Genomic DNA, 60,948 nt, shown 5'->3' with positions numbered 1-60,948 from the left:
TGTTAGGTGTTACTGTAAGTCTGTGTTAAAATATGTTTAAAATGATTAAAACACAAAAAAGCGATTGTGATTGTGTTATGGAAATAAAGATAGACATGGTTTTAAAAAGGTAGTATAATATTTAATTCAGTACAGAAATTTGTAGGCGGGTTAACTTAGCCTGTCCAGCAGCTCAACTTACCCCATAAGTTGTGCCAAGAGACCACTTTTTTTGGACAAGCTATATTTTAAAAACTGTAATGTTTACATGAATGCTGATACATTTCCAGGGATACACAACATCTGGAAATATATGTAGATATCTTTGTCAGAAAGAACACTATATGTCCCTTGACGGAGTGATGCTGAATGGCTCAACTTACACCACTCTCCCCTATGATGGTTGTTAAAAGCTGAATTTTGATAATATTACCATTGTATAAACACGCTCGTCATTCCCGTTCAACAACTTTAAATATCTTTGGCACAGTAGGCATCAAGTCACTTGCTAACATAGGCCGTAGATGCTTTCAATTGCCTAATTTATAAGCTTAGGCATATTTTTGAACAACATGATTTTGCGCTCAGAAGGGATAACTTGAAATAACATGATGTAGGTTAATTAAATAATCTAAATGAAATGATTTATTAGCCTAGTTGTTATAAGTATTTAGGCATATCATGTGAATTTGGCCTAATGTGAAATCATTGTCAAAAGCGCAAAATATTTTATCACATATAGGTCTATAATTTATTGGTTGATAATGTAGAAATATCAAAACATTCTTTCCACAACTCCAAACCAATTGCCTGTCAATGAACCACTGACTCACTGCCGTTTTCTATTATCAAGACACCTGCTGGTAACTGCTTAGGACAGGCCTTGAGGTCTCCATAATATCTGTCGATTAGGTGTGACTCTTATGACTAAAGAGGCTTCGTGCATAGCTTTTATTTTTTGCACATAAGAGTAGGAGTAAAATGTCTCTATTCTCAGCACTTATGACCAATTTTTCTACTCTGAGATGCTTTGTGGATACGGGCCCTGGCCTCTATTAAATCTCAAAGATTCAATCAATACTTGCCTTTGAATTGAACTTCCCTGCATTTCGGAATTTTGAAATTGACCAACCGCTTGAAAATATGAAGGACAAGCCTATTCCTCTGTGAATGAATAATTAAAGGCTTGATAGACACCTTTGTATAATCATCTGATAATGTTATCGTCAATTATCAAGTCATGATCAACTCCAGCATTAAAATAATTACACACAGACGAGAGCAGTACTACACCTCTGTGTACAATCTGTAACATGAGGTCCACCCATTTTGCTTCTTTTTCTCTGTGATCTGACACACAAGGAAGTAAAAGGGGAGGGCTCCCACATGAAAAAAATACATCAGTTTATTATAGAATACTACCCTACTTACTATAGAATTCACATAGTTGAGGTGTGGCTTGGGAGACTTCAGAGGGATCCAGGAAGAAACTAACTCGGGTTAGCCAGAGGCAGATGCAGAACGGAACAGAAGCGGCTGAGGAAGTTCGTCTCAGAGAGAGTAAGAGAGCTGAGGAAACTACTGTAGAGAGAGAGACATGGCAGACACAGAAAACGAGTCAAAATCCAAACCAGACCAGAAACTCTGCTGCACTGTGTGTTCCAGTGCTCTCAATAAGGATAAGCCCGCTACCTGTGGCCACTCAGTCTGTGCCTCTTGCTTGGGGAAGAAAGGTAAAGGCTGTCCTCAGTGTCTACAGAGCTCTGGCAAGCCTGAAACTGCACCTGTGGAACAGAATGGAACGTTGAATGGAATGGTGGCCGAGTCTCCACCGGTGATCAAAACCAAAAACCAAAAATATGAAAAGGACATAGAAGCCCAGGATTCAAAGACCGCAGAGGAAACAATGATACAGGAAAACCTGAAGGAAGCAGAGGACCCTAAAAAAACAGAGGAAGAGAAAAGGAAAGAGAAAGAGAGTGACCCTCCACAGCCTGCAGAGGAAGTGAACGACGATGGGGTGAACAAGAAATCAAAGGAAGAGAAATCTAAAGAAGAGAACGCAAAGGAAGAAGAGAAGGCAAACGAAGAAGAGGTCAAGGAAGAGGTGAAAGTAGAGCTGTTGGGACTCGATGATGTTGTGTGTGACTCATGTATGGAGACGAGCCCGTGCATGGCCCTAAAGTCGTGCCACACCTGCCTTGTGTCCTACTGCGAGGCCCACCTCAGGCCCCACCTGGAGAACCCCAAGTTCCAGAACCACCGTCTGGTGGAGCCGCTGAGGGACATCGAGAGACGGACCTGTGAAATTCACAAATGGCCCCTGGAGCTGTTCTGCTGTTCTGATGCTGTGTGTGTCTGTCAGGACTGTGTGACAGAAGACCACAGGGGACATAACACTGTTCCTGTGTTAGAGGCGCGCAAAACCATAGAGGTATTGCACTTTCTCTTCTGCATGCATACTTTCACGCTCTCTCTTATTCTCAGTTTAGAGTGGAATAAAAAATCACTTCTCTCTAAACAGGATGTTTTGTTCACAAACTCATCCAAAGCCTTACAACAGGTGTGGAAGTCTAAAACATCCAGGAACATTTCACCAGCATGAGCACGTGTAGTAATACATTGGCTATTGTCCAGGTAGCCTGCACTGAGCTTGTATTAGTATCCTTAATGATAATATGGCAAACTTCATAATTTGTCCATGGTATATAAAGAAGATGTCCTTCATCAGTCCACATTATCTTACCCAAGTCTTATGCCATAATGAATTTGGCTTGCATCAAAGGCAGCTGCTCTTATTTAAAGTAATAATGAACTTGTATCAACTAGAGTCTTCACACATTTGACAAAAGCTAGGCTATATATAGTAGTGTTTGACTGGTTGTAGGTCTTAACAGTGGGGGTTATGTTAGCATTTCTGTCAGCCAGGTCAGGGAGAAGGATGGAGTCCAACTATGTCATTTTGGTCTCAGTCTATAGTCACTGTAAGGACACACTGCCTTTTTAATAAAGTTGACTTTTCATATTGACTGCAAGGAAGACAGGATTACTTTTAATTGAATTACAGGGATATTCCGTTATAAAGGTTGGTCCTTTATCACTGTTTGATTATTGTCTAAGTTTCACAGTACAGTAGTACATTCTGTAAATTCTGGACTAACATATACAGTTTAGGACTCAAACAAAAATAACACGCAGCAACACAAGCTAACACAAGGAGACAGCAAATCAAGAAAACAGAATGGAAAATCTGACCGAAATAATATATTGACTGACATTCTTCGTGCATTCTGTCACAGAGAGAGCTTCAACCCCTGCTGGTACAACACAGCAAATTATCCAGTGTTAAATCAACACTAAGTGTTAAATGTAACACTGTTCCAATGTCTATACGGGTCTACACTTTTCAGTGTTAAATTAACACATTGCTTAGTGTAAAGCCTTAATTGTATATTTCCCAGGTTGTCTTGCCTTTCGAGTGGATTGTAAAATTACCACCCATGGCTGTATTGATTAATGACAGAGACATGGTTGTTGCATTCATACATTTTTGTGTCTTATGGCCTTCACCAAGTCAGATCCAAAGCAAATATATATTATCATTAAAATGTATATATTTAAGTCAATAGGATACATATTTCATATTGCCTTATTTTGAGGGCCTAGTTTTACCCTAATACTGCAGCCTGAAACTCCTGGTTTAGATGCCACATCAGACAATTTCACCACAAAGGCTGGATTCAAATAGGAATTTGCAAGCTAGCATAATGTGACTTGCAGGCCTGATGTGGCCTGTAAACCATGTGTTTCGGGTCATTATATTACACTCTCAGACAAAAAGGCTTAGATTTGTTCCTAAAGGGGTACAAACACTTCAAATCAAATCAAAGTTTATTTGTCACTTGCGCCGAATATAGCAGGTGTAGACCCCACAGTGAAATGCTTACTTACAGGCTCTAACCAATAGTGCAAAAAAGGTATTAGGTGAACAATAGGTAGGTAAAGAAATAAAACAACAGTAAAAAGACAGACTATATACAGTAGCGAGGCTTTAAAAGTAGCGAAGCTACGTACAGACACCGGTTAGTCAGGCTGATTGAGGTAGTATGCACATGTAGATATGGTTAAAGTGACTATGCATATATGATGAACAGCGGGTGGTGGGTGGCGGGACACAATTCAGATAGCCCGGTTAGCCAATGTGCGGGAGCACTGGTTGGTCGTCACTGTAGTGGTACCCTGTAAGGTCATCCTTTGTACCTTTAGTTATAAGTGCATAATTGTACTCCAGTTTATACCTCAGGCCACATCAGGCATGGAAGTAGGGTTGCAAAATTCCAGTATTTTCTGCTTCCTTTTCCAGCAAACATCCAACCAGGATTTCTGGACAACCTGGGAATTTTGCAACCCTACCTGCAAGTGGGTGCGTTACTCAAAAATTCAACTCAAAACACTAACTCTATCCGTTTGAGTAAAAATACAAAATCACTTTAATTAACTGTACTCAGATAATGCATAGTAGGTGCAATGGATTTCCTCAAAAGTTCTGATAATGACAGCACGTTGGGCTTTACAGTGTAGCTCACACCTGTTATTTGCACAGTGAGTTGTTGCAAAACTTGGAATAATGCCATTCCTTAAGTAAACATAGGTATGTATGAAAATCCAAAAAGTCAATATTTGACAAAGTCACGCAACAACTCAATTACTAGCTGAATCCTTGGTAATTTACATGCAATGTAGCTGCAATAAGCTCATATTCTGAACTAAACTCAAAGTCTGACTGAGTAGGGAAAGCTCCTTTTCGTCAACAGCTCATTCCTCATGTTCCTCTTGTGTCATCCTGAGCAAATACCTCTTTTGAGGAATTACATAACTCAATGGAATAAGGGTGGGATTGAACATGAGGCAGAGTCTTCTGTCTGTGCTGACCCATAACATTCTACAACAGTTTGTGCCATTTATATAGATGTATCTGATTAACTTTGTTGAGTTACTGTTTAATGCTGGCTCAGGGAACATCAAAACAAGATATTTCGGTAACATTTGAGACATGATTTTGGACTCAGTTTCCCTTCAAGGGTTCTAACTGTTGTCTCGCAACATAACAAGACACAACAGATGAATAGCTGTAAGTAATGTTTTGTGACGTGAGATATGCGTCTCACGTTTTTATGAGGGAGATATGGGGGAAATTAATTCCCACAAATTATGAGACAATGTAGGACAATAGAATTCCCTTCAGGAGAAGGTGTCGACATTCTGGACTGAACGATGGCCCTGTCTTTGACATAATTCTAATCCACACATCATCTACAAATGGTTTAAACCCAAAGAGGTCGAGTGGCTTTGCTGTTCCTGTCTTTAGAACAAGATATGGGTCTTTCAGAGCAATGAGAGCATGTTCAGACCTGAACAGGAATCTACTGAGGGGAAGGGAGAGGGAAAGACACAAGTGCAGATGTTGAGTAACCTGGTCCCAGATCTGTTTGTGCTGTTTTGCTAACTCCATCCTTGACAAGGACCATAGGTAGTTGGCAAGACAGAACAATCAGATCTGGCACCATGCTAGAATGTGGAAATGCAACATTGAAAGTCACACACTGGGCTGCCTGGGAGGTTTTCAAAGTGTTGCCTTTCAATAGGGTGCTCATAATGAGCATACATCTCATCCACAGCCAAGGTTGGGGAGTAACGGATTAACGGATTACAAAAAAACGAACTGTAAAAATGTGGGTTTGGACAAGGGTTCTTCTAAGATCCTCAAAGTTCTTTGAAGAACCATAGGGCTCTTGACACTGTAAATGGCCCACAAAAGGTTATTCCAAGAACCCCATAGGAGGTGGGGCTTCATCGAGGAACCTCCTTAGTTGGTGGGGGTTCTTGCAGGAACGTAAACTGCCCAACTGAAACATTTCCATTTGAAAGAACAGCAGATGCAGGCATATAACTGAGGCACTTAAGTTAACTCAGCCACTTCAGCCACTTACAATCTTCTCAATTTAAGGTAAGGTTTGTCTCTTGTATGATCTAAATTGATCATGTTTATGATGATACCATTTATATTTTCATATTTGTGCCAATCTTTCTAAAGCAGAAAATGGACATATTTCAATGGATATCAATCAAGAAAGAGGTAAGAATATGTAGGCTATAAGAATATGTTGAAGGCTAGCTGTATTGTGTGCAGATGAACTGCACACTTTTGTGTCTGTGTCTGCAGGTATACTTATGAGGAGGCATACAAAGGTATGTCAATTGTTATTGGTATGTTATGCAGATCACATTTACCATCCTCCTCCCTTACCTCTTCAATTTATATCCCATAGGCCTCTACATTATGGACATGGTATGTGTATGAAAACCATTATCAAAATAGTTTTTTAAATTCACATTCACCACAAAAACCACAATGTGCAAGTTTTGTTAATCGTCTGTATAATTACTATTTTTTGGATTCACAGTCTTCACCCTCCCTACACCTCTGATGAATATAACAGGAAACCTGTTTCATCACCATGCACTGCAAAATCATTTTGGCTATGGATATGGAGAACATCAACACATTAACATCAACACGCCAGAGGATATAACCATTTGACTTGGGGCTCTGCTGGGAGTTTACCTCATATTTAGATTTTTTTATTCTGCTTTGCCACTAAAATCATAATAAACATTGAGAACTAAAATATTGGGTAAGGGAGGAGGATAACATACCAATACCAATTGACATACCTTTGTATGCCTCCTTGTCTGTACACCTGCAGACACAGACACAAAAGTGAGCAGTTCAGTCATCTGCACCCAATACAGCTAGTCTTCAACACTCTAAAAATGTACACTCTAAAAAGTGTACTTTACCAGCAAAAATATTGCCCTCAAATTAAATACTTTTGAAAAATAGACGATTACTTCTAGGATTACTTTCACTGTTTTCTGAATCAAATGTATTTATAAAGCCCTTTTACATTAGCAGATGTCACAAAGTGCTATCCAGAAACCCAGCCTAAAACCCCAAACAGCAAGCAATGCAGATGTAGAAGCACGGTGGCTAGGAAAAACTCGAAAGGCAGGAACCTAGGAAGAAACCTAGAGAGGAACCAGGCTCTGAGGGGTGGCCAGTCTTCTTCTGGCTGTGCTGGGTGGAGATTATAAGAGTACACGGCCGTTTGGGGCCAGGTTGTTCTTCAAGATGTTCAAACGTTCATAGACGACCAGCAGGGTCAAATAATAATCACCTCAGGAATAAATGTCAGTTGGCTTCTCATGGCCGAGCATTTAGAGGTCGAGACAGCAGGTGCGGAACAAAGAGAGAGTGTAACGGTTGTCCTCTTTGTCCGAAGAGGAGGAGTAGGGATTGGACCAAAGCGCAGCGTTTGTATATGACATAATGAATTTATTAAATTAAAGAGGAAACACGAAGAACACTTGAATAACTTACAAAATAACAAAACGAAAGTAGACAGACCTGGACTAGAGAACTTGCATATACACGAAGAACGCACGAACAGGTACAGACTACACAAACGAACGAACAAACAAACGAAACAGTCCCATGTGGTGCACATACACAGACATGGAAGACAACCACCCACAAACAAACAGTGTGAACAGCCTACCTTTATATGGTTCTCAATCAGAGGAAAACGTCAAACACCTGTCCCTGATTGAGAACCATATAAGGCTAATTACAAACAACCTAAACATAGAAACACATAACATAGAATGCCCACCCCAACTCACGTCCTGACCAACTAAACACATACAAAAATAACAGAAAACAGGTCAGGAACGTGACAGAGAGAGTCGAGAACAGCATGTCTGGGACAAGCTAGATCTCTTCCATCACATGAGGGGGCGCAAAACTGGACAGGAAAATCACATCTGTAACTCAACCCACTCAAATGACACAACCCTCCTAGGGACGACATGGAAGAGCACTAGTAAGCCAGTGACTCAGCCCCCGTAATAGGGTCAGAGGCAGAGAATCCCAGTGGAGAAAGGGAAGCCGGCCAGGCAGAGACAGAAAGGGCAGTTTGTCGCTCCAATGCCTTGCCGTTCACCTTTGCACCCCTGGGCCAGACTACACTCAATCATGGGACCTACTGAAGAGATTAGTCTTCAGTAATGACTTAAAGGTCGAAACCGAGTCTACGTCTCTCACATGGATAGGCAGATCATTCCACAAAAATGGAGCTCTATAGGAGAAAGCCCTGCCTCCAGCTGTTTGCTTTGAAATTCTAGGGACAATAAGGAGGCCTGCATCTTGTGACCGTAGCGTACGTGTAGGTATGTACGGCAGGACTAAGTCAGAGGAGCAAGCCCATGTAATGCTTTGTAGGTTAGCAGTAAAACCTTGAGATCAGCCCTAGCCTTAACCGGAGAGAGGCTAGCACTGGAGTAATATGATAAAATTTGGGGGTTCTAGTCAGGATTCTAGCAGCCGTGTTTAGTACTAACGGAAGTTAATTTAGTGCTTTATCTGTGTAGCCGGAGAGTAGAGCATTGCAGTAGTCTAATCTAGAAGTGACAAAGCATGGATTAGCTTTTCTGCATAATTTTTTGACAAAAAGTTTCTGATTTATGCAATATTACGAAGATGGAAAAAAGCTGTCCTTGAAATATTTGTGATATGTTCATCAAAAGAGAGATCAGGGTCCAGAGTAACACCGAGGTCCTTCACAGTTTTATTTAAGACGACTGTACAACCATCAAGATTAATTGTCAGATCCAATTGCAGATATCTTTGTTTCTTGGGGACATAGAACTATCATATCTGTTTTGTCCAAGTTTAAAAGTAAAACATTTGCCGCCATCCACTTCCTTATGTCTGAAACACAGGCTTCCAGGGTAGGCAATTTTGGGGCTTCACCATGTTTCATTGAAATGTACAGCTGTGTGTCGTCCACATAGCAGTGAAAGTTGACATTGTCTTTCTGAATGACATCACCAAGAGGCAGAATATATAGTGAAAACAATAGTTGTCCAAAAACGGAACCTTGAGAAACGCTGAAACGTACAATTGATTTGTCAGAGGACAAACCATCCACAGAGACTAACTTATATCTTTTCAACAGATACGATCTAAATCAGGCAAGAACTTGTCCGTGTAGACCAGCTTTTCTTAAAGTATGGGTCGCAACGTAAATGTATTGTAATGACCTGACTAGATCATAAAAGAACAACTGTCCAGACAGAGGATTGAGTTTACGAATGGACGGTTTATTAAACCAACTTTACACAGGCTACTGTTTGGCCGTAGCCCACGCCAAATAAATGAAAGATAACCCACAAGCCAATCGTGACCTTCTCTTGTGAAGCCCAGACGTAAGAGGGAGAACAAAGGCAAAACCTGGTCTTAACTTCCAATGCTCCATCCCCCTGCACAACCCCCCTCCACGCCACTCCGCCAACCGCCAGGATGCCCGGCATCAGAACATTCCAGGCATTCCCGTGATTAGCAGATAGCAGGTTGACTGACATGTCGGACCCCGCGAACACAACCACCTACTAGCCTAACACATAACACACAGCTGTCTGTGCGGGTCGCTACACAGCCCCCCCACCACAAAGTCTCTCGTCCCCGAGGGAACAAACAAAGTCTCTGAAGCGACCTGGAGGCCTCCTTTGCCTGCGTGGCCGTGATGGTCGCAGAGTGCCCCTCTGGGAACCAGGGGATGAAGGCAGGGATATGGGGGAAAAGGAAGCGGGAACGGGTAATACAGTCCGTGGCTCTGGGGAACCACGCGGTGACACAGGGGGGGAGACAGGGGGAGTGGGCTGTCTGGAGCCTTGTCTGCGGCACCTGGGGGTGGGTGCCTGGAGAATGGCATTGCCAGAGAGGGGAATTGTGGGGGTTCCTGGGGTTTGGGGAGAAGAGGCCCCTCTGTATGGGGCTAACCTGTCCCGGTGCAGTGCCACCTTTCTCCCCCTGGGAGGAAGCTGCACCCGGTAAACAACCTCCCCTACCCTCTCCAGGACTCTGCAGGGTCCCACCCAGTGACTGTCCAACTTGGGGCATCTGCCTTTTTTCCTTAGCGGGCTGTAGACCCAGACCAGCTCCCCAGCCACAAAGTGCCTTCCCCGGGTGTGCACGTCATAGTTCCTCTTCTGCCTCACACCTGCATTCACCAGCTGCTCTCTGCCGAAGGTGTGGGCTGTCTCCAGGCGGTCCTGGAGTCTCCGGGCATACTCCGGCCCCGGGGGAACATGAGGGCTATCCAGGGGCCGACCAAACGCCATCTCCGCAGGGGTGCGGATCTCTCTCCCCAGCATGAGGAGGGCAGGCGTGCAGGAGGTGGAGTCTTGGACAGCGGAGCGGCATGCCATGAGGACCATAGGCAGGTGCTTGTCCCAGTCACGCTGGTGTTTGGAAGAGACGATGGCCAGCTGCTGTCCAAGCGTTTTATTGAAGCGCTCCACAAGGCCATCACTTTGAGGATGGAGAGGAGTAGTGCGGGTCTTGTGCATACCCAGCCTCTCACACATGGTGGCGAACACACGGGACTCAAAGTTTCTGCCTTGGTCGCTGTGGATGGACTCTGCAGCTCCAAACCTGCTGAACATCCCCGCTGTCAGGGCGTCGACGATGGTCTCTGCCTCCTGGTCAGGCAGAGCATATGCCTCGGGCCATTTTGTGAAATAGTCCATGGCCGTGAGCACCCAGCGGTTTCCACTGTCTGTGGTGGGGAACGGCCCAACTACATCCACTCCCACCCTCTCCATGGGAGCCCCCACTGGGAACTGTTGGAGCTGAGCATGAGAGCGGCCTGGGGGGCCCTTTCTCGCTGTGCAGTTGTCACAGCGGCGACAAAAGTCCTCCACATCCCTCTTGTGCTGCCCCAGTAGAAGCCCTGACGGAGACGGCGCAGTGTTTTTGTGACCCCAAAGTGTCCAGTCCCCACCCCGCCAGGAGTACTCTGGAGCACAGCCTCCCGCAATGCTTTTGGGACCACCACCTGCCACCTCTCCTCTCCCGTAGCTGACTCCTTCCATGCCCGCTGTAGCACGCCATCAGCCAGCCGCAGTCTCTCAAACTTTGACCACAACCCTTTGGTCGCGAGTGAGAGCGCTGTCACCTCTTCCCATGGTGGCCTCACCTGCGCCTCTACTCACTGTAGCACTGGCTGTAGGTCTGTGTCCCGTCCCTGCTGCTGCCGCCAATCAGCCACGTCGACAGTCTGCAGCTCACAGCAGACAGGCCCGCTCGCCCGACACACTGTGGCACAGACCCCCTCTGCACACAGCTCTCTCTCCCGTCCCTCTCTCCGTTCACAGTGGCGGCAGCCGTCTGCAGTACAGGGCCGACGGGACATGGCGTCGGCGTTGGAGTGGCGTGCCCCTGCCATGTGCACCACCGTGAAGTCATACGGCTGAAGCTCCTCCAACCAGCGTGCCACCTGCCCCTCTGGCTCTCTGAAAGACATGAGCCACTGGAGAGCAGAGTGGTCAGTCCTTACAGTAAAGGGCAGGCCACCCAGGTAGTACTTGAAGTGTTTGACGGAAGCCACAACAGCCAAGAGCTCCCACCGGGTGACACAGTAGCGGCGCTCATGTTTGTCAAATGTTTTGCTGAAGTACGCCACCACTCTCTCCCCCTCTGGCCCCACCTGGGCCAGCACCCCACCCATGCCCACATTGCTCGCGTCTGTGTCCAGGATAAAGGGCAAGGTGAGGTCAGGGGGGGCGAGCACGGGGGCCTCGATCAGTGCACGTTTGAGGGTGTTGAACGCCTCCTCACACTCCACTGTCCAAGTGAAAGCCTTGTCCTTCGGCAGCAGGCGGTTCAGTGGAGCAGCAACGCTTGAGAAGCCCCGTACAAACCTCCTGTAGTACGAGGCCAGGCCCAGGAAGCTCTTCAGCTGACGCTGGTCGGTGGGGGTGGGCCAGTCTCTGACAGCCCTTACCTTGTCCTCCATGGTGCTGATCCCCTCCTTCCCCACTCGGTGGCCCAAGAAGGACACCTCTCTCCTCGTGAAATAGCACTTCTCGGAGTGGAGCTTCAGACCTGCGGCAGCGACCCTCTCCAGCACACGCCGTAGCGCCCCCAGTGCTGACTGGAAGGAGCTGCCATGGGCCAGGATGTCATCGAGGTATACCAGACACTGCTGTCGGGGGATGCCATCCAGCACCCTGTCCATCAAACGCTCAAAAGTAGCTGGAGCGTTGCACAGGCCAAAGCACAGGACCTTGAACTGCCAGTGTCCTCTGTTAGTAGAGAATGCAGTTTTGGCTCTGGCCTCTGGGGAGAGGGGCACCTGCCAGTAGCCACTGCGGAGGTCTAGTGAGGAGAACCAGGAGGACCCCCTAACCAGGTCCAGCGACTCATCGATACGTGGTATGGGGTATGAGTCCTTCCTGGTTACCTCATTCAGCCGCCTGTAGTCCGCACAGAACCTCAGCTTGCCCCCCTTCTTCGGAACCATGACGACTGGCGCCGCCCAGGGGCTGTCTGAGGGCTCAATGAAGTCTGCCCGCTGCATCTCCAACACAGCCTTGTCTGCCGCCTCCTGGCGTGCCAGCGGGATACGGCGGGGACGCATCTTGATGGGTCGAGCATCACCTGTGTCGATCTCATGCTGCACCAGATGAGTCTGACCCACCTCTTCCTCACTCAGCGCAAAGCTGTCTCTGAATTCAAATAGCAACTGCCACAACCGTTCCTGCTGCTCGGGGTCAAGACCAACACAGTTCCTCCCCCATATCTCCCTCACTGCAGACAGTGTCCTCTCCTCTCCCATCTGGGATAGCTGGGCTGGGGGGGCGCGGCCTGGGCTCACAGAGGGCTGTGTCATGGAGGTAGCTGGGGGAATATAACACACCGCAGTAGGTGACAGGGGGGCTGGGGAAAAGTCACACACAGCTGTGGGGGAGGGGGGGCAGCCATGAGTCTCTGCTGCTTTAACTGTTGGAGTAAAGGGTTTGTTGGGTTGAGTGAATGTGACATTAGGGGGGGCCATGGTGACTTCCGGCCCTCCCTGGAAGCTCAGTGTGCCCCTATTTAGGTCTAACTGGCAGCCTGTGCTCCTAAGAAAGTCCAACCCCAGGATACAAGGGTCCTGCACAGCCGCCACCCACACAGGATGACGCACAGTCCTGCCCCCTACTGTCAGAGTCATTATTCCCTTCCCTTTCATGGGTGCCAGCTCACCTGTGACTGTGCGGAGCTGCACAGTTGTAGGCTCACACTGAGTCCAACCTGGCACAATATCCGGCCTCACCAGGGTTACTGTGGACCCAGTGTCCACCAGGGCGGAGCAGGGCACCCCCTCCACAGTGACAGGGACATGACAAAAGTCCCCAACACAGGTCCGGCCAACCACAACAACAGGCTCCATCCGCTTGCTCTCGTCTGCTTCTGGGGGAAGTGGAGCCTTGCTTCCCCGTCTGTGCCGGTGGGCTCCTCCTGAAGATGATGGTGGTTGGGATAGAAAGCCAGGGGTCCGCACTACCCGGTCTATGCGGACCCCGAGCCGTTTCCCTGAGCTCTGGGGGACATGGGGCAATTTCGGCGCAGATGGCCTGGCTGGCCACAACCCCAGCAGACCCTGGGACCAGGGTGTGTGTTTCGTGCCGCCTGTAGCGACACAGCACGAATGAGTTCTGTCATTTCAGCCACCCATGCAGGCTTTTCCGGCTCCGGGCTGCTCTGCCCCCCAGCTCGCACAGAGGGTGTGTCTCCCTGAACCCCCACCAAAGCCCCAGCCCACACCAGCTCCCTCTCCAAAGCCATCTCCAAGGCTATCTGCAATGACTCAGGATGAGCCAGCTGGGTCTGTATGCGCAGCTCCGTAGGAGAGAGCGCCTGTATGAACTGGTCCCGTGCTAGCTCGTTCTGCACGGAGGGGGGCATGTGAGCATATGCCCGCCGAGAGAGGCTCTCAATGTCATTAGCTAGCACCCGTAGAGGCTCTCCAGGCTGCCTGCGTCTATTACTCAGTTCGGAGCGCAGTAGCCCGGGCTGTACACACTGTCCATAGCGCCTCCTCAGTGCTCCCACTAAAGAACCATAATCATGTCTGTCCTCGGGGCTAATCAATATCAAACAGGCCAGAGCTTCATCCGTGAGGCATAAAGCCAACTGCAGTGCCCTTTCTTCATCCGACCACCCCCTAAAATGAGCTAACAGTTCAAACTGAGCATGAAAAGCTTCCCAATCCGCCTTACCGGAATACTTCGGGGTCTTAACAGATACGGACGCAGCCGGGAACTGGGCGCCGCCATGTTTGTTTACATCCTGAGCCCCAGATTCCTCGTCCCGCCGCGTCGACGTCACCACTTCGGCCCGCCCACCAGAATCCGCGCGAAACACAGTCGACGAAGCACTCATGCCCGCTTCAGCCGCCATCACTCCAACGTCCTCCCTCAAGCGGCCTCTGGGCTCCGACACCCTAGCGATCTCCTCAGCCAGAACCCCCGACGTCCATGCACACGCACCTCCTTGGCCATAATCGTCCCCTACCTCCACCTTCACTTTCGGATTCCCTCGAAGCATTTTCACCCCCGTTCTCACCTACGGTAGCTAGCCACAGAAGTCAGCTAGCTAGCTGGCTAACTTTTATCACCGTTTTTACTTCTGACACCAATGTAATGACCTGACTAGATCATAAAAGAACAACTGTCCAGACAGAGGTTTGAGTTTACGAATGGACGGTTTATTAAACCAACTTTACACAGGCTACTGTTTGGCCGTAGCCCACGCCAAATAAATGAAAGATAACCCACAAGCCAATCGTGACCTTCTCTTGTGAAGCCCAGACGTAAGAGAGAGAACAAAGGCAAAACCTGGTCTTAACTTCCAATGCTCCATCCCCCTGCCCAACCCCCCTCCACGCCACTCCGCCAACCGCCAGGATGCCCGGCATCAGAACATTCCAGGCATTCCCGTGATTAGCAGATAGCAGGTTGACTGACATGTCGGACCCCACGAACACAACCACCTACTAGCCTAACACATAACACACAGCTGTCTGTGCGGGTCGCTACAGTATAATTATTTCATTAATGCTCAATTTGGTCGCTGCGCGAGTGGGAGAGATAGAGGGTGATGCCCGTGGTGCTTCGTGATTTACCGGATCTTTTTTCTGCAGTTTTCTTGAAGATCACTCCGCGACCTACACGCTGCAGTGCTGTTGTTCAGCAGCTGACGATGCGCCACTGACTTGTCATTCTCACTCGCCATCACCCACCGCGGTCATGAAATGGACTCATCCTAGCCACAAGTTCTGACTGAGCTCAATCGTCATGAAACGCAAATACAGTGATGACTTTCTGTCTCTTTCATACACACTTTGAGAAATAACGAGGAGCACCCACAATGTGTTTTGTGTGGGGAAGTACTTAGTAAATAGTCTCTCAAAATTAACAAATGAATAAAACGACATGTCCTGACCAAACATCCACAACATAATGTTAAAGCCAGGGAGTTATTTCAGAACAGGGCAGAATGCTTCAGGAAACAGTGCTTTGAAAGTGGAAAAGTAAGTGAACTCGCAAAAAAACATTGTTGTCACTTGATAACAGGTGATGATGAGCAGAAATAAGGGAGTACTATCTCTCGTAGTAGATGTGAGATTCTCTTTCAAACAATCCCCTGGCCTTGTAAAGGTACACAGCTAATAGCTAACGTTAGCCGAAGCAAGCTAGCTAGCTACTGATGCAACCCTAGGAAACAGTACAGATGAAGGTGAAAAATTATCAGGCCTACTGTACATTTTACTGTATAAAATTTTGTTGAAAACAAGTCTTGGTTGGAACTGTTGCTGTTAAAATACAAGTAATAATTCTTATTCTGAACTGGAATAAACTGATTGAAGCAAGATGCTTTTTGAGGCAAACACTCACAGTTCTGGGTTGCTCATCTACAGCAGGAAGTGGTCTCCTGCCTGACTGAGAAAGCAGTAAATGTTCTGATCCAGTTTGGCACCACATACTGTATGCGAGTCAGGGTTCTCAAGTGCAGAAACAGTGTCAATGCTGAACATTACCTTATTATTGCATTGTCAGAAACTGAGCCCAGAATAGACCTGCTTGTTGAAAACTTCAACCAGCCATACACCTCTCATTAGGACTGTGTGTATGTGTGTGTTTTCTGGTCTACATCTGTGTGATGTGATCAATCAGTTTATTCCAGTTCAGAATAAAAAATATGTGTTGTATTTTAACAGCAACACTTCCAACCTAGACTTTCTATCAACAATAATTTCTACAGTAATATGTACAGTAGGCCTGATAATGTATCTGTACTGTTACTTAGGATTGTAGGATCAAAAAGCCTGTGTGTGTGTTCTGTTATACATCTGTGTGATGTGATCAATCTGTTTATTCCAGTTCAGAATGAAATAATTTATTGTATTTTAACAGCAACCAACAGTACCAACCTAGACAGGTATGTAAGAGTGTTTTTAATAAAACAATTATTTATGGGCATTTCATTGTTATTTGTTTTTGTCTATATTGCATTTAGGCATAAGGGCAATGACATGTACTGATATTTACGTATAGTTGCATATTTTCCTAAGCTTGGGTCCCAGGAAAACACAGAATTTCTCATTTGGGTCCCAGGCTGAAAAAGCTTAAGAACCCATGGTGTAGACCAATTAGGGTTTCTAATCTCTCCAAAAGAATGTGGTGATCGATGGTGTCAAAGCAGCACTAAGTTCTAAGAGCACGAGGACAGATGCAGAGCCTTGGTCTGATGCCATTACAATGTAATTTCCCACCTTCACGAGTGCAGTCTCAGTGCTATGATGTGGTCTAAAACCAGACTGAAGCATTTCGTATACATTATTTGTCTTCAGGAAGACAGGGAGTTGGTGCGCAACAGCTTTTTTTTTTAATTGAGAGGAATGGGAGATGGGAGAGGTACACATCCGATGGATAGAGAGCCATTTATTATGTTCAGTGATGCAATTAAGTTTGTTCCACCGTAGCAAGTCTGACCACAGGTCAGAGACCACTATGATGACACACCAAATGTGTTTGATGGATGGCGGAAAAAGTAATACAAATAATAAAAGAAGAGCAGGAATAGGCTTTTGTAGGCTCCAGTCCAAGCTATGTCTTCTAATAATGTGACTGCTGTTGGCATCCCACAATTATCCAAAAGCTTGGAGGTAAGGACAACAGCAGTGGTGTAGCCTGCAGGCGATACGGATATGACTTATTATTGATATCGACATAACGCACTGATGTGAATGACATTGCTGCTCTCTCATGTAGCTATTTGCGATTTACGTAGTGTGGTTGTTGTGGATGTCTGTTCACAAACGTATATGTGTATTTTAATCCAATAATGGTTAAATTGAAGAAGCTTAAGCTGCCTATCAATCATTGTTTTTGCGACCAGTGAAAATATGTGCTCTTGCAACAGCTGCATAGTGTGGATGACAGCCTATGGAAATAAACATTTGATGGAGTTCCCTTCTAAACTCCTCTGTGGTGTTGTGCTTCATACTCTCAAAAACAAGTTTAATTTAAGAAGATCACGAGTGGGGCTTTTATTGCTCAATATAATTTGTGAAAACGGTTGAGCTGCCTATCAATCATTGTTTATGTGGCCAGTGAAAAATGTGCTCTTGCAACAGCTGCATAGTGTGGATCCCAGCCTATGGAATAAAAGTTTGAGGGAGTTCCCATCTAAACTCCTCCGTGGTACTGTGCTTCATACTGTAAAAAAAATAGTTTCATTTAAGAAAACAATTTTGGCTAATCTATATTTCCAAGTCGAATTCTTGAAGATCAAGGGTTTTTTATTGTAAATATAACCTAATAACCAAACTCCAACATTATATTATGTATTTTTATTATATAGTAGAAAGCAATTGGTTAGAAGAAGCATACATAACTAACCCATAAAGTAAAATGCAACATCCATTAATGGCCAATTATGTAAACTCTAACATTGATTTGTCCTGCAATAGATGTCTCTCAATTGATATTATGTATTTTTGTGTTCTTTTAATACCTCTTAAGGGGAAAGTAATCTAAAAGTAACTGAAAGTAATCACATTACGTAACTGAGTTTGCGTAATCCAAAAGTTATGTTACTGATTGGACAGGTAACTAGCAACTGTGACGGATTACATCTACAAAGTAACCTACCCAACCCTGCCTACAGCACAGCAGCACAGGTATCTAGAAGGATGAGAAGTGAGTCTCATGAAAATGTGCATTGACACAAATACACTTATCTGAAATGTGCATTTAGCCCATAAGTGGTCTGATAATGGCCTAATAATTGCCTCTGTAAGTTGTCGAGAAATCTCACAATACTTTTCATGGCTGTAAGCAATCGTAGATACATGTTTGTAAATGTCTGGAAGCTTCATTTCTTAAATAAATAACAGAAATCAGATCATAATCTGATAGTAGAGAAACAGAGAGGAAAACACATTGTTCATGTGACGCAGCAGCATAGTAAATGTTTCGATAAATTGGTCAAATATTATCAATTGAACTGAATTATTAAGATTGGTGAAAGAGAGCGACCTGTTCTATGTGTTTTCCTGATCTGTGACCCACTGACACCATCCCGGTTATAAGACAGCCTCACAGAAGTTACACACCCAGGCACGGTGGAGGTGCAGTAACTGAAGGATGGTCTGGAGCAGGCCCTGGTGGTAGGGTCAGAACTGCTGGGTCAGAACTCAGTGGTGGTACGTCCGGAAAGTCAAGCGGCGGTCTGACCAGGACTGGAGCTGGATCAGGTGGTGCATGCTCGGCAGGGGTATCCTGGACATCCCGATGGGACCCAGAGCTGTAGCTGGGTCTGGTGGGGCTTTGCTGTCAGTAGCTGGTGACAGTGGTGTGGCCGGTCATCGTAGGTTGCAGCAGGCAGGTCAGGTGCTGCTGGATGGCCCCTAGATCAGGGACATGCTGTGTTTCTGGTTGCGGCAGCGGCTGGAGTGCAATATCTCTCGTCGGCTGCAGTTTTGGCTGGAGCACCAAGAACGAAAGGACTGGCTGTAGTCCCGGGGGCCGATGATCCAGCCTAGGTGACTGGACTGTCTGTAGTCCTGGGGGTCGCTGGACTGGCCTTGGTGCTGCCAACAGGGGCTATGGCAGAGGATCTGGTACTGGTGCTGGCTGAGCTTGCTCCTGTACGGGTAACCACTGGACTACAAGCTGGCAGGAGAACTGCAGGGTCACCTCTAGAGCTGGGAGGGGTGGAAGAGCATGCTGCTCTGCAATGCAGAACCTTGGTGGCTGCAAGTCTCTCTGCGGGCTTCACCAGCTCCCTCAACATTGAGGCCTCCCACTTGTGTCCCTAAACTCCTGCAACAGCCGATCGACGTCTGAGTCCTGCAATCTGGAGTGGGGCCATATAAAGGAGAGGGGCCATATAGTCCTGTCGTCAGGTGTGGGGCTCCCACAGGCGCCAGGTTGGGGGCATAATCCAAATGGTGGTAGTCCACTGCATACCCCAGAGCCTTACTCCATTGGACCGCAGATGGGCTGTGTGGCAAGTATCCTGTGTGGTTTCTGTGGGCCGCCATAGTTTAGTGGTGTCAGAAAAGTCACAAATCCAGCTCGAACGACCATGAAAGAGAGAGACCCGGCTTGACGTGTTTTGTTGGTCAGGGAATCTTTATTCACACATGAAAGGATGCATGGGGATGTAGAATGGTGATGGTTCTGTAATGGACAGAAACATAGGTAATGAATAGACTGCACACAATACAATAACTGCTAGCACAAATAGAGCAACAAGGCTATTAAACTTTTTTCATTAAACTTTTTATAATTTTGTAAAAACTGCTTCCAATGCAGTCTTTTTAATTTCATTTTAAAATCATCACTTTATGTCTAATAAATCACTATATATTTTTTAAATAATTTATTTCCCTGAGCCGTCTTGAGCCACTGCAATGCTCAGTCCGATTGTGTGGGCGTGGAGATACAAATGTTTATATATTTACATACAGCCCTGATTGCCTGTTAGAATCATCTAGAGCCCAGCCCCTTATCCCTTAAAAAAACAACAACAAAGTCACATGGTATTCAACCTGTCAGTTGTGGCTGGACCCTGAAAGCAACAAACTTCCACATGTGTGTAGGTTACTTTTGTTTTGTCATCAAAACAGAAGGCATACATCACACATCTTAATTTGGTATATCATTATTGTACTGTTTTCAGTAGGTCACTAGAAGATGCAGTAGGTCACCAGAAGATGCAAGACCAGAACAGCCTGTTTGCTTGTTGGATGATCCTGGCCTATACCCTGTCTGCAGTTTATTCATTGCAGAATTCCAAGATTATCTACAGGGCAGACTATAGGCCTCTGCGTCTCAGAGGTCAAACACAGTAAGTAATATTAAGCTGTGTTAGGCCTCCGAGTCTGAGGCCCATGGTATAATCTTCAGTATCATCACAAAGTATATTTCATCATTTTTTACATTTATTTTTCTTCTAATGAGTAAACACTCTTGAATGAAACATTTTGGAATGTTTTCTGATGTTGAATGTAAATAAAGAAAACAGATGAAATTAAAAGCTGTTTCTCTTGTCACTTATTTACATAACATAATAAACAGATCGTATAATGGCGAGTGGCAGGTGCAACTTGAAAGGATTGTGAAGTTCTGATAAGAGTCACATAACAATTGGACATATTTGCAGTGTGATAACACTGCTGTGGCTATGTGTGCAGTCACTGAATTTTCCTCTCTTTGTCTTCCTCTCCCTTTTCCTGCCAGAGGGAACTACGAGATAAACAAACAGAGATGGTGAAGACAGTTGCGGCAGCAGAGAATGCCATCAACCAACTCCAACTCAACACGGTTTCCTTTGAGGTACAGTATGCTGCAGTGTCCTTGTTACCTGTTTAAAGGATGATGTCATGGGCTAAGACTATGACGACCCCTGACAATCCTGCTGATAGATGTGTCTGTTGACTGTTGTCTTGTCAACAAAGTGCTATGTAGCATTGCTTCATCAACGTGTTTGCAGATTCCAGGTAACCCACACAGTCAGTGACACAAAAACAGAGGCATGTCACAATTTCTCACAGGCTGTCTTCACAGGCAGTAAACACTACTGAAACATCTGATCTATAAGTCCCCAGTTATAGGATCCACCCACCCCAACAAGTTTACCCATGTGTAGTAAATGGAATCTACTGGTTTGTGTGGCCCACATCAAGGCCAGCAAGCTAGGTACACTGGACCCACTCCAATTTGCGTACCACTCCAACAGATTCACGGACGATGCCATTCCATTGCTATTCACACGACCATAACACATCTGGACAAGAGGAATACATATGTGAGAATGCTGTTCATTGACTACACTTCAGAATTCAACACTGTTCCCTCCAACCTCGACACCAAGTGCAGAGCTCTGAGTCTGGACACCACCCTCTGCAACCGGTTCCTGGACTTCCTGACGGGCAGACCACAGGCAGTAAGGATTAGAAAGAACACCTCCTCCACACTGACTCTTAACACAGGGGCCCCCTCAGTCCTCTGCTGTACTCTCTGTTCACCCACGACTGCATGGCTTTGCACGACACCAACTCCATCATCAAGTTTGCTGACGACACCATGGTTGTAGGCCCGATAACCAACGATGACAAGTCAGACTATTGTATAGGGAGGAGGTAAGTGAACTGGCATTGTGGTGTCATGACATCAACCCCTCCCTCAACATCAGCAAAACAAAGGAGTTGATTGTTGACTTCAGGAAGCAGGGGAGGGATCCACATCAATGGGACTGCAGTAGAGAGAGTCACAGTTCCTCTGTGTCCACATCACTGAGGACTTGTCATGGACCAACACCACCACTCTTGTCAAGAGGGTGAAACAGCGTCTCTACTTCCTAAGGTGGCATAAGAAATTTGGTAAGCCGCCCTGTGTCCTCTCCAAATAGTACCGCTGCACCATCGAGAGCGTCCTGATCGGTTGCATCACGGCCTGGTATGGGAATTGCTCTGTCCATGACCGCAAGGCCCTCCAGTGGGGGGTGAAGATAGCCCAGTACATCACTGGGACTGTGCTCCCACCCATCCAGGACATCTACTCAAAACAGTCCCTGAGGACTGTTCTCTCCCTTACTGTCGGGCAGACAATATCAGAGCATCAGGTCTGATACCAACATGCTCAGAGACAGTTTCTATCCACAAGCCATCAGACTCCTGAACACTTGAACTGGACTGACCACCTTCTCTGATTCTCCACACCTTAGCAGACATGCAACCCACTTATGTACACAACCACACACACACACACACACACACACACACACACACACACACACACACACACACACACACACACACACACACACACACACACACACACACACACACACACACACACACACTATAAATTGTGCCTTTCTGTATTATAGTTATAATAAAATATTTATTCTATTCTACTGAGCCATTGACTTTATGTTCGTATTCTTATCTTTTATTATTTTGCATTGTTGTTGCGTTGGTCAGAAGGAACCTGCAAGTAAGCCTTTCATTGGACGATGTATACCATACGTATCTAGTACATATGACTAATAGAACTTGAAACTCAAGTCATGCAGTGAAGCATTCCTTGTCCTCAGGGATTGATTGTGTAAGCAGACAGTACATACGTACCTGAAGCATAGAAAAAGAATGACAAGAAAGGACAAAGCCAATTGAATCCATAGCCGTGGGAAGTAGTTTGGGGGTGGGGGTGCTGCTAGAATTTTTGTTTTGCCCGCGCTCAAGATGTCTATACTGGTCGCTAATACAGGACTATTAAAGGCCCAGTGCACCACTTTTATGAAACATTTGAACTAATTGTATTTGAGTGTTTACCAGCATTTGGAACTTGAGTCTGATAATTATCTTTAAGAAACAGTTAATCTGATATACTTGTGGAATATAAAAATACTTGCTTGATATATGTTTTCCAGTTTCTTGAAATACTTTGCAAATGCAACTGGATCTGGCTCTCATGAGGACTGCCACAGGAAAGGAAGACCCAGAATTACCTCTGCTGCAGAGGATATGTTCATTAGAGTTAACTGCACCTCATATTGCAGCCCAAATAAATGCTTCACAGAGTTCAAGTAACAGACACATCTCAACATCATCTGTTCAGAGAAGACTGCGTCAATCAGGTCTTCATGGTCGAATTGCTGCAAAGAAACCACTACTAAAGGAAAGCAATAATAAGAAGAGACTTGCTTTGACCAAGAAACACGAGCAATGGACATTAGACCGGTTCCCACCGTGAAGCATGAAGGAGGAGGTGTGATGGTGTGGGGGTGCTTTGCCGGTGACACTGTTGATACGTCATCCCATCTGGTTTGCGCTTAGTGGGACTATCATTTATTTTTTAACATGACAATGACCCAACACACCTCCAGACTGTGTAAGGGCAATTTGACCAAGAAGGAGAGTGATGGAGTGCAGCATTAGATTACTTGGCCTCCACAATCACCCGACCTCAACCCAACTCAGATGGTTTGGGATGAGTTGGACCGCAGAGTGAAGGAAAACCAGCCAACAAGTGCTCAGCATATGCGGGAACTCCTTCAAGACTGTTGGGAAAGCATTCCAGGTGAAGCTGGTTGAGAGAATGTGAAGATTATGTAAAGCTGTCATCAAGGCAAAGGGTGGCTACTTTGAAGAATCTAAAGTCTAAAATATATTTTGATTTGTTTAACACTTTTTTGGTTACTACTTGATTCCATATGTGTTATTTCATAGTTTTGATGTCTTCACTAATATTCTCCAACATAGAAATGAATAAAAATAAAGAAAAACCCTTGAACTAGTAGGTGTGTCCAAACTTTTGATTGGTACTGTATATATATATATATATATACAGTACCAATCAAAAGTTTATATATATATATATATATATATAATTTTTTTTTTCCCGATTTTTCAGGAAAAAAAAATGTTCAGCCGCCTCAGTACCCCTACTTCCCGTGGCTATGATTGAATCTATTATCTCTATCTATCTAACTCTAATCAGCCATCACCTTATCACCTATGTCCATATACCTGATAATACATACGCAATTGTGAAACTGACCCAAAAACACCTTTGGCATCTCCCCATCTAGAATTCAGTGACGGAGGTCCGTGAGGTGATTGACAGCCAGTTTATGGACCTGCAGGCTGCGGTGGAGCGGGCCAAGAGAGAGGTAACCCTATATATTGATTAAGTGATATGCCTATATGTTGTATGCAATGTGCATATATGTAGGCTGATCTATTCTTTTTACCTGCTTTTTAAAAATATATAGTATGACATCATATTTTATGTATGTTTTTTCATATGAACCAAGATTTTCAAATAAACCTAAACCTGAACCTAAACTTAAAGGTGACAGAGATCCTGGAGGGAGAGGAGAAGCAGGCTCTCAGACAGACCGAGGGGATCAAGGTACACCTGGAGCAGAAGTGCACTGAGCTGAAGAAGACACAAGAGTATTTGAAAAAGCTCTCGAAGAACAAGAACGACGTGGACTTCCTACAAGTAAGGTGGTTCTCACATGGCCTGGTGATTTATGATGGTTTATGATGGAGACTGACATGGAGGTGGTGCCAAGGGGGTCGGTAGTGTTATTCACTCATTCATGGTTCTCATGGTGGTTAGCTTTGAAGTAGTGGCTGCACATACAATTACTTGCAGGGGCCAAGAGCTCTTTGGGGGTTAATCATGAACACTGAGAAGGTTGTGGTGATGGAGTGATGGAGTACTGTGACTCAGAAGTGTTATTCATTAACCTTAACTCAAGCCACAGCGCTGCTATCATACGTATTCACTTTAATCATGAAACATGACTCAGGTGTACTTCCTACAGGTAAGGGGGTTTTCTCTGGTCTGGTGGATTCTGAGATTGTTGTGTTGACAATGCCAAATGACTCAGTAGTCATTCACAAACTAGAACTGTCGTATGTGCTGCGTAAGCGCTGCTATCTTACGTATTAGCTTTATCATGAAGCATGACTAAGGTAGAACTAACCTAAAGTTGTACCCAAGCCATGCTGCATCATTCTTTTTTCAAGGCTGCCATTAACGTTAAGTAAATAAGTAAGCTTTGGACAACCCAGAATGGCCCATAGGGGCATCTCCTGTTTCTGTAGTGCAAGGCAGCTTGATGTACAAGTACATCTCATGGACAGGGCGACATTGATGACAGTTCATCATTAATTGCCAACGAGGTACAAAATAGTGAACGAAGCTGTGTTGTGTGTTTTACAGGAGTACTCTAAGTGGAAGAAGGACAGCCCTGACATTACCCTACCTGGGGTCTACATCGGCCTCATGGACCGGCTCAACTCCTTCAGTAGAGTGATTGTTACCTCCACACAGGAGCTGTGTGAGAAGCTGCTGTCCAATTACATAGAGACACTCAAAGAGACCTGCAAAAATGGTGAGTGCAGTCAGCGTTTGGCAAGCAAAGGAAAAAACTGCCATAGCGGCTGGCGGCAAGCCTCAGCAAGTCCCGATCTATGCTTGTTTGCTGGGAAGGGTCAGCATCACAGGAGGCTGCTGAGGGGAGAACGGCTCATAATAATGTCCAGAACTGAGCGAATGGAATGGCATCAAAAACCTGGAACCATGTGTTTGATGTATTTGCTACTATTCCACTGATTCTGTGCCAGTCATTACTACGAGCACGTTCTCCCTAATTAAGGTGCCACAAATCTCCTGTGGTCAACACACCACGGCATCACATTGGTCATACAGAAAGGAGTAAGTAAACAGGAAGTGACAGTGTTGCAAGAGGAAGAATAACACTTCAGCTTTGTGCTCCAGATAGCCAGGGAGATCATATGTGTTCATACTTCTCTGCAGACCTGAGGAATCCTTCAGACAGTGTGTCATACAATAGGTGTAGTGCTCTGGTAACAACAGGTAGACTGAAGTCTCAGAAAGATAAAAACAGTTGAGAGTCACCACATTTGAGACATCATAAGGACAAAACATTTTGCCTGAAGGAGATTTGTATTACAGTGACTATGTAGCAATGTGTTCTTTCATGCACAATGTCATATTTGTCCTTGCAGAAAAAATTGCTACATTCAAATGGAAAATTCATGCCTGGGAGTTAAAAAGTGAACTTGGCCATGTGATTATTTACACTTTATTTTTCTCTCTCTACTCTTCAGACAAGATGGGGATAAAAACCACAGTCCATGAAATAATCGCAGCCAAACAGAACATGACTGTGCCAGACCCAAAGACGCGGGATGACTTCCTAAAGTGTAAGTCTCTTCTATTACCTTCAGGTCCTTACAGCAAAACAATGCTTCAAATCACTTGAACGCTCATGTATTATTGCAGTATTGTTGTTTTGGATGTGTAAAGTTAGCCTTGCCCAAGTTGTTGATCCTGTTTTGCTATTCTCTCTCATTACTGTTATGTTGTTGTTATTCTCTCTCATTACTGTTATGTTGTTGTTATTCTCTCTCATGCTGTGCAGATGCCGCGCTTGTGAGTTTTGACGCAGACACGGCCCATAAGTTCCTGCGTCTGACTGAGGAGAACAGGAAGGTGACCAACACCACACCCTGGCAGCACCCGTACCCCGATGTCCCTGAGCGCTTTGAGAACTGGCGCCAGGTACTGGCCACAGAGAGCTTCTATGTCGGTCGACACTACTTCGAGGTGGACGTGAGCGGTGAGGGCACGCATGTCGGACTCACCTACAAGAGCATCGATCGCAAGGGCCCAAAGAACAACAGCTGCATTACCGGCAATGACTTCTCATGGTGTCTACAATGGAATGGCCGCAGCTTCTCTGCCTGGCACAGTGATGTGGAGACGCCTCTGAAAGTGGAGAAGTTCACACGTATTGGGGTCTATGTGGAATTCAGCTGTGGCCTACTGGCCTTCTATGGGGTGGATGATGCTGTCGGCATGACCCTCATTCACAAATACAAGGCTGACTTTCTGGAGCCCCTCTACCCAGCCTTCTGGCTGTCGAAGAAGGAGAACGTGATAGAGCTTGTTGGACCTGGGGAGTCGCTGACACTGAAAAGCCTCTCTCCTCCTAACTCACCCCCAAACACCGATGTTGCACCCCCCAGCCGTTTCACAGTATCTTCTGTTGTTGATCAATGATCAATTTGTCAGTGGTAAATTTCCCCTGTCAATCATAAAAAGTTTCAGAATGCAAGAAGAAATGGAAAAGGAAACGCATCAGCCGGCCCCATACTTGTACTTATACTTATGTGAATATTTCTGGTTTTATTTTTAATACATTTGCAAATATTTCCAAAACCTGTTTTTCGCTTTGTCATTATGGGGTATTGTGTGTAGATTGTTGAGGGGAATTTTCTATTTAATCAATTTCAGAATAAGGCTGTAATGTTACAAAATGTGGGAAAGTTAAGGGGTCTGAATACCTTCCGAATGCACTGTATATCCCAATAAGGTGACAAGAAACCTCACTAGATTTATAAATTATTTTCTAAATACAAGTGGAATATTTTGTTATATATAGAGTACCAGTCAAAAGTTTGTTTTTTCTTTATTTTTTCTACATTGCAGAAAAGTGTTAAACAAATTGAAATATATTTTAGATTTTAGATTCTTCAAAGCAGCCACCCTTTGCCTTGATGACAGCTTTGCACACTCTTGGCATTCTCTCAACCAGCTTCATGAGGTAATCACCTGGAATGCATTTAAATTAACATGTGTGCCTTTTTTTAAATTAATTTGTGGAATTGCTTTCCTTCTTAATGCGTTTGAGCCAAGTCAGTTGTGTTGTGACAAGGTAGAGGTGGTATACAGAAGATAGCCCTATTTGCTAAAAGACCAAGTCCATATTATGGCAAGAACAGCTCAAATAAGCAAAGAGAAACGACAGTCCATCAATACTTTAAGACATGAAGGTCAGTCAATATGGAACATTCCAAGAACTTTGAGTGTTTCTTCACGTGCAATCGCAAAAACCATCAAGCACTATGATGAAACTGGCTCTCATGAGGACTGCCACAGGAAAGGAAGACCCAGAGTTACCTCTGCTGTAGAGGTTACGTTCATTAAAGTTACCAGCCTCAGAAATTGCAGCCGAAATAAATGCTTCACAGAGTTAAAATAACATCATCAACATCAACTGTTCAGTGGAGACTGTGTGAATCAGGCATTCATGGTTGAATTGCTGCAAAGACACAACTACTAAAGGACAGCAATAAGAAGAGACTTGCTTGGGACAAAAAACATGACCAATGGACTTTAAACCGGTGGAAATCTGTCTTTTGGGCCAAAGTGAGTACAATTTTTTTATTTTTAGTTCCAACCGCTGTGTCTTTGTGAGATGCAGAGTAGGTGAACGGATGATCTCAGCATGTGTGGTTCCCACCGTGAAGCGAGGCGGAGGAGGTGTGATGGTGTGTGGGTGCTTTGCTCGTGACACTGTCAGTGATTCATTTAGAATTCAAGGCACACTAACAACAAAGTGCTCAGCATATGTGGGAACTCCTTGAAGACTGTTGTAAAAGCATTCCAGGTTAAGCTGGTTGAGAGAATGCCAAGAGCATGCAAAGTTGTCAAAGGCAAGGGGTTGAAGAAAGGCAAGGGGTTGAAGAATCTAAAATATTAAATATATTTTTATTTGTTTAAAACGTCTTTGGTTACTACATGATTCCAGATGTGTTATTTAGTTTTGATGTCCTCAATATTATAATACAATGTAGAAAATACAAAATCATCACATCCCCAGTGGGTCAGAGGTTTACATACATTCAATTAGTATTTGGTAGCATTGCCTTTAAATTGTTTAACTTGGGTCAAACGTTTCAGGTAGCCTTCCACAAGCTTCCCACAATAAGTTGGGTGAATTTTGGCCCATTCCTCCTGACAGAGCTTGTGTAACTGAGTCAGGGTTTGTAGACCTCCTTGCTCGCACACGCTTTTTCAGTTCTGCCCACAAATTTTCTATAAGATTGAGGTCAGGGCTTTGTGATGGCCGCTCCAATACCTTGACTTTGTTGTCCTTAAGCCATTTTGCCACAACTTTGGAAGCATGCTTGGGGTCATTGTCCATTTGGAAGACCCATTTGCGACCAAGCTTTAACTTCCTGACTGATGTCTTGAGATTTTGCTTAAATATATCCCCATAATTTTCCTCCCTCATGACGCCATCTATTTTGTGAAGTGCACCAATCCCTCCTGCAGCAAAGCACCCCCACAACATGATGCCCCCGTGCTTCACGGTTGGGATGGTGTTCTTCGGCTTGCAAGCCTCGCCCTTTTTCCTCCAAACATAACGATAGTCATTATGGCCAAACAGTTCTATTTTTGTTTCATCAGACCAGAGGACATTTCTCCAAAAAGTATGATCTTTGTCCCCATGTGCAGTTGCAAACCGTAGTCAGGCTTTTTATGGCGGTTGTTTCTTTTTAGTGGCTTCTTCCTTGCTGAGCAGCCTTTCAGGTTATGTCGATATAGGACTCGTTTTACTGTGGATATAGATACTTTTCTACCTGTTTCCTCCAGCATCTTCACAAGGTCCTTTGCTGTTGTTCTGGGATTGATTTGCACTTTTCGCGCCAAAGTACGCTCATCTCTAGGAGACAAAATGCATCCCCTTCCTAGGCGGTATGACGGCTGCGTGGTCCCATGGTGTTTATACTTGCATACTTTTGTTTGTACAGATGAACGTGGTAACTTCAGCCGTTTGGAAATTCCTCCCAAGGATGAACCAGACTTGTGGATGTCTACAATTTTTATTCTGAGGTCTTGGCTGATTTCTTTTGATTTTCCTATGATGTCAAGCAAAGAGGCACTGATTTTGAAGGTAGGCCTTGAAATACATCCACAGGTACACCTCCAATTGACTCACATTATGTCAATTAGCCTATCAGAAGCTTCTAAAGCCGTGACATCATTTTCGGGAATTTTCCAAGCTGTTTAAAAGCAAAGTCAATTTAGTGTATGTAAACTTCTGACCCACTGGAATTGTGATACAGTGAATTATAAGTGAAATAATCTGTCTGTAAACAATTGTTGGAAAAATGACTTGTGTCATGCACAAAGTACTTTTAATGACTCCAACCGACTTTTAATGACTCCAACCTAAGTGTATGTAAACTTCCGACTTCAATTGTATATACACAGTGCATTTGGAAAGTACACACAATACCCCACAATGACAAAGCAAAAACACATTTTTACACATTTTTGCAAATGCATTAAAAATAAAAAACGGAAATATCACATTTACAAAAAATATTGAGATTCTTTACTCTGTACTTTGTTGAAGCACCTTTGTCAGCGATTACAGCCTCGAGTCTTCTTGGGTATGAGGGTACAAGCTTGGCACACCTGTATTTGGGGAGTTTCTCCCATTCTTCTTTGCAGATCCTCTCAAGCTCTGTCAGGTTGGATGGGGAGCGTCGCAGCACAGCTATTTTCAGGTTTCTCCAGAGATGTTTGATTGGGTTCAAGTCCGGGCTCTAGCTGGGCCACTCATGGATATTTAGAGAATTGCCCCGAAGCCACTTCTGCATTGTCTTGGCTGTATGCTTAGGGTCATTGTACTGTTGGAAGGTGGACCGTCTCCTCAGTCTGAGGTCCTGAGCGCTCTGGAGCAGGTTTTCATCAAGGATCTCTCTGTACTTTGTTCCGTTATTCTTTCCCTCGATCCTGACTAGTCTCCCAGTCCATGACGCTGAAAAACATCCCCACAGGATGTTGCTGCCACCACCATGTTTCACTGTAGGAATGGTGCCATGTTTTTTCCAGACATGACGCTTGGCAGTCAGGTCAACGAGTTCAATCTTGGTTTCATCAGACCAGAGAATCTTGTTTCTCATGGTCAGATTCCTTTAGGTGCCTTTTAGCAAACTCCAAGCTGGCTGTCATGTGCCTTTTACTGAGGAGTGGCTTCCGTCTGGCCACTCTACCGTAAAGGCCTGATTGGTGGAGTGCTGCAGAGATGGTTGTCCTTCTGGAAGATTCTCCCATTTCCAAAGCGGAACTATACACAAAAGCGGAACCCCCCACAGTGGGGTCTGAAATTATTGACACCCTTGATAAAGATGAGCAATAATTACTCTATAAAATAATGAATTCAAATACTGAGCTATATTGTACGTTACATTTTTGGGGGAATTGTATAATTTTCTACTAATTCAATTGGTTAGAGAATGAGATTTTGTTTATCAAGTAATATATTTTCCTCTCAAAAAGATAGGGGTAAAAAATTGACACCCTTAAAGATTCTCATAAATAAAGTTGTCAAAAGTTGAGTATTTCATCCCATATTCCTAGCACGCAATGACTACATCAAGCTTGTGACTCTACAAACTTGTTGGATGTATTTGCAGTTAATTTTGATTGTGTTTCAGATTATTTTGTGCCCAACAGAAATTAATGATAAATAATGTATTGTGATTTTTTTTGGTGACTTTTATTATAAATAAGAATCAAATATGTGGATGCTACCATAACAATGGATATAATAATCCATATATATAATCATGGATATTCCTGAGTGAATCGTGAATAATGATGAGTGAGAAAGTTACAGAGGTTCAAAGATCACACCACCAAGACATGCTAACCTCTCACCACTACCAATAACAGAGGTCATGTCTTGAGGGTATTATTTTTTGGGGGGAGCATACAAATAGTTCAGTATTTGAATGATTTATTTTATAGTCATTCTTGCTCATCTTTATCAAGGGTGTCAATTTCGGACCCCACTTTATATATATATATTGTTTTTTCTTATTCTTGCTGTGTTATTATGCATGGGTAATCTTGGTATAATGGCAATGTTTAGGTTACTTCTAATGTGATGGGTGACTTTTTATTTCAGTGTTTTTGTTTAAATATAATGCTAAGGAGTTGTGATACCATGACTCTGTTTAAATTGTGGACTTTTTCGGTAAACTTTGGGACTGCTTTTGCTGTTCACTATGTACTGTGACTTTGCAATGTACTGTGTTTGACAGATACCACTGTATACAAATAAAAGGTGTGTCTTCAAATCAAATCAAATGTTATTGGTCACATACACATGTTTACAGTGACTTGCAAAATAATTAATTCCCCTTGGTGTTTTTCCTATTTTGTTGCAATACACCCTGTAATTGAAATACATTTTTATTTTATATAATGGACATACACAAAATAGTCAAAATTGGTGAAGTGAAATAAAAAAATAACTTGTTTTTAAAAATGTATATAAAAAAAAAACGGAAAAGTGGTGCGTGCATATGTATTCACCCCTTTGCTATGAAGCCCCTAAAAAAGATATGGTGCAACCAATTACCTTCAGAAATCACATAATTACTTAAATAAAGTCCACCTGTGTGCAACCCAACCCTGATCTGTACTTCTCCCCAACTTTGTCCCTGACCTGTTTGAAGAGCTACTTGGTTTTCGGGGTGCCGCTTGCTTGGTGGTGTCCCTTGCTTAGTGGTGTTGCCTTTCAGCTGGGGCCTTTCAGAACAGGTGTTATAAATATCAGAAACTTTGAACAGCCCACGGAGCACCATAAAATCCATTATAAACAAATGGAAAGAATATGGCACCACAAAAAAACCTGCCAAGAGAGGACCACCCACCAAAATTCACAGACCAGGCAAGAAGGGCATTAATCAGAAAGGCAACAAAGAGACCAAAGATAACCCTGAAGGTGCTGCAAAGCTCCACAGCGGAGATTGGAGTATCTGTCCATAGGACCACTTTAAGCCGTACACTCCACAGAGCTGGGCTTTACGGAAGAGTGGCCAGAAAAAAAGCCATCGCTTAAAGAAAAAAACACATTTGGTGTTCACCAAAAGGCATGTGGGAGACTCCCAAAACATAATGAAATAAGGTACTCGGGTCAGATGAGACTAAAATTGAGCTTTTTGACCATCAAGGAAAACTCTATGTCTGGCGCAAAACAACACCTCTCATCACCCCAAGAACACCATGTTTTTCATCGGCAGGGACTGGGAAACTGGTCAGAATTGAAGGAATGATGGATGGCACAAAATACAGGGAAATTCTTGAGGGAAACCTGTTTCAGTCTTCCAGAGACTTGCGACTGGGACAGAGGTTCACCTTCCAGCAGGACAATGACCCTAAGCATACTGCTAAAGCAACACTCGAGTGGTTTAACCTCTCTTGGGTACTTGAGACGTTAGCGTCCCACCTCTTCAACAGCCAGTGAAACTGCTGGGTGTCAAATTCAAATACAGAAATACTAATTATAAAAATTCAGAAAAAAAAACATATTTTACATAGGTTTAAAGATGAACTTCTTGTGAATCCAACCACGGTGTCAGATTTAAAAAATGCTTTATGGCGAAAGCATACCTTACGATTATTTGAGAAAATAGCCTACTAGACAAATCATTACAAACAGTAACCAGCCAAGTAGAACAGTTACACAAGTCAGAAATAGAGATAAAATTAATCCCTTACCTTTGATGATCTTCATATGGTTGCACTCAGCAGACATTAATTTACTCAATAAATGTTCCTTTTGTTTGATAAAGTCTCTTTATATCCAAAAACCTCAGTTTTGTTCACGCGTTTTCTTCATTAATCGACAGGCTCAAACGCAGTCAAAACAGGAAGACAAAAACAATCCAAATTGTATCCTTAAAGTTCATAGAAACATGTCAAACGATGTTTGTATTCAATCGTCAGGTTGTTTTTAGCCTAAATAATCGATACTATTTAAACCGGACAATTAAGTTGTCAATTTAAAAGGTAAACAAGAAACGCACTCTCTCCGTCTCGCGCATGAAAAAGTTTCGTGACACTTTAGGGTCCACTCATTCAGACTGCTCTTACTTCCTCATTTTTCAGAATACAAGCCTGAAACAATTTCTAAAGACTGTTGACATCTAGTGGAATGCATAGAAACTGCAATTGGAGTCCTAAGTCACTGGATACTGTAATGGCATTGAATAGAAAACTACAAAAAAAAAAAAAAAATACTTCCTGAATAGATTTTTCTCAGGTTTTTGCCTGCCAAATCAGTTATGTTATACTCCCAGACACTATTTTAACAGTTCTGGAAACTTTAGAGTGTTTTCTATCCAAATCTACCAGTTATATGCATATCATATATTCTGGGCCCGAGAGGCAGGCAGTTTAATTTGGGCATGCATTTCATCCAAAATTCCGAATGCTGTCCCCTACCCAAGAGAAGTTTTAAGGGAAAACATTTAAATGTCTTGGAATGGGCTAGCCAAAGCCCAGACCTCAATCCAATGGAGAATCTGTAGTATGACTTAAAGTTTGCTGTACACCAGCGGAACCCATCCAACTTGAAGGAGCTGGAGCAATTTTGCTTTGAAGAATGGGCAAAAATCCCAGTGGCTAGATGTGCCAAGCTTATAGAGACATACCCCAAGATTCTTGCAGCTGTAATTGCTGCAAAAGGTGGCTCTACAAAGTATTGACTTTGGGGGGGTGAGTAGTTATGCATGCTCAAGTTCATTTTTTCTGTCTTATTTATTGTTTGTTTCACAATAAAAAATATTTTGCATCTTCAAAGTGGTAGGTTGTGTAAATCAAATGATACAAACTGTCATGCCCTGACCGTAGAGAGCTTTTTATGTCTCTATTTTGGTTTGGTCAGGGTGTGATTTGGGTGGGCATTCTATGTTCATTTTCTATGTTTTGTGTTTCTTTGTGTTTGGCAGCTGTCTATCGTTGCCTCTGATTGAGAACCATACTTAGGTAGCTTTTCCCCACCGATGCTTTGTGGGTAGTTGTTTTCTGTTTAGCTGTTTTGTTTGCCTAACAGAACTGTTCGCTTTCGTTCTCCTGTTTGTTGTCTTTGTTCGATTGTTTTTTTTTGATTAAATCATGAACACTTTAAACGCTGCACCTTGGTCCACTCTTCCTTCAGCCCACAAGAAGCGTGATACAACCCCCCCAAAATTCATTTTAATTCCAGGTTGAAATGCAACAAAATAGGAAAAATGCCAAGGGGGTGAATAATTTCGCAAGCCACTGTAGCAGATGTTATTGCGGGTGAAGCGAAATGCTCTAACAGTGCAGTAATATCTAACACGTAATATCTAACAATTTCATAACATATACAGTGGGGCAAAAAAGTATTTAGTCAGCCACCAATTGTGCAAGTTCTCCCACTTAAAAAGATGAGAGAGGCCTGTACTTTTCATCATAGGTACACTTCAACTATGACAGACAAAATGAGAAAAAAAATCCAGAAAATCACATTGTAGGATTTTTTATGAATTTATTTGCAAATTATGGTGGAAAATAAGTATTTGGTCAATAACAAAAGTTTATCTCAATACTTTGTTATATACCCTTTGTTGGCAATGACAGAGGTCAAACGTTTTCTGTAAGTCTTCACAAGGTTTTCACACACTGTTGCTGGTATTTTGGCCCATTCCTCCATGCAGATCTCCTCTAGAGCAGTGATGTTTTGGGGCTGTTGCTGGGCAACATGGACTTTCAACTCCCTCCAAAGATTTTCTATGGGGTTGAGATCTGGAGACTGGCTAGGCCACTCCAGGACCTTGAAATGCTTCTTATGAAGCCACTCCTTCATTGCCCGGGCGGTGTGTTTGGGATCACTGTCATGCTGAAAGACCCAGCCACGTTTCATCTTCAATGCCCTTGCTGATGGAAGGAGGTTTTCACTCAAAATCTCACGATACATGGCCCCATTCATTCTGTCCTTTACACGGATCAGTCGTCCTGGTCCCTTTGCAGAAAAACATCCCCAAAGCATGATGTTTCCACCCCCATGCTTCACAGTAGGTATGGTGTTCTTTGGATGCAACTCAGCATTCTTTGTCCTCCAAACACGACGAGTTGAGTTTTTACCAAAAAGTTCTAAGTTCACTGTACCTAAAAGACACAAATCTAAGTAAAGGAATGGAATTAAGAATATATAAATATATGGACGAGCAATGTCAGAGCGGCATAGACTAAGATACAGTAGAATAGAATAGAATACAGTATATACATATGAGAAGAGTAATGAAACATATGTAACATTATTAAAGTGTCCAGTAATTGCAGGGGTATGTACATAGGGTAGCAGCCTTTAAGGTGCTAGTGATGGCTATTTAACAGTCTGATGACCTTGAGATAGAAGCTGTTTTTCAGACTCTTGGTCCCAGCTTTGATGCACCTGTACTGACCTCACCTTCTTCTGGATGATAGCAGGGTGAACAGGCAGTGGCTTGGGTGGTTGTTGTCCTTGATGATCTTTTGGACTTCCTGTGACATCAGGTGCTGTAGGGGTTCTTGAGGGCAGGTAGTTTGCCCCCGGTGATGCGTTGGGCAGACCGCACCACCCTCTGGAGAGCCCTGTGGTTGCGGGCGGTGCAGTTGCCATACCAGGCGGTGATACAGCTCGACAGGATGCTCTCAATTGTGGATCTGTAAAAGTTTGAGTGTTTTAGGTGCCAATCCAAATTTCTTCAGCCTCCAGAGGTTGTAGAGGCACTGTTGTACATTCTTCACCACACTGTCTGTGTGGGTGGACCATTTCAGTTTGTCAGTGATGTGTACACCGAGGAACTTGAAGCTTTCCACCTTCTCCACTGCGGCCCCGTCGGTGTGGATAGGGGGGTGCTCTCGCTGCTGTTTCCTGAAGTCCGCGATCAGCTCCTTAGTTTTGTTGATGTTGTGTGAAAGGTTATTTTTCTGGCACCACACTCCCAGGGCCCTCACTTCCTCCTTGTAGGCTATCTTGTCATTGTTGGTAATCAGTCCTACTATTGTTGTGTCGTCTGCAAAATTGGCCACACAGTCGTGGGTGAACAGGGAGCACAGGAGGGTGCTGACAACACACCCTTGTGGGGCCCCTGTCTTGAGGATCAGCGAAGTGGAGGTGTTGTTTCCTACCTTCACCACCTGGGAGCAGCCCGTCAGGAAGTCCAGGACCCAGTTGCACAGGGTCCACACTTAACTCTTTATCCACAATATAGCAGGGGGTGTAAAGCCATAACACATACATTTTTCCAGCAACAGACTATGATCGATAATGTCAAAATCCACAATGAAGTCTAACACAACAGCCCCCAAAATCTTTTTATCATTAATTTCTCTTTGCCAATCATCAGTCATTTGTGTAAGTGCTGTGCTTGCTGAATGTCCTCCCCTATAAGCGTTCTGAAGGTCTGTTGGAAAAACATTCCAGGTGAAGCTGGTTGAGAGAATGCCAAGAGTGTGCAAAGCTGTCATCAAGGCAAACGGTGGCTACTTTGAAGATTCTAAAATCTAAAATATATTTGGATTTGTTTAACACTTTTTTGGTTACTACATTATTCCATATGTGTTATTTATTTCAAGTCCAGCCTCTGTTGCAGCCGGCCGTGACCGGGAGATCCATGGGGCGGCGCACAATTGGTCCAGCATCATCTGGACTAGGGAAGGGTTTGGCAGGTTCCTGTTCCATCGTGCACTAGTGACTCCTGTGGCGGGCCGGGTGCAATGCACACTGACACGGTTGCCAGGTGTATGGTGTTTCCTCTGACACATTGGTGCGGCTGGCTTCTTGGTTAAGTGGGCGTTGTGTCAAGAAGCAGCTTGGCTGGGTTGTTTTTCAGAGGAAGCACGGCTCTCGACCTTCGCCTCTCCCGAGTCCGTACGGGAGTTGCAGCGATGGGACAGGACTGTAACTACCAATTGGGGGAAAAAAGCGGTAAACATTGTTTTACAAAAGTTGGATGTCTAGCGAGCTAGCTGGATGTTACTGTAATATCAGTGGATGAGCTATGCAGATTAAAGCAGTTACACATGTCTGGAGTAATTGTAATATATTAGCACAATGAGGCAGGGATGCGGGTAAAATAACAATGTTTGTCAGATGTCATGGGTCAAGTGCAAGTACAAATGATCACCTGTAGTAATTAGTAAAACAGCGCAGGCACTCTAGGTAAGTACATGTACATACATTACATGTTTTCTGAATGTTTCCATTAATGTTTTCTTCCCTATGTTTGTAGGATTACAACAATGATGATGACGTCTCCCTGTTTGATGCAGAGTAGGGTAGTCAAAGAAGACTAAAATCAAGAAATTTCGTTCAGCGTTGCACTCAGTGAATCAGCCAGAAAACAGTGTAACGCAATGGCTTTCAGCCCTGAATGCAAGCCACAGTCCCATTCATATCATATTTTACAGGCATCCAATGGCCTCCTCCTTCCACCTGTTCCTCAGAGTTCTCAGAGTGCTATCTTGGTGTACCTACTCTGTGAGCTCCTCTGCAGTAGCTTCATTGTCTGCATGGTCACCGTCATCCTCTTCCTGTCAGCTGACTTCTGGACCGTTAAGATAGGCCCTAAACAGTAATACTGTAGAACAAAACATCAATAGAATAGTAATAGAATACTAATAGAATAGAATAGTAATATAACTCCAATAAAACCGCAATAGAAGACCAATAAAATACCCATATAACATGTGTAAATATTGTCAACCCTCTGTCTCTTTTTTTAACTAAGTAGCCTAATGATGTATTGACTCCTCTACCATATTTCAGAACATCACTGGGCGGTTGATGGTGGGCCTGAGGTGGTGGAACCAGGTGGATGGACGATAGAAAAATCCACTGGTTTGTTTGAGTCCAGAAAGGTAGGTACACACATCCCAATCCTTTCGGGGCAGATAGTAACTAACTGCCCTCCACTGAATTACCTTCTTCTGTAGGGGTAAAACCTAGTTCCATAGAACCTGTATCGACTCTGGATTTTGATGTCATAACAAAGCCTATTACTGTATATACATGTGGTCTCTCCCAATCTTGAGGTGTGCTTTCTTTGGATACACTCAAAGCATTATAACCCTCAATCCTAGAATTTACCCAGCACTTTGTATTGCCAAATACTTACTTGGTCAACAAGCTACTTGGCATTCACAGATGTGAGAATGTCCTCTCTTTCCTTTCAGCCTCGAGGGAATTCGAAGCAGCTGGTGTCAGATCCAAGTCGAGGATCTTTTGGTTGGGCCTGGTCATGTGTCCACTCATCTGGGTCTACTTTGTCTTCAACACACTTTTCTCCTTCAAGATCAAATGGCTGGTTAGTCAAATCTAGTCCATTATATTTTGAAGTGAATATCACATGGGTGTCAATGTAACCAATGTGAAATGGCTAGCTAGTTAGCGGTGGTGCGCGCTAGCAGCCTTTCAGTCGGTTACGTCACTTGCTCTGAAACCTAGAAGTAGTGGTTCCCCTTGCTCTGCAAGGGCCGCGGCCTTTGTGGAGCGATGGGTAACGATGCTTCGTGGGCGACCGTTGTTGATGTGTGCAGAGGGTCCCTGGTTCGCGCCCGAGGTCGGGGCGAAGGGACGTACTAAAGTTATACTGTTACGTTGATGCTGTTGACCCGGATCACTGGTTGCTGCGGAAAAGGAGGAGGTCGAAAGGGGGGTGAATGTAACCGATGTGAAATGGATAGCTAGTTAGCGGTGGTGCGCGCTAGCAGCCTTTCAGTCGGTTACGTTACTTGCTCTGAAACCTAGAAGTAGTGGTTCCCCTTGCGGCCCTCTGCAAGGGCCGCGGCCTTTGTGGAGCGATGGGTAACGATGTTTCGTGGGCGACCATTGTTGATGTGTGCAGAGGGTCCCTGGTTCGTGCGAGGGGACGGTCTAAAGTTAAACTGTTACATCAACACAGCTTGAGTTAATTGTAAGTTCTTAGCTTTGCCAGTGCTCTCTCAATTTGTGGAGATTCCTTCATCGTCAGACATGCTGTGTAAGGCGTCACTGCTCACATTACTCATCAGCACCCTCGTCTCTTTCAAGATGAAGTGGGCTAGTTAATTTTTAGCTTTGCCAGTGCTCTTTCACTATAAGGATGTTGCTAATCTCGCACCTCTCTCCTCCACCCAGGCCATGGTCATCATGGGCGTGGTGCTACAGGGGGCTAACCTGTACGGATATGTTTGCTGTAAAGTGGGTGGTAGTACCAGTTTGAAGAACATGGCTACTAACTATTTTGGACAGGTAACTTTTGAATGCATAGTCTGACAACTGTGACATGCTTAACACCCCGGCCATCCTACAATCTAAGCTTGATGCCCTCAATCTCACACAAATGATCAATGAACCCAATAGGTACAACCCCAAATCTGTTAACACGGGCACCCTCATAGATATCATCCTAACCAACTTGCCCTCCAAATACACCTCTGCTGTTTTCAACCAAGATCTCAGCGATCACTGCCTCATTGACTGCATCCGTAATGGGTCTGCGGTCAAACGACCACCCCTCATCACTGTCAAACGCTCCCTAAAACACTTCAGCGAGCAGGCCTTTCTAATCGACCTGGCCCGGGTATCCTGGAAGGATATTGACCTCATCCCGTCAGTAGAGGATGCCTGGTTGTTCTTTAAAATTGCCTTCCTCACCATCTTAAATCAACATGCCCCATTCAATTTATTTTTACCAGGAACAGAAATAGTCCTTGGTTCTCTCCAGACCTGACTGCCCTTGGCCAGCACAAAAACATCCTGTGGCGTTCTGCATTAGCATAGAACAGCCCCCGTGATATGGAACTTTTCAGGGAAGTTAGGAACATAGAGTATATACACAGGCATTTAGGAAAGCTAAGGCTAGCTTTTTCAAGCAGAAATTTGCATCCTGTAGCACAAACTCAAAAAAGTTCTGGGACACTGTAAAGTCCATGGAGAATAAGAGCACCTCCTACCAGCTGCCCACTGCACTGAGGCTAGGAAACACTGTCACCACCGATAAATCCATTATAATTGAGATTTTCAATAAGCGTTTTTCTACGGCTGGCCATGCTTTCCACCTGGCTACCCCTACCCCGATCAACATCCCTCCACCCTCCACCCCCCACAGCAACTCGCCCAAGCCGCCCCCATTTCTCCTTCATCCAAATCCAGATAGCTGATGTTACCCCTACCTACATGTACAAATGACCTCGACTAACTTGTCGACTCGGTACCGGTACCCCCTGTATAGCACATTAACTCGGTACCGGTATCCCCTGTATAAAGCCTCATTATTGTTATTTTATTGTGTTACTTATTTATTTTATTTTTAATTTCGTTTATTTAGTAACTATTTTCTCAACTCTTTTTTCTTAACGGCATTGTTGGTTAAGGGCTTGTAAGTAAACATTTCATGGGTAAGGTTTACGCCTGTTGAATTTGGCGCATGTGACAAATATAATTTGATTTGATTACACACCTCTGTTTTATAGTTTTACTCATGGGAACTTGATGAGGAGGTATTTTCATTAAATTAAATGATGTGGCATAAATGAATCAGTATTTTAAAGTAACTCATAAGCCTACTTACGTCAGTCGTGCATGTTGGTCATGTTAGGTTCAGTGCGCAGCAAATGTTAGGATCGACAGCGACACCTTGTGGAACATTATTGCAACGTGTTCTGCCACAACAAAGATGGCCGCGGTTCATGACTGATGTGAAGAAGACGGATACGGAAGCGATCTCGTTTTGATTGCCCCGCCCCAGCTGATGAGAATCTGGGGGTCATTGTTATTATTTTGTTGAATAGCTTTTGCTATTATATTTTCAATATTTGTGGCCTTTCTTCTGTATCTACGTTTGCCAAAAACACCCAGGATGATTCCGACCGAGGATGCGTCCGCGAGGAAGAGGGAGATAGAGGAGAAACTAAAGCAGGTCGGTTTCAGGAAATGGGAAGGGAAGGAAATGGGAGAAATCTCTAGCTAGCTAACTAGCATTATTTACTAGCTAAGCGACATTTGACTTTGGCTACTACATGTTGTCCTCTCTATGCATGTTATAAGTGTAATTTGTTCAAATGAGTTTACACGTGTACGCTGACTGCATAGTCATACCAGACTTGACCTGTCAAACACAGCCACACAGAGGCGTTTTTCTTTGATCAACGTTCTCAGACCTTTAACGTTACACTAGGAATGGTTGATAAGCAGATGTTCCAACAGAACCAAGCTAGGCTTTATTGTAGACATCCCTGTCACTATCCTGCCTCTCGGGCCGCTGTTGTCATAATTCGTTCATTCCCTCTATGAGTCACAGGAACAGGAAACCCTATCCTTCATCCGAGAGAATATGGAGAAGAGTGATCAGCTGACTAAAGGAATGGTATGTTGCAGGTTGACACTCTTTTCCCACTCAATACTCCTAGAAATATATTTCATATAGTTGGTGAATACAAAAGTCAATGGTTCCTTTCCAGACAACTATTTTCTGACATTCTCATAATCTGTACTGTACACTAGGCCTAGTAATTCCACATAAACTGTTATTTTACTGCTGACTCTTTCTGCAACCCACCACTGCTCCCATGCAGGTGTCCATCTTGTCATCGTTTGAGAGTCGTCTGATGCAGCTGGAGAACTCCATTATCCCAGTACACAAGCAGACAGAGAACCTACAGAGGCTTCAGGAGAATGTGGATAAGACCCTGTCCTGCATGGACCATGTCATCAGTTATTACCATGTAGCCAAGGACACCGACAAGATCATCAGAGAGGGGTGAGAGTCAGACATGACTCCAGGGACAGACAGACAGACAGAGAGAGAGAGAGAGAGACTGGCATCTATTTAGATAGACAGCTGCACGCTGTTAAATAAAATTGAAATGCTCACGCAGTTTTATTGAGTGTAACGTTTTGACCCAAAAGTGGGCGTAAGGCTATTTTTGCATTATCGCGCTCTACTTAACTATTATCCTGTTATCCTTGGATTTAATCTTACATGATATGACAGTCTTCATATTTTATTCAGCACTGTCCTATTGCTTCCTGTGTTGGAGTAGAGAGTACTGTAAGCAGTGCTGTTAACTACTAGCTATTAACTACTAGCTAACAGTCCAGGCAAAATGTCTTAGCTTGGGATAACAGACCAAAGCTGATACCTGGTGCTATGTTTCTATGTTTCCAGGCCAACGGGCAGACTAGATGAGTACCTGGCCTGCATTGCCAAGATCCAGAAAGCTGTTGAGTACTTTCAGGACAACAACCCAGATAGCCCTGAGCTCAATACAGTGGTACAGTACTCAAATATCGGTCTCTCTCACTCGCTCTTGTTTTCTTGCTCTCTCTCTTTCTCTCTTCTTTCTCTCTTTCATTCCCCCCTCTCTCTCTCATCCCCTGTCTGTCTCTCTTTCGCACTCCCTCTAAAATCATTCCTCACATCCTGCTATCAATAACAATACATTCTTAACATTAAATACTTACTTCACTGTACTATTTGCTATCTACAGAAAGCACGGTTTGAGAAGGGTAAGGAGCTGCTGGAAGCTGAGTTCCGTGGTCTGCTGACCCGCTACAGTAAACCTGTTCCTCCCATATTGATCCTGGATGCCATCACTGTAGATGAGGAGCTGGAGGTTCAGGAGGAGGTGACTCTAGAACACCTCCCTGAGGCCGTGCTACAGGATATCATCTGTATCTCTGGCTGGCTGGTGGAGTACGGACGCAACCAGGGTAGATCACCCACACTTTATACATTGTCACTGATCTCTGTCCCCAGTCATTTCTCCTTTAGCGTAGTCCCTTGGAGTATGGACTCAACCAGGGTACTTGTACTGTACATGAAATGCACTCACTCTTCCATTGATGTCCGTTTCATGTTTGAAGGTGTCATCGGTTTCTTTTCAAAGGATGCTGATTCTATTTTATAGTACATAAATCAAATCAAATGTTATTTGTCACATGCGCCGAATACAACAGGTGACCTTACAGTGAAATGCTTACTTACAAGCCCTGAACCCATAATGCAGTTTTAAGAAAAATACCTAAAGAAATAAGAAATTAAAGTAACAAATAATTAAAGAGCAGCAGTAAAATAACAATAGCGAGGCTATATACAGGGGGTACCGGTACAGAGTCATGTGCAGGGGGGCAATGCAAATAGTCTGGGTAGCCATTTGATTTGATTATTCAGGAGTCTTATGGTTTTGGTGTAGAAGCTGTTTAGAAGCCTCTTGGACCTAGACTTGGTGCTCCATTACCACTTGCCATGCAGTAGCAGACAGAACAGACTATGACTAGGGTGGCTGGAGTCTTTGACAATTTAGGGCCTTCCTCTGACACCACCTGGTATAGAGGTCCTGGATGGCAGGAAGCTTGGCCCCAGTGATGTACTGGGCCGTACGCATGACCCTCTGTAGTGCTTTGTGGCGGAGGCTGAGCATTTGCCATACCAGGCAGTGATGCAACCAATCAGGATCCTCTCAATGATGCAGCCGTAGAACCTTTTGAGGATCTGAGGACCCGTGACAAATTTTTTCAGCCTCCTGAGTGGGAATAGGTTTTGTCGTGCCCTCTTCAGTACTGTCTTGGTGTGCTTGGACCATGTCAGTTTGTTGGTGATGTGGACACCAAGGAACTTGAAACTCTCAACCTGCTCCACTACGTGTAGACTTAATACTATTATGTAGATGTTATGTGGATTACGTGTTGAGGAGGGATAACAGGGCAATAGGAGATTGCAGTACAGGTCACTCAGATGAAGCCAGTGTCAATGAGGAGGATGAGGATTCAGTCAGCCAGCACGAAGAGCAGTAGCAGGACGGTGGATAGGGTCAGATGAGATCCCTACCAGCATCAACCCATCTCACCCTCAGGAACCGTAAGTGGCAGAAACAGACTAGCTGCCCCTTCTCTCATGGTTAGTGCTATCCGGGATCCTTGGGACACCCCTACCATAAACCTAACCATACCCCTAACTCAACCCTAACCGTTTTCAACTTCAATGGGGTGAGGTCAGAGTTAGTACGTCCCAAGGATCCCGTTCATCACACTACATGAACAGTTGAAAACCTTTTCCTTCCATTGGTGTACTCAGAACCTACCACACCCTTGTCAATTCCATAATTATGGGTTTTATGGTGGTTATCGTCCAGTTTTGACCACTTTTTCTCTACCTCTGCAGATTTCATGATTATGTTCAACAGTTGTACTCAAAACCTGCTCCTAACATAGATGTAGATTTCATAACCATATTTATGTCTGATAGTTGTCCTCTCCTCTTGACCACATCTCCTCTCTGCTCTGCAGACTTTATGAACGTGTACTTCCAGATCCGCTCCAATCAGTTGGACCGCTCCATCAAGGGTCTGAAAGACCACTTCCGGAAGAGTTCTGCCTCTTCTGGCATCCTCTACTCGCCCGCCGTGCAGACCAAACGCAAGGACACGCCAACTAAGAAGGCACCCAAGAGACCAGGTCAGTGCCCTGCTGCGGCCCGGTAACGTTACACTCTGCTGTGCCTCCATGACGATTCAACTATAGCTATAGTGTCACTATCACTCTCATCCATATGCTAAAATCATACCTACCACAAACAGGCTCATATCTACCACAAATTCACAGAATGCGTTACTTCATCACAGTCATTGCAAACAGGAATATACACTCTGAGTGTACAAAACATTATGAACACCTGCTCTTTCCATAACAGACTGACAAGGTGAATCCAGGTGAAAGCTATTGTCCCTTATTGATGTCACCTGTTAAATCCACCGTAGTAAGTGTAGATGGGGGAGGGGAGACAGGTGAAATAAGGAGTTTTAAACCTTGAGACATGGAATGTGTGTGTGCCATTGAGAGGGTGAATGGGCAAGAGAAAAGATTGAAGTGCCTTTTGAACAGGGTAGGTTCCAGGCGCACCAGTTTAAGTGTGTCAAGAACTGCAGCGTTGCTGGTTTTTTCTCTCCTTTAACAGTTTCTTGTGTGTATAAAGAATGGTCCACCACCCAAAGGTCATCTAGTCAACTTGACACAATTGTGGGAAGCATTGGAGTCAACATGGGCCAGCATCCCTGTGGAATGCTTTTGACACATTGTAGAGTCCAAGCCACAACGAATTAAGGCTGTTCTGAGGGCAAAAGGAGGTGCAACTCAATATTAGGAATGTGTTCCTAATGTTTTGTACACTCAGTGTAGATATCAAGATAATCTATTATCATACACTGTACTACAATTTCAGACAGCTCACACTTAAGAATGTCCCTCTGGTCTGAACATTCTGAATCAGATGATTGGTTATAGTTCCCTCTCTTGCGTAATTGTATTCTCTTTCAAGTGTCCTCCAAATCACAGAGAGCATGATTCATCATAGTCGTCATGACTCCCGAGCTTCTCTAGCATCATCAGCCTTATTAATGGACGACAGTGTCCCCCACCACCCCTTCTATGATTACATCCCAAATGGAAACCTATTCCCTATATAGTACACTGCTTTTGACCAGGGTCCATAGGTCCCTGGTCAAAAGTAGTGCACTACTGTATGCAAGGAATAGGGTGCCATTTGGGACGTAGACTATATGTTCCTGTGATTTTGCCTTCTCTCTCCTTGTCATGACCCCGACTAACCCCTCTGCTTTCCTCTTGTTTTATAATCCTCATGTGTATTGTGGTGATGACAGTCTACATCCCAGGTAAAGAGAAAAGCTTTAGTGTGTCTCTCTCTATCGTCTCGTTACCATCGCTTGCTTCTGTTAACTGGACGTCACATTTGACCACAAACGAGGGTGCCGTAGTCAGTGACCAGAACACCGTGAACTAGAATCATGCCATCTGATGTGGAAACAGTTATGCTACCGCTCCCCTATTCAGCGTGATTGATAGTTTGTTGTTTTTGTCACTTAGGTTAGTTGGTCACCTCCAGTTGGGTTTCTTGATGTAGTTGGATACAGGAGGAAGAGGCAGACTTGACAGAAGCATCTTGCATGTCTTTATTTTGATCTCCCAGTTTTGCAGTGTCTTTGGTGTTTGCCAGAAGTGTTTGGGGTTTTGCGTGTATTGTGACTGCTCTGCAACCAATATAAAAAGTAATAAAGTATTTTAAGGTAGTTTATAGGTGGTTTATATTGACCGACCTGAAAGCTAACATTTTCTCCATCAAAATCAGCCAATTGCAGAACATGAACATATTTATACTGCTTGATTTAGAAGTAATTTAACCACATGGCCTGCAACATCCGATAACTAAATGCTCCTATGCTATAACAATGCATTTGCTACATGGCTTATATTCAATTCTATTATAATTGATCAAAAAAATTGCTCAGTAATAGCTTACGTTGCTAGAATTGAAAACATCATAGGCAAAGCATAGGTTGAGGAATAAGGATTGTTTCAGACATTTCTACGTAGATATATTTCTGCATCATTGTTTCTATTCTGTCTCCTACTTCATTGATATTACTAATAATGCATCACATGCTTACTAACACACAAACCCAAGTCGTAATCGTGTACTGTTTTACTTGCTCTCTATTTGTTTGCATTAACTCAGGCTTTTGTATGAATCCATACATCTATAAGATGTAAAACATATAACCATGTAACAATTTTACCTACCAATGCTACGTTAATGTTATAACAGTAGTAGTGTGAGTGAATGTCCATAATAACAATGCTGAAATGAATGTATTGTTAATTCTGATGGCTGTTTTGTTTGTGTTTGTATAATGAACCTAACCTTTACATTTTCTTTTTGTTACCTTGCTGGTGGAGTGTGCTTCGGCGCGCCCGTCATAGTGTGTTTATTTAGCTGTGCTGTAGTTCTACCTTGTAGTTGTATTTCTGTGTTGTGTAGTAGCGGTGCTAGGCCATTGTTCCCATTGCCCCCCATCTCTTCTCACTCATGATTGGTGGTGGTGAAGGGATGTGGTGTTGGTGTATCTTCATCACACTTCCTAGCTCTCTTCCTCTCATCTCTCTTCCCCCGTTCCTACTTCGTTTCTCTATCTTCTTTTCTTCTCTGTGGACCCCTGGATTGTGTCTGTGTGTCACTCTGTGGGAGCAGGGACCATTCGCAAGGCTCAGAACCTTCTCAAACAGTACTCTCAGCATGGTCTGGATGGGAAAAAGGGGGGCTCTAACCTCACTCCTTTGGAAGGTAACGCACCCTGGCTTTGTTGTCTTCTCTTCGGTGTCTCTCTCTCTCTATCACTATGCCAGTGTACTGGGGTTACTGGTCTGTTGCTCTTGTCCAGGTTAACTTGTTGTTTTTGTTAAACAACAGACGCACAGGAACCTCTACAGAGTCACTGGCTGTTAGATGCTGCAAATAATTGAAAAGTTATGTTGTTAAATGAATACAAAATATAGTTGTAATTCAAATGTTTCAACTCCTTTTTAGCTATTCTGAAATATTCCACATTGAAATGTAGTATTTGGTAATAGAAGTTTACTTTACTAAAATTTACAACACGTAATACGTGTTAGAACTGCAGCAGGTCTAAACTGGTGTGACTTCTGGCTTTCAAAGCCATGTAAATTTGGTTCCTGTAAAAGCTATAACCTCAACTAACTATCTCAGACACAGGTCAAACAAACGCACAAACTCACTGGTGCCCCTGACCTCCCCCTGCCCCCCAACAAGGGTGTTCTCTGCTTTCCCCGCTGGGTGCTTGGTGGTCAGTATATGTTTCTAGGCGAGTCCCAGGCTTACCACTCGGCCTATAGGCCCCAGCAGTGAGCCTGGTTCCATGACTATACCCCCCTCCCCCTACCCATCAGGTCACGATCATGACCAGCGGGTCAAACACCAGTCAGACGCCCTGACCGACAAGCATGGGGCAGCAGCAGGTGAGTAAGGGGGAAGTTTGCTCCAAAATGTCCTGTATGGGGAACAAGACACCCACCAGTATTCAAGCCTGTGGGGATGTGATACCAGGTTCAGCACACATCCATTGACAGCTATGGAAGCCAGTGGATATGTGCTGACACTTAAAAGGTTAGCTATTATTGTTTAAAAAAACCTCATCAAATAGTAGTCAGTGGTTCCTTTCAGCTAATGTACTGTTCAGGTAATGTCATTATATCAATGTGAAGTAAATTCTCCCCTACTGGCATTCTCCATTTTGCTTTTGAAATACAGTGAATATAATTTTGAACAAATACGTGCCCAATATTTATCTCCCTTGGTGGAAAAAACACCATTCATGGAAGTAGCACATCAAGTAAGCATGCTGTAAATACACATATCTAAACAGTCATAATTCTCAGTCAGGATTGTTGGTATTATTGCAACCTGCCCAATGCCCCTGGTCCACCGAGTCTCCTCTCCACCCTGTCCCCTAACTGACCTCACCGTGTGCCCCTCAGGGAAGGATGATGTCCTGGACATAGAGATCGACTCTTACATCCACTGCATCAGTGCCTTTGTGAAGCTGGCCCAGAGTGAATACGCCCTGCTCACAGAGATCATCCCTGAACATCACCAGAAGAAGACTTTTGACTCCCTCATACAGGTCAGGCCTCAGACAGCCAAACCACAGGCCTTTATGACTCCCTCATACAGGTCAGGCCTCAGACAGGCAAACCACAGGCCTTTATGACTCCCTCATACAGGTCAGGCCTCAGACAGGCAAATCACAGGCCTTTATGACTCCCTCATACAGGTCAGGCCTCAGACAGGCAAACCACAGGCCTTTATGACTCCCTCATACAGGTCAGGCCTCAGACAGGCAAATCACAGGCCTTTATGACTCCCTCATACATGTCAGGCCTCAGACAGACAAACCACAGGCCTTTATGACTCCCTCATACAGGTCAGGCCTCAGACAGGCAAACCACAGGCCTTTATGACTCCCTCATACAGGTCAGGCCTCAGACAGCCAAACCACAGGCCTTTATGACTCCCTCATACAGGTCAGGCCTCAGACAGCCAAACCACAGGCCTTTATCGTTTCGGTTGCCTCTTTTTTTCATGTCAGATGAGGACAGTAATATCATAGTTAACTGTTTGGTCAGGTCTCAACCAAAGACAGGCGAACAATAGGCATTTCTTACCCAGAAGAAGACTAATATAACGAGTCTCCTGAGTTTACTGTGTCTGTGCAAATAACAAGATTGTTTTCAAAGAGAATGTTGTCAAATCAAGGTTTACTGGTCTTATGCACAGGATACAGGGTGTAAATGGAACGGTGAAATACTTACTTGCAAGCTCTCCTCAACAGTACAATACACGTTATCAAAAATGTAAAGAAATAATTAATAAAAAGTAGTAAAATAGGAATGTTGACAGAGGCGTGAAGTACTGGCGCTGATATTGGCTCTCTGATATAATGTACAGTGAAGCTGACTCCTCCTGTTTCTGTGTCTGATCTCCTGTGTCTTAGGAAGCCCTGGACAACCTGATGCTGGAGGGAGACAACATAGTGGCGGCAGCACGGCGGGCCATCATGAGACACGACTACTCTGCTGTCCTCACCATCTTCCCCATCCTCAGGCACCTGAAACAGACCAAGCCAGACTTTGACTCCACGCTCCAGGTAATGTAACCTACAGGCCTCACTTAAGCAGATGTATGAATTAACAATAAACAATCTGAAATGTAATGCCAAAGCCAATTTTACGTTGGACAAAAAAAAGCTTTTTGAATTAAATTGTATTATGATCTAATTTCCCTTTTCCCTTCATGGTATGTATCTACAGGGCACAGCTGCCAGTACCAAGAACAAGCTGCCTACCCTCATCACGTCTATGGAGACTATTGGAGCGAAAGCCCTGGAGGAGTTTGCAGACAGCATCAAGGTAAGAGCAACTACCCTCCACCGATCACTCCTTAGCTCTTTCAACCATACTATACACAGCTTGAACCCATTAACAAACTATTCCTAAACTATTTACAGTATAATATATATGGACATTTTATTAGGACCAGCATCTCCTAGTGTTCTTGTAAGTGAGAAAAAATATTGAAGACAAATTTGTCTCTCTCTCTTTTCTATGACAGAATGACCCTGACAAGGAGTACAACATGCCTAAGGATGGAACTGTCCATGAGCTCACCAGCAATGTAAACCAACACCCTCCCTCTTGACATACAGTCTGGAGTTTATATAGTGGCATATGTTGCTGTTAGCATCTTCGTGTCACATACCGTCATCCCTTACATTATTCCTCACCCTGGTCTCTCTCTCTTCCCCAGGCCATCCTGTTCCTTCAGCAGCTGCTGGACTTCCAGGAGACAGCCGGAGCTATGCTGGCCTCTCAAGGTAGGGAGGGCTGAGTGGACTGTCCTGTTAAGGCACCCTATTCCCTATAAGGTCCACTACTTTTGACCAGGGCCCAAATGGCTCTGTTCAAAAGTAGCGCACTATATAGGGAATAGGGTGCCATTTGGGACGGGCTCCAGGTCTGCTGTTAGTGTCCACCAGCTTCCGTCTGTCCATTGTTTGTCTGTTCTGAAACGGTAGTAGTAGACCATCCCATCTTTGTCGGAGAAGTCCCCATGTATCCACCAACTGATGTTTGTAATAGAAACTAGACGTCCTCCTTATCTCCAGTTACGTCACATCAGCATTTCTCTCCTCCAGAGTTCTTTCTAATCCTTCTTCCTCTGCCTGTGTCTGTAACTTCCTCTAATGTGTTGCTGACTTGAACTCATCTCTTCTTCACCTCTTCCTCACCATCGCTGCTGCACTGCCTTTCTCTGCCTCTAGAGGGAGCCCCTAGACACTCCATATACTGTACTATGGACAGGCTGTTCCCTTTCTAGGGACTATCTGGGTAACCATTTCTAACCTCAATGGCCACACATATCAGCATTTGAACCCTTTGAGAGGGTAAGATATGGACCGTCATAACAAGACCAATCATACTAGCAATAAGGATGAAAAGGGGCCCCCACTGTATGGGTTAGTCCCTCCTGCCCCTCCTGCATCCCGGTACCGTGACCCTATACACTCACCCCATGCCCCTTACCCATAAACCACCATACTCTCTACCTATCGCTGTCTGGCTGTTAACAGTACTTTGCTTACTCTGCACTAACATATCTTTTCTAACCTTTTGCACTTTGCTTCTCTCATCTTTTCTGTCTCTCTCTTTTTTGCCTTGCCTCTGCCCTAAAGTACTGGGGGACACGTACAATATCCCTTTAGATCCCCGAGGTAAGCCAACACAAGACAGGTTTCACAGGTGCTTCACTACCAGAGGAGTAGGGAAGGACAGAGCCATTAATACGTTTCTGACTTTATGAATGGTCTCAGGTTTTTATCAACATGTTGTTTAGGATTTAGTTAATGGATGAGTAATGTTACACAAACCCCATTAACAGAAATACCTCGATAGTAAGTATGGGTAGTAGTATTGCATCCTTATATGATTGTAAAGACTGTGGAACATGGATCATGCTACTGAGGTGCTTACAGTATTATGGAAATTGTGTTTTTCCAGACAGTCACACTCTCCCATATATTTTACATTTAAATTGTAATTAAGCTTTCGCCTCTAATGAATTAAGTTATTTGAACAGGAATAAAAATGACTATAATTCAAATCCCAAAGAGATCATGGGAGATTAACAGAAAATGCTATTATATCTCAGTTGAGGGATTAGCAGTGACACAGGGGATTATGTAACTCAACGGTTATAGATAGATCTTATGTTAACACTGTTTTACAATCTGCAGAGACCAGTTCGTCAGCCAGCAGCTCTGAGTTCAGTAGGAGACTTCTCAGCACCTACATATGTAAGTTTAGGAACTGAAGATGTGTATGTTAAAACGTTGCATGTTACAAAGAAAATCAAGAGCTTAATTAAAGGTAGACTCAGCGTTTTAACGTTGCCACGAGCAGCACTGCTGATATTGCGATTAACGCGATGCAAGATTTTGCTGTCACACAGAGTATCTGCGCATGTGCAAGGGTTCGCTTCACGCTGTTACAGGGTGGTTGCTACAGGACCAAATCAACGGAGAAGTTTAACCTTCGCCCTTCAACGCTCTTAGTTGTTGCGGAAATGAACTGCAGCTGTTTACATTGCATCTACGTCATCTCGCTGAGTCTACCTTTAAGTAAAGATATATGCTGTATGTAATCCATTTGTACAGTAGCTATATAAAGGACAGAGCTTTGAATTGTTTTGGTCACATTATTGAACTTTTCTCCAACACAAACGTCCCCTCAATGACAATAAAGTTGATCCTATATATCTTATATCTCCATAACTAGATGATTCAAATGTGCAAACAGTTGGAACCAACCAAGCACAGTTTACGAATGTCCTTGGCTCTGATTCTGAATCTGGGTTGCTTCTCTCTCAGGTAAAGTGTTGGGGAACTTGCAGCTGAATCTTCTCAGTAAATCCAAGGTGTACGAGGACTCTGCTCTGAGTGCCATCTTCCTCCACAACAACTACAACTACATCCTCAAGTCCCTGGAGAAGTAGGCCCCGATATCCCCTTATTATCCCACCAACGTGCCTGCACGACCTCACACACAAACCATTTAAATTGATATCTTTCGAAACTACTAGTAACCCTATTGATATCCGCTACTCAAACATATATATAGCCTACAGTAAACACTAATCAAGAAATGCATTGCCACGGAGCCAAACACCTTTTCTAACGCAGATGCTCAGGCAGAGAATTGATATACCATAAAGCAAGAATATACTTAGTCAAAGTCACATGTTATTTGAACCATATTACCCTGTGTGTGTCCGTGTGTCCATCCCTCCCTCAGGTCTGAACTGATCCAGTTGGTGACAGTGACTCAGAAGAAGGCTGAGAGTTCATACAGAGAGCTGATAGAACAGCAGATACAGATATACCAGCGCAGGTAAATACATAATGGGCTGAAGGGTATCTGGGTACGCTCTCATTTAGATGTAGCTACAGCATGTTCCTGAATCACTAGCTAGTACCTGCACTACGTAAACTATCTCCTGTGATCTTACATAACATACTATTCTGTTGTTTGTCTTGCTTTTCTTTAGCTGGTACAAGGTCACAGAGCATATTATGGACCGGAACATGCCTGCCTTCCAACCAGGAACCAAGGTGAGACTGTTTACTTGATATGCGTATGTACACTGAGTGTACTAAACATGAACAGCTGCTCTTTCCATGATAGACTGAATCCAGGTGAATCCAGGTGAAAGCTATGATTGCCCTTATTGATGTCACTTGTTAAATCCACTTCGATCAGTGTAGATGAAGGGGAGGATAGAGGCTAAAGAAGGATTTTTAAGCCTTAAAACAATTGAGACATGGATTGTGTATGTGTGCCATGCAGAGGGGTATGGTAGTAGCTGCCAGGCACACCGGTTTGTTTCAAGAACTGCAACGCTGCTGGGTTTTTCCACACTCAACAGTTTCCCATGTGTATCAAGAATGGTCCACCACCCAAAGGACATCCAGCCAACTTGACACAACTTTGGGAAGCATTGGAGTCAACATGGGCCAGCATTCCTGTGGAATGCTTTCAACACCTTGTAGAATCCATGCCCCGACGAATTGAGGCTGTTTTGAAGACAACTCAATATAAGGAAGGATGTACACTCGGTGTGTATACAAAGCATACAGCCTTGTTTGCGATGCTTAGCTTGCTGTGCACATTTGCTATTTTATCTGTACATGTGAAGTAAATGGTTTTCATATGTTCCCTCTCACCAGCTGAAAGACAAAGAGCGTCAGGTGATCAAAGACAAGTTTAAGGTAAAATAACCAACAGCATACAGGTAACACAAAACACATTGAATCCCTACCAAGGATATACTCAGGATTCAAGAGTGATGAATTGGATACTTTTTAAATGTGCCAACACATCAGTTAAAATGCCTTCAATTTAATCTCTAGCTCCATGAACGTATGATTTAAACGTATGCTTATGGACTGATCCCTTGATCTCTGTAGGGATTCAACGACGGTCTGGAGGAGCTGTGTAAGATCCAGAAGGTGTGGGCCATCCCAGACAAGGAGCAGAGAGACACCATTCGCCACGCCCAGAGGAGAGTGGTGTCGGAGGCCTACAGGGCCTTCCTACAGAGGTGAGTCTTAAGCACCACCACTACTGTGACATCTGTGTTATTCCTCCTCACTCTCACATATTGTAAAGGATGGTAACCATTGTAATTTGTAGGAAGTGTATTTATTTTCTGGGTTCATCTTCTGTTAGTCAGAACCTCGCTAAAAGGGTTTCCTTTCTCTCCGCAGCTCAGTTAGGAAGGACGGCTGAAAGTTTACACAAAACATTGTTACTCATGAATGTTGAATTCCTTCACAGATACACCAACATTTCGTTCACCAAAAATCCTGAGAAATACCACAAGTATCGTCCAGAGCAGGTGGAGGAGATGATCGAGAGGCTTTTTGATACCTCAGCCTAAGCCACGCCCATTGACCACACCCGCAAAGTAACCATACCTACAACCCTCATAACACTCAGCTCAACCTCCTGGGTCCTGGGGCTAGGGCCTGTTCAGGAGGATGTAACGTTCACATAGAAATGCATTGTGTAGAACAGATATGATTGTCTGTCAGATAAAATAGAGAATTGTGTCACTTCTATTTATATCTGCAACTTTTGGAAAGTTTTACTGAATAAACCCCAGAGCTCCTGCCTCCCCTGAGACACCCATTGCCCTATGGGTGTCTCATACTTTATGCTCTTTTTTTATATAGTAATGTATTTATATGTAATTTACTTGTTCTCCAATCAATGAGCATCTGAATCTAATAATGCAAAGTCTGTGATTTGCGATGATGTTGTTATTGTTTTGTTGGTGGTGGGTAATGCAATTACATAACAGCACAGTAGCTCCATATAATTGTCCAGTCAGTGTGTTGTGTACTAACAACTAATCTAGTTGAAAAGTTATCAGATGTGAATAGAATAGAATTACCAGTTGTCACTTATTGTTGTCCCATTGTCATTTATTCCAAAATATGGTTATTCTGGTGAAACTATTAGTTTAATATTTGAAACCATTTGTTTCAAGGTATTAGCTTAATCTAGAATAGATGTTCAGATTGGATGAATACAGCAATAATGCATGACAAGGATTGCGTGGCCGGATCTGTACATTTTATAAGATACTACCTTCCGACCACACAAAATCCTGAAATCATCAAAATGCTAATAATGTCGAGAGTTAGCTAATGTTTGGATTGAGTCGACACATCAGTTGTAGAGGACCTTGGAGATGGGCATTGGAGAGGTAGATGCAACAGGAAGGTAGAGGAGTAGGATTATTGTTGGAAAGGTAGATGCAACAGGATGGTTGAGGAGTAGGATTATTGTTGGAAAGGTAGATGCAACAGGATGGTTGAGGAGTAGGATTATTGTTTGAAAGGTAGATGCAATAGGAAGGTAGAGGAGTAGGATTATTGTTGGAAAGGTAGATGCAATAGGAAGGTAGAGGAGTAGGATTATTGTTTGAAAGGTAGATGCAATATGAAGGTTGAGGAGTAGGATTATTGTTTGAAAGGTAGATGCAATAGGAAGGTTGAGGAGTAGGATTATTGTTTGAAAGGTAGATGCAACAGGAAGGTAGAGGAGTAGGATTATTGTTGAAAAGGTAGATGCAATAGGAAGGTTGAGGAGTAGGATTATTGTTGGAAATGTAGATGCAATAGGAAGGTTGAGGAGTAGGATTATGTTGGAAATGTAGATGCAACAGGATGGTTGAGGAGTAGGATTATTGTTGGAAATGTAGATGCAACAGGATGGTTGAGGAGTAGGATTATTGTTTGAAAGGTAGATGCAATAGGAAGGTTGAGGAGTAGGATTATTGTTGGAAATGTAGATGCAACAGGATGGTTGAGGAGTAGGATTATTGTTTGAAAGGTAGATGCAATAGGAAGGTAGAGGAGTAGGATTATTGTTTGAAAGGTAGATGCAATAGGAAGGTTGAGGAGTAGGATTATTGTTTGAAAGGTAGATGCAATATGAAGGTTGAGGAGTAGGATTATTGTTTGAAAGGTAGTTGCAATAGGAAGGTTGAGGAGTAGGATTATTGTTTGAAAGGTAGATGCAACAGGAAGGTAGAGGAGTAGGATTATTGTTTGAAAGGTAGATGCAACAGGAAGGTAGAGGAGTAGGATTATTGTTGGAAAGGTAGATGCAATAGGAAGGTAGAGGAGTAGGATTATTGTTGAAAAGGTAGATGCAATATGAAGGTTGAGGAGTAGGATTATTGTTGGAAAGGTAGATGCAACAGGAAGGTAGAGGAGTAGGATTATTGTTGGAAAGGTAGATGCAACAGGAAGGTTGAGGAGTAGGATTATTGTTGAAAAGGTAGATGCAATAGGAAGGTAGAGGAGTAGGAGTATTGTTTGAAAGGTAGATGCAATAGGAAGGTTGAGGAGTAGGATTATTGTTTGGAAACTTGGCCTTATTATTCAGCTCCTCTACATTAATACTAATTGTTTGCAAGGGTTTCTATTTGCATTTTAGTCATATATCCAGAGCGACATACAATTAGTGCATTCATCTTAAGATAGCTAGGTAAGAGAACACAATACAATCATATCAAGTGCAATTTCCCCCAGCAAAGTACACTGCTCAAAAAAATAAAGGGAACACTTAAACATCACAATGTTAGGTACCGAGATGAGATCCTCAGACCCCTTGTGAGACCATATATCAATTGCCTATAATTTCCACCTTTTGTCTATTCCATTTGCACAACAGCATGTGAAATTTATTGTCAATCAGTGTTGCTTCCTAAGTGGACAGTTTGATTTCACAGAAGTGTGATTGACTTGGAGTTAGTTACAGTGTGTTGTTTAAGTGTTCCCTTTATTTTTTTGAGCAGTGTATTTATCAGCAAAGTCAGTGCTAGTGGAAAAAGTGCTTGTTAATTTTTTTTCCTGTCTGTTCTTGAGGGGAGTTTGTGACAGCAGGGTAGTCAATATCAGTGGACAGTTCAAGAGGCCAAGGTCTAATAGATTCCCTAATGAATGATAGAACAGAGAAAGGTTGGATATACAGTGCATTCGGAAAGTATTCAGACTAGAGGTCGACCGATTAATTGGAATGGCCGATTAATTAGGGCCGATTTCAAGTTTTCATAACAATCAGTAATTAGCATTTTTGGACACCGATTATGACCGATTACATTGCACTCCACGAGGAGACTGCGTGGCAGGCTGACTAGCTGTTATGCGAGTGCAGCAAGGAGCCAAGGTAAGGTGCTAGCTAGCATTAAATTTATCTTATAAAAAACAATCAATCTTAACATAATCACTAGTTAACTACACATGGTTGATGTTATTAGTAGTTTATCTAGCTTGTCCTGCGTTGCATATAATTGATGCGGTGCCTGTTAATTTATCATTGAATCACAGCCTACTTCGCCAAATGGGTGATTTAACAAGCGCATTCGTGAAAAAAGCACTGTTGTTGCACCTAACCATAAACATCAATGCCTTTCTTAAAATGCTAACATGAATTTCTTTTAACTAGGGAAATTGTGTCACTTCTCTTGCGTTCTGTGCAAGCAGAGTCAGGGTATATGCAGCAGTTTGGGCCGCCTGGCTCGTTGCGAACTGTGTGAAGACCGTTTCTTCCTAACAAAAAACATAATTTATTTGCCAGAAATTTACATAATTATGACATAACATTGAAGGTTGTGCAGCAATATTTAGACTTATGGATGCCACCCTTTAGATAAAATACGGAACGGTTCCGTATTTCACTGAAAGAATAAACGTTTTGTTTTCGAAATGATAGTTTCCGAATTTGACCATATTAATGACCTAAGGCTCGTATTTCTGTGTGTTATTATATTATAATTAAGTCTATGATTTGATAGAGCAGTCTGACTGTGCGGTGGTAGGCAGCTGCAGGCTCGTAAGCATTCATTCAAACAGCACTTTCCTGCATTTGCCAGCAGCTCTTCGCTGTGCTTCAAGCATTGCACTGTTTATTACTTCAAGCCTATCAACTCCCGAGATTAGGCTGTCAATACTAAAGTACATATTAGAACATCCAGTAGTCAAAGGTATATGAAATGCAAATGGTATAGAGAGAAATAGTCCTATAATAACTACAACCTAAAACTTCTTACCTGGGAATATTGAAGACTCATGTTAAAAGGAACCACCAGCTTTCATATGTTCTCATGTTCTGATCAAGGAACTTAAACGTTAGCTTTTTTACATGGCACATATTGCACTTTTACTTTCTTCTCCAGCACTTTGTTTTTGCATTATTTAAACCAAATTGAACTGTTTGAAGATGTTTCATCATTTATTTGAGACTAAATTGATTTTATTGATGTATTCTATTAAGTTAAAATAAGTGTTCATTCAGTGTTGTTGTAATTGTCATTATTACAAATATATATATAAAAATCGGCCGATTAATCGGTATCAGTTTTTTTTGGGTCCTCCAATAATCGGTATCGGTATCGGCGCTGAAAAATTATAATCGGTCGACCTGTAATTCAGACCCCTTGACTTTTTCCACATTTTGTTATGTTACAGCCTTATTGTAAAATGTATGAAAATATTTTTTACCCTCATCAATCTACACACCATACCCCATAATAACAAAGCAAAAACATTTTTTTTTACATTTTTGAAAATGTATTAAATGTAAAAAACAGAAAAATCTTATTTACATACATACGTGTTCAGACCCTTTGCTATGAGACTTGAGCTCAGGTGCATCCTATTTTCTAGTTTTTTCTCATCTTGATTGGAGTCCACCTGTGGTAAATTAAATTAATTGGACATGATTTGGAAAGGCACACACCTGTCTATATAAAGTCACACAGATGACAGTGCATGTTAGAGAAAAAAACAGGCCATTAGGTCGAAGGAATTGTCCTTAGAGCTACGAGACACAGATCTCGGGAAAGGTACCAAAAAGTGTCTGCAGCATTCAATGTCCCCAAGAACACAGTGGCCTCCATCATTCTTAAATGGAAGAAGTTTGGAACCACCAAGACTCTTCTTAGAGCTGGCCACATGGCAAAATGGAGCAATTGGTGGAGAAGGGCGTTGGTCAGGGAGGTGACCAAGAGCCCAATGGTCACTCTGACAGAACTCCAGAGTTCCTCTGTGGAGATGGGAGAACTTTCCAGAAGGACAACCATCTCTGCAGCACTCCACCAATCAGGCCTTTATGGTAGAGTGGCCAGACGGAAGCCACTCCTCAGTAAAAGGCACATGACAGCCCGCTTGGAGTTTTCCAGAAGGCACCAAAAGGACTCTCAGACCATGAGAAACAATATTATCTGGTCTGATGAAACCACGATTGAACACTTGGGTCTGAATGCCAAGCGTCACGTCTGGAGGAAATCTGGCACCGTCCCTACGGTGAAGCATGTTGGTGGCAGCATCATGCTGTGGGGATGTTTTTCAGGGACTGGGAGTCTAGTCAGGATTGAGGGAAAGATTAATTAAAGTACAGAGAGATCCTTGATGATAACATGCTCCAGAGTGCTCAGGACCTCAGACTGGGGCGAAGGTTTACCTTCCAACAGGACAACGATCCTAAGCACACAGCCAAGACAACGCAGGAGTGGCTTCGGGACAAGTCTCGGAATGTCCTTGAGTAGCCCAGCAAGAGCCCGGACTTGAACCCGATCGAACATCTCTGGAGAGACCTGACAATAGCTGTGCAGCAACGCTCCCCATCCAACCTGACAGAGCTTGAGAGAATCTGCAGAGAAGAATGGTGAAACTTCCCGAATACAGGTGTGCCAAGCTTATAGCGTCATATCCAAGAAGACTCAAGGCTGTAATCGCTGCCAAAGGTGTGTCAAAAAAGTACGGAGTAAAGGGTCTGAATACTTATGTAAATGTTATATTGAAGTTTTATATTTATAATACATTTGCTAAAGTTTCTAAAAAAAAACAGTTTTTGCTGTCATTATGTGTAGATTATTGAGGGGAAAAAACTATTTAATCAGTTTTAGAATACGGCTGTAACATAAAAATGTGGAAAAAGTCAAGGTGTCTGACTACTTTCTGAATGCACTGTAAATAACAGCTTTATATTTGACAATGTCAAATGTATATTTGACATTGTTTTACATATTGAAGCCAACCAGAGCATGGATGTGTTTTTAAATTGGGTCTTGGTTGAAGAGTTTTCCATTTAGAAAGGGAGCATATTGTTCTAAAAAGCCTAAAAAAAATATGCACTGATTGAAGCATTTCATTAGAAGTTGCCTTGGAAACTAGTACTGTGCGGAAGTAGAGATTCTATCTCTCTATCCCCACATTTGTGATTAATTTTATGTTTTCTAATGTGCCAACAACAGAATGTTTCAGTGATTAGCTTTTTGTTAAAGGTGCATTTCACACCAAGGTCTTCTGACTCTTCTTTTTATAGAAAGCACA

At 43.6% G+C, this 60,948-nt stretch overlaps 2 protein-coding genes and 1 pseudogene across 17 annotated transcripts; all 3 read left to right on the top strand.

The window, feature by feature from the left end:
* The first annotated feature begins 1,371 nt into the window (after positions 1 to 1,371).
* LOC129861132 (tripartite motif-containing protein 16-like) lies at positions 1,372 to 31,868 on the top strand. The gene is given in 8 exon segments (XM_055932287.1): positions 1,372 to 1,565; positions 1,568 to 2,413; positions 20,677 to 20,772; positions 24,032 to 24,112; positions 24,295 to 24,447; positions 25,177 to 25,348; positions 26,088 to 26,183; positions 26,402 to 31,868. Coding segments are annotated over 8 exon segments (2,157 nt in total). The 5' UTR covers positions 1,372 to 1,493; the 3' UTR covers positions 27,043 to 31,868.
* A 5,833-nt stretch (positions 31,869 to 37,701) lies between these two features.
* LOC129859590 (Golgi apparatus membrane protein TVP23 homolog B-like) lies at positions 37,702 to 39,892 on the top strand (annotated as a pseudogene).
* A 1,444-nt stretch (positions 39,893 to 41,336) lies between these two features.
* On the top strand, positions 41,337 to 55,509 carry exoc7 (exocyst complex component 7). Of its 16 annotated transcripts, XM_055932248.1 has the most exons (22): positions 41,407 to 41,537; positions 41,919 to 41,984; positions 42,193 to 42,377; positions 42,786 to 42,891; positions 43,108 to 43,330; positions 44,906 to 45,073; positions 46,276 to 46,287; positions 47,661 to 47,753; positions 48,377 to 48,445; positions 48,965 to 49,110; positions 49,981 to 50,133; positions 50,297 to 50,395; positions 50,598 to 50,660; positions 50,793 to 50,859; positions 51,718 to 51,756; positions 52,279 to 52,338; positions 52,912 to 53,032; positions 53,336 to 53,431; positions 53,589 to 53,652; positions 54,268 to 54,309; positions 54,508 to 54,641; positions 54,878 to 55,509. In XM_055932248.1, exons 1-22 carry the CDS (start codon positions 41,478 to 41,480, stop codon positions 54,978 to 54,980), a joined length of 2,169 nt encoding a protein of 722 aa, XP_055788223.1. In that variant the 5' UTR covers positions 41,407 to 41,477; the 3' UTR covers positions 54,981 to 55,509. The 16 variants fall into 16 exon arrangements, with proteins under 16 accessions (XP_055788231.1, XP_055788117.1, XP_055788109.1 ...); XM_055932256.1 differs by lacking the exon at positions 46,276 to 46,287 and having other exon boundaries at positions 41,337 to 41,537; XM_055932142.1 differs by lacking the exon at positions 48,377 to 48,445 and having other exon boundaries at positions 41,337 to 41,537.
* Positions 55,510 to 60,948: the final 5,439 nt, after the last annotated feature.

The sequence above is a fragment of the Salvelinus fontinalis genome, chromosome 1 (assembly GCF_029448725.1).
Source record: "Salvelinus fontinalis isolate EN_2023a chromosome 1, ASM2944872v1, whole genome shotgun sequence".
Classification (NCBI taxonomy): domain Eukaryota; kingdom Metazoa; phylum Chordata; class Actinopteri; order Salmoniformes; family Salmonidae; genus Salvelinus; species Salvelinus fontinalis.
The sequence above is the reverse complement of the archived record's forward strand: the minus strand, read 5'-3'. Positions and strand labels throughout refer to the sequence as shown.

What these genes read in the sequence shown, in the direction of transcription:
- exoc7 (XM_055932248.1), top strand. Translation starts at nt 41,478, where the DNA reads ATGATTCCGACCGAGGATGCGTCCGCGAGGAAGAGGGAGATAGAGGAG. An exon ending in AGTTTGCAGACAGCATCAAG is followed by an intron (nt 50,396 to 50,597) that starts GTAAGAGCAACT and finishes TTTCTATGACAG; the next exon opens with AATGACCCTGACAAGGAGTA. An exon ending in ATACAGATATACCAGCGCAG is followed by an intron (nt 53,432 to 53,588) that starts GTAAATACATAA and finishes GCTTTTCTTTAG; the next exon opens with CTGGTACAAGGTCACAGAGC.